This window comes from Arachis stenosperma, chromosome 5, assembly GCF_014773155.1.
Source record: "Arachis stenosperma cultivar V10309 chromosome 5, arast.V10309.gnm1.PFL2, whole genome shotgun sequence".
In the NCBI taxonomy this organism is placed as follows: domain Eukaryota; kingdom Viridiplantae; phylum Streptophyta; class Magnoliopsida; order Fabales; family Fabaceae; genus Arachis; species Arachis stenosperma.
Window position 1 is genome coordinate 105,774,588 of NC_080381.1, and position 72,089 is coordinate 105,846,676.

Below are 72,089 nucleotides of genomic sequence, written 5' to 3' on the forward strand. Positions count from 1 at the left end.
GGAATCACCTCCTTCTTTGCCACAACATCATAGAAGTGGTCTTGATGGCTTTTGGAGATGAATCTTTCCATCTCCCATGACTCAGAGGTGGAAGCTTTTGTCTTCCCTTTTCCTTTTCTAGAGGATTTTCCGGCCTTAGGTGCCATTGATGGTAGTGGAAAACAAAAAAGATTGTGCTTTGACCACACCAAACTTAAAATATTGCTCGTCCTCGAGCAAGAGAAGAAAGAATAGAAGAAGAAGAAGAAGAAGAAGAAGAAGAAGAAGAAGAAGAAGAAGAAGAAGAAGAAGAAGAAGAAGAAGAGAATATGGAGGAGAAGAGGGAATGTGTATTCGGCCAAGGGGGAGAAGATTTGGTTGTGTTGTGTGAAAATGAAGGAGAAAGGAAGGGTATATATAGGGAAAGGGGAGAGGGTAGGTTCGGCCATTTAGGGTGGGAATGGGTGGGAAAATGTTTTTGAATTTTGAAGGTAGGTGGGGTTTATGGGGAAGAGTGGATGGATGTGAGTGGTGAATGGGGTAATTGGGAAGAGAGATTGAGGTGATTGGTGAAGGGTTTTGGGAAGTGTGATATGGGGAAGAGTAAAATAGGATTAGGAGGTAAGGTGGAAATATGTTAGGTGGGGATCCTGTGGGGTCCACAGATCCTGAGGTGATCCTGTGGGGTCCACAGATCCTGAGGTGTCAAGAAATTCCATTCCTACACCAAATAGGCATGTAAAATGCCATTGCACACCATTCTGGCGTTTAAACGCCGAGTGATGCACATTCTGGGCGTTCAACGCCATTGTAAAGCATGTTCTGGGCGTTCAACGCCCACATGTAGCATGTTTCTGGCGTTGAACGCCAGTTTCATGCTTGTTACTAGCGTTCAGTGCCATCTTTTCCTCTAGGCACATTTTTGGCGTTCAAACACCAGAATGTGCTTGTTTCTGGCGTTCAGCGCCAGATTCATGCTCTGTTCTGGCGTTGAACGCCAGCCAGATGCTTCTTACTGGCGTTGAACGCCAGTCTGTGCTTCCTCCAGGGTGTGATTTTTCTTCTGTTGTTTTTGATTCTGTTTTTAATTTTTATATTTTTTTCGTGACTCCACATGATCATGTACCTAATAAAACACAAAATAACAATAAAATAAAAATTAGATAAATAAAATTGGGTTGCCTCCCAACAAGCGCTTCTTTAATGTCAATAGCTTGACAGTGGCTCTCATGGAGCCATAAAGGTGATCAGGTCAATGTTGTATAGTCCCAACACCAAACTTAGAGTTTGGGTATGGGATCTTAACACCAAACTTAGAGTTTGGTTGTGGCCTCCCAACACCAAACTTAGAGTTTGACTGTGGGGGCTCTTCTTGACTCTGAACTGAGAGAAGCTCTTCATGCTTACTCTCTTTTGTCACAGAGGGATGGCCATGTGCCCTAAACACAAGGTAGTCCCCATTCAATTGAAGGACTAATTCACCTCTATTGACATCTATCACAGCTCCTGCTGTGGCTAGGAAAGGTCTTCCAAGGATGATGCATTCATCCTCTTCCTTCCTAGTGTCTAAGATTATGAAATCAGTAGGGATGTAAAGGCCTTCAACCTTTACTAACACGTCCTCTACTATTTCATAAGCTTGTCTCAATGACTTGTCTGCCAATTGTAATGAGAACAAGGTAGGTTACACCTCAATGATCCCCAACTTCTCCATTACAGAGAGTGGCATAAGATTTATCCCTGACCCTATATCACACAGGGCTTTTGCAAAGGTCATGGTGCCTATGGTATAAGGTATCAAAAACTTGCCAGGATCTTGTTTCTTTTGAGGTAGAGTTTGCTGAATCCAGGTATCTAGTTCATTAATGAGCAAGACTTTCCCAAGTCTCATTACCAAACAACTTGGCATTCAGCTTCATGATAGCTCCTAAATATTGAGCAACTTGCTCTCCAGTCACATCTTCATCCTCTTCAGAAGAAGAATAGTCTTCAGAGCTCATGAATGGCAGAAGGAGATTTAATGGAATCTCTATGGTCTCTATATGACCCTCAGATTCCTTTGGATCCTTAATAGGAAACTCCCTCTTGCTTGAGAGACGTCCCAGGAGGTCTTCCTCACTAAGATTTTTGTCCTCCTCCTCCCTTGTGCATTCGGCCATGTTGATCACATCAATGGCTTTGCACTCTCCTTTTGGATTCTCTTCTGTATTGCTTGGGAGAATACTGGGAGGAGTTTCAATGACTTTCTTACTCAGCTGGCCCACTTGTGCCTCCAGGTTTCTGATGGAGGATCTTGTTTCGTTCATGAAACTGAAAGTGGCCTTTGACAGATCAGAGACTAGATTGGCTAAATTAGAAGTGCTTTGTTCAGAATTCTCTGTCTGTTGCTGAGAAGATGATGGAAAAGGCTTGCTATTGCTCAGCCTATTACGTCCACCATTATTAAAGCCTTGTTGAGGCTTTTGTTGATCCTTCCATGAGAAATTTGGATGATTTCTCCATGATGAGTTATAGGTGTTTCCATAAGGTTCACCCATGTAATTAACCTCTGCCATGGCAGGGTTCTCAGGATCATAAGCTTCTTCAGAAGCTGCCTCTTTAGTACTGTTGGATGCATGTTGCCATCCATTCAGATTTTGAGAGATCATGTTGACTTGCTGAGTCAACACTTTATTCTGAGCCAATATGGCATTCAGAGCATCAATTTCAAAAACTCCTTTCTTCTGAGGTATCCCATTATTCACAGGATTTTTCTCAGAAGCGTACATGAATTTGTTGTTTGCAACCATGTCAATGAGTTCTTGAGCCTCTTCAGGCGTTTTCTTTAGGTGAATAGATCCACCTACAGAATGGTCCAATGACATTTTCGAAAATTCAGATAGACCATAATAGAATATATCTAATATGGTCCATTCTGAAAACATGTCAGATGGACACCTTTTGGTCAGCTGCTTGTATCTTTCCCAAGCTTCATAGAGGGATTCACCATCTTTTTGTTTGAAGGTTTGAACATCCACTCTTAGCTTGCTCAGCTTTTGAGGAGGAAAGAATTTATCCAAGAAGGCCGTGACCAGCTTATCCCAGGAGTCCAGGCTATCCTTAGGTTGTGAATCCAATCATATTCTAGCTCTGTCTCTTACAGCAAAAGGGAAAAGCATGAGTCTGTAGACTTCAGGATCAACTCCATTCGTCTTTACAGTCTCACAGATCTGCAAGAACTCAGTTAAAAACTGATAAGGATCTTCAGATGGAAGTCCATAAAACTTGCAGTTTTGTTGCATTAAGGCAACTAGCTGAGGTTTCAGCTCAAAGTTGTTGGCTCCAATGGCAGGAATGGAGATGCTTCTTCCATCAAATTTGGATGTTGGCTTTGTGAAGTCACCAAGCATTCTCCTTGCATTATTATTATTTTCGGCTACCATCTCCTTCTCTTGTTCGAATATTTCTGAAAGGTTACCTTTAGAATATTGTAATTTAGCTTCTCTTAATTTCCTCTTCAGAGTCCTTTCAGGTTTTGGATCAATTTCAACAAGAGTGCCTTTATCCTTGTTCCTGCTCATATGAAAGAGAAGAAAATAAGAAAAGAAAGAGAAATCCTCTATGTCACAGTATAGAGATTCCTTTATGTTAGTAGAAGAAGAAAGAGGAGAAGAGTGAAGAAGAATGGGTTCGAATTTTTAGATGAAGAGAGGTGAAGAGAGGTGTTAGTAAATAAATAATTAAAAAAATAAGAAAAGAGATGGAGAATTTCGAAAATAATTTTGAAAAAGAGGTTAGTATTTTCGAAAATTAAAGATAAGGTAAGATTAAAATTAAAATTTAAAACAATTAATTAATTAGAAAGAATTTTTGAGAAAGGATGAGATATTTTCGAAAATAGAGAGGGAAAAGTAGTTAGGTGGTTTTGAAAAAGATAAGAAACAAACACAAAGTCAAAGAGTTAGTTGAAAAAGATACTAAAATCAAATTTGAAAAGATAAGAAGATAAGAAGTTAGATAAGATATTTTGAAATCAAATTTTGAAAAAGATAAAATTTTTGAAAAAGATAAGATAAGCGATAAAAAGATTTAATTTAAAAATTTGAAATTACTTACTTCACTAACAAGAAACTACAAGATAAGATTCTAGAACTTAAAGATTGAACCTTTCTTAACAAGAAAGTAACAAACTTCAAATTTTTGAACCAATCACATTAATTGTTAGCTAATTTTCAAAAATATGATATAAAAGATAAGAAAAAGATTTTGAAAAATAATTTTTTAAAATTTTCGAAAATTAGAAAAAGATGAAAAAGATATGATTTTTGAAAAAGATTTTGAAAAGATAAGTTTTTAAAATTGAAATTTTGACTTGACTTGTAAGAAATAACTAATTTTAAAAATTTTTGACTAAGTCAACTCAAATTTTCGAAAATTATGAGAGAAATAAGGAAAAGATATTTTTTGATTTTTGAATTTTTAATGATGAGAGAGAAAAACATAAAAATGACCCAAAACATGAAAATTTTGGATCAAAACACATGATGCATGCAAGAACACTATGAATGTCAGGATGAACACCAAGAACACTTTGAAGATCATGATGAACATCAAGAACATATTTTTGAAAAAATTTTTGATGCAAAGAAAACATGCAAGACACCAAACTTAGAAATCTTTAATGCATGGACTCTAATAAACGAAAAATGCATATGAAAAACAACAAACAACACAAAACAAGAAAATATCAAGATCAAACAAGAAGACTTACCAAGAACAACTTGAAGATCATGAAGAACACTATGAATGCATGAATTTTTGAAAAATGCAAGAAAAATTTTTAAAGCATGCAATTGACACCAAACTTAAAAATTGACTCAAGACTCAAACAAGAAACACAAAATATTTTTGGTTTTTATGATTTATGATTTTTTTGTATTTTCTTTAATTTTTTCGAAAAACATTATTAGAAAAACGAAAAAGAAAAGAAAGATTTTGAAAAATTTTTGAAAACTTTTTGAAAAGAAAATTACCTAATCTGAGCAACAAGATGAACCGTCAGTTGTCCATACTCGAACAATACCCGGCAACGGCGCCAAAAACTTGGTGGACGAAATTGTGATCACATCAATGTAGTATTCTTTGTTGTTGTATGGAATCATTATTATGGCACCTATGTGTGGACACAACTCCGTTCAACTTAACCAGCAAGTGTACTGGGTCATCCAAGTAATACCTTACGTGAGTAAGGGTCGATCCCACAGAGATTGTTGGTATGAAGCAAGCTATGGTCACCTTGTAAATCTCAGTTAGGCAGATTAAATGGTTATGGATTTCAAAAATTAATAATAAATAGAAAATAAAAAGGGATAGAAATACTTATGTAAATCAATAGTGGGAATTTCAGATAGGTGTATGGAGATGCTAGAATCCTTTCGAATCTCTACGTTCTTATTACTTTCATCCAATCCTTCTTACTCCTTTCCATGGCAAGCTGTATGTAGGGCATCACTGTTGTCAATGGCTACATCCCATCCTCTCAGTGAAAATGGTCCTATGCTCTGTCACAGCATGGCTAATCATCTGTCGGTTCTCAATCAGGTTGGAATAGAATCCCTTGATTCTTTTGCGTCTGTCACTAACGCCCAGCCTTCAGGAGTTTGAAGCTCGTCACAGTCATTCAATACCGGAATCCTACTCGGAATACCACAGACAATGTTAGACTTTCCGGATTCCCGAGATCCTACTCGGAATACCACAGACAAGGTTAGACTTTCCGGATCCCCATAAATGCCGCCATCCATCTAGCTTATACCACGAAGATTCTGTTGGGGAATCTAAGAGATATGCGTCCGGCCTAAAGTAGAACGGAAGTGGTTGTCAGTCACGCGCGTTCAGAGGTGAGAATGATGATGAGTCTCACGGATCATCACATTCATCAAAGTGTTGTGCAACTTATATCTTGGAATAAGAATAAAAGAGAATTGAATAAAAAGTAATAGTAATTGTATTGAAACTTGAGGTGCAGCAGAGCTCCACACCCTTAATCTATGGTGTGTAGAAACTCCACCGTTGAAAATACATAAGTGAAAGGTTCAGGCATGGCCGAATGGCCAGCCCCCTGAATGATCAAAAGACCGAATGATCAAAGACTTAAACAGTCAAAAGATTAAACTGTCAAAAGATGTCCAATACAATAGTAAATTATCCTATTTATACTAGGCTAGCTACTAGGGTTTACATGAGTAAGTAATTGATGCATAAATCCACTTCTGGGGCCCGCTTGGTGTATGCTTGGGCTGAGCTTGATCTATCCACGAGCTGAGGCTTTTATTGGAGTTGAACTCCAAGTTATAACGTGTTTTGGGCGTTCAACTCCGGATCATGACGTTTTTCTGGCGTTTAACTCCAGACAGCAGCATGTACTTGGTGTTCAACGCTAATTTACGTCATCAATTTCCAAATAAAGTTTGGACTATTATATATTTCTGGAAAGATCTGGATGTCTACTTTCCAACGCCGTTGAGAACGCACCATTTGGAGTTCTGTAGCTCCAGAAAATCCATTTTGAGTACAGGGGAGTCAGATTCCAACAGCATCAGCAGTCCTTTTGTCAGCCTTTTTCAGAATTTTGCTCAAGTCCCTCAATTTCAGCCAGAATTTACCTGAAATTACAGAAAAACACACAAACTCATAGTAAAATCCAGAAATGTGAATTTAACATAAAAACTAATGAAAACATCCCTAAAAGTAGCTTGAACTTACTAAAAACTACCTACAAACAATGCCAAAATGCATATAAATTATCCGCTCATCAGCAACTAACCAGCAAGTGCACTGGGTCGTCCAAGTAATAAACCTTACGCGAGTAAAGGTCGATCCCACGGAGATTGTTGGTATGAAGCAAGCTTTGGTCATCTTCTAAATCTCAGTCAGGCGGATTCAAATGGTTATGGATGATTTATGAATAAAGCATAAAATAAGGATAGAGATACTTATGTAGTTCATTGGTGAGAATTTCAGATAAGCGTATGGAGATGCTTTGTCCCTTCTGTCTCTCTGCTTTCCTACTGTCTTCATCCAATCCTTCTTACTCCTTTCTATGGCAAGCTGTATGTTGGGCATCACCGTTGTTAGTGGCTACAGTCCCGTCCTCTCAGTGAAAATGTTCAATGCGCTCTGTCACAGCACGTCTATTCATCTGTTGGTTCTCGATCATGTCGGAATAGAATCCAGTGACTCTTTTGCGTCTGTCACTAACGCCCCACAATCACGAGTTTGAAGCTCGTCACAGTCATTCAATCCCTGAATCCTACTCAGAATACCACAGACAAGGTTTAGACCTTCCGGATTCTCAAGAATGGCCGCCAATGGATTCTAGCTTATACCACAAAGATTCCAATTAAGGGATCCAAGAGATATCCACTCAATCTAAGGTAGAACGGAGGTGGTTGTCAGGCACATGTTCATAGGTGAGAATGATGATGAGTGTCACAGATCATCACATTCATCAAGTTGAGGAACAAGTGATATCTTAAACAAGAATAAGCCGAATTGAATAGAAGAACAATAGTAATTGCATTAATACTCGAGGTACAGCAGAGCTCCACACCTTAATCTATGGTGTGTAGAAACTCCACCGTTGAAAATACATAAGAACAAGGTCTAGGCATGGCCGTGAGGCCAGCCCCCAAATGATCTAAGAACTAGACGTCCAAAGATGATCAAAAGATCTAAAGTGATCCAGAGATCCAAAGATACAAAGATGAAAATACAATAGCAAAAGGTCCTATTTGTAGAGAACTAGTAGCTTAGGGTTTACAAAGATGAGTAAATGACATAAAAATCTACTTCCGGGCCCACTTGGTGTGTGCTTGGGCTGAGAATTGAAGCTTTCAGATGTAGAGACTTTTCTTGGAGTTAAACGCCAGCTTTTGTGCCAGTTTGGGCGTTTAACTCCCATTCTTGTGCCAGTTCCGGTGTTAAACGCCAGAATTCTTGAGCTGACTTGGAACGCCTGTTTGGGCCATCAAATCTCGGTCAAAGTATGGACTATTATATATTTCTAGAAAGCCCATGATGTATACTTTCCAACGCAATTAATAGCCTGTCAATTGAGCTTCTGTAGCTCCAGAAAATCCACTTCGAGTGCGGGGAGGTCAGAATCCAACAGCATCTGCAGTCCTTTTCAGCCTTTGAATCAGATTTTTGCTCAGGTCCCTCAATTTCAGCCAGAAAATACCTGAAATCACAGAAAAACACACAAACTCATAGTAAAGTCCAAAAAAGTGAATTTTAACTAAAAACTAATAAAAATATAATAAAAACTAACTAAAACATACTAAAAACATACTAAAAATAATGCCAAAAAGCGTATAAATTATCTGCTCATCACAACACCAAACTTAAATTGTTGCTTGTCCCCAAGCAACTGAAAATCAAATAAGATAAAAAGAAGAGAATATGCAATGAATTCCAAAAACATCTATGAAGATCAATATTAATTAGATGAGCAGGGCTTTTAGCTTTTTGCCTCTGAACAGTTTTGGCATCTCACTCTATCCTTTGAAATTCAGAATGATTGGCTTCTATAGGAACTCAGAATCCAGATAGTGTTATTGACTCTCCTAGTTAAGTATGATGATTCTTGAACACAGCTACTTTATGAGTCTTGGCCGTGGCCCAAAGCACTCTGTCTTCCAGTATTACCACCGGATACATACATACCACAGACACATAACTGGGTGAACCTTTTCAGATTGTGACTCAGCTTTGCTAGAGTCCCCAATTAGAGGTGTCCAGGGTTCTTAAGCACACTCTTTTTGCCTTGGATCACGACTTTATTATATTTTTTTCTTTTTCTTTTTCTTTTTTTTCACTGCTTTTTCTTGCTTCAAGAATCATTTTTATGATTTTTCAGATCCTCAGTAACATGTATCCTTTTTCATCATTCTTTCAAGAGCCAACATTCATGAACAACAAATTCAAAAGACATATACACTGTTCAAGCATACATTTAGAAGTCAAAGTATTGCCACCACATCAAAATAATTAATCTATTATAAAATTCAAAATTCATGAAATTCTTCTCTTTTTCAATTAAGAACATTTTTCATTTAAGAAAGGTGATGGATTCATAGGACATTCTTAACTTTAAGGCATAGACACTAAGACACTAATGATCATAAGACACAAACATAGATAAACATAAGCATGACTTTTCGAAAAACAGAAAAATAAAGAACTAGGAGATTAAAGAACGGGTCCACCTTAGTGATGGCGGCTTGTTCTTCCTCTTGAAGATCTTATGGAGTGCTTGAGCTCCTCAATGTCTCTTCCTTGCCTTTGTTGCTCCTCTCTCATGATTCTTTGGTCTTCTCTAATTTCATGGAGGAGAATGGAATGTTCTTGGTGCTCCACCCTTAGTTGTCCCATGTTGGAACTCAATTCTCCTAGGGAGGTGTTGATTTGCTCCCAATAGTTTTGTGGAGGAAAGTGCATCCCTTGAGGCATCTCAAGGATTTCATGATGAGTGGGATCTCTTGTTTGCTCCATCCTCTTCTTAGTGATGGGCTTGTCCTCATCAATGAGGATGTCTCCCTCTATGTTAATTCCAACTGAATAACAGAGGTGACAAATGAGATGAGGAAAGGCTAACCTTGCCAAGGTAGAGGACTTGTCTGCCACCTTATAAAGTTCTTGGGCTATAACCTCATGAACTTCTACTTCCTCTCCAATCATGATGCTATGAATCATGATAGCCCGGTCTATAGTAACTTCGGACCGGTTGCTAGTGGGAATGATTGAGCGTTGGATAAACTCTAACCATCCCCTAGCCACGGGCTTGAGGTCATGCCTTCTCAGTTGAACCGGCTTCCCTCTTGAATCTCTCTTCCATTGAGCGCCCTCTTCACAAATGTCTATGAGGACTTGGTCCAACCTTTGATCAAAGTTGACCCTTCTAGTGTAAGGGTGTTCATCTTCTTGCATCATGGGCAAGTTGAATGCCAACCTTACATTTTCCGGACAAAAATCTAAGCATTTCCCCCGAACCATTGTAAGCCAATTCTTTGGGTCCGGGTTCACACTTTGATCATGGTTCTTGGTGATCCATGCATTGGCATAGAACTCTTGAACCATTAAGATTCTGACTTGTTGAATGGGGTTGGTAAGAACTTCCCAACCTCTTCTTTGAATCTCATGTCGGATCTCTAGATATTCACTCTTTTTGAGTTTGAAAGGGACCTCGGGGATTACCTTCTTCATGGCCACAACTTCATAGAAGTGGTCTTGATGCACCCTTGAGATGAATCTCTCCATCTCCCGTGACTCGGATGTGGAAGCTTTTGCCTTCCCTTTTCCTCTTTCTAGAGGTTTCTCCAGCTTTAGATGCCATAAATGGTTATGGAAAAATAAAAAGCAATGCTTTTACCACACTAAACTTAGAAGGTTTGCTCGTCCTTGAGCAAAAGAAGAAAGAAGAGAGTTGAAGAAGAAGAAATAGAGGAGATGGGGGGATCCTGTGGGGTCCACAGATCCTGAGGTGTCAAGGATAGCTTATCCCTGCACTAAGTGGCATGCAAGACGCCCCTTTCTGCCAATCCTGGCATTAAACGCCAGGCTGCTGCCCATTCTTGGCGTTAAACGCCAGTCTGGTGCCCCTTTCTGGCGTTAAACGCCCAGAATGGTGCCAGACTGGGCGTTAAACGCCCATTTTGCTATTTTCACTAGCGTTTAAACGCTAGCGAGTTTTCCTCCAGGGTGTGCTGTTTTTCTTTCTGTTTTTCATTCTATTTTTGCTTTTTCAATTGATTTTGTGACTTCACATGATCATCAACCTATAGAAAACATAAAATAACAAAGGAAAATAGATAAATATAACATTGGGTTACCTCCCAACAAGCGCTTCTTTAATGTCAGTAGCTTGACGGTGTCCTCTCTTGGAGCCTCACATATGTTCAGAGAAATGTTGGAACCTCCCAACACTAAACTTAGAGTTTGAATGTGGGGGTTCAACACCAAACTTAGAAGTTGGTTGTGGCCTCCCAACACCAAACTTAGAGTTTGACTGTGGGGGCTCTGTTTGACTCTGTTTTGAGAGAAGCTCTTCATGCTTCCTCTCCATGGTAACAGAGGGATATCCTTAAGCCTTAAACACAAAGGATTCTTCATTCACTTGAATGATCAATTCTCCTCTGTCAATATCAATCACAGCCTATGCTGTGGCTAGGAAGGGTCTGCCATGGATGATGGATTCATCCATGCACTTCCCAGTCTCTAGGACTATGAAATCAGCAGGGATGTAATGGTCTTCAACCTTTACCAGAACATCCTCTACAAGTCCATAAGCTTATTTTCTTGAATTGTCTGCCATCTCTAGTGAGATTCTTGCAGCTTGTACCTCAAAGATCCCTAGCTTCTCTATTACAGAGAGAGGCATGAGGTTTATGCTTGACCCTCGGTCACACAGAGCCTTTTCAAAGGTCATGGTGCCTATGGTACAAGGTATTGAGAACTTCCCAGGGTCCTGTCTCTTTTGAGGTAATCTCTGCCTAGTCAAGTCATCCAGTTCTTTGGTGAGCAAAGGAGGTTCGTTCTCCCAAGTCTCATTACCAAATAACTTGTCATTTAGCTTTATGATTGCTCCAAGGTACTTAGCAACTTGCTCTTCAGTAACATCTTCATCCTCTTCAGAGGAAAAATACTAACCAGAGCTCATGAATGGCAGAAGTAAATCCAATGGAATCTCTATGGTCTCAGTGTGAGCCTCAAATTCCCATGGTTCCTCATTAGAGAACTCATTAGAGGCCAGTGGACGTCCATTAAGGTCTTCCTCAGTGGCGCTCACTGCCTCTTTCTCCTCTCCAAATTCAGCCATGTTGATGGCCTTATACTCTCCTTTTGGATTCTTTTCTGTATTGCTTGGAAGAGTACTAGGAGGGAGTTCAGTAATTTTCTTACTCAGCTGACCCACTTGTGCCTCCAAGTTTCTAATGGAGGACCTTGTTTCAGTCATAAAACTTTGAGTGATTTTGATTAGATCAGAGACCATGGTTGCTAAGTTAGAGTGGCTCTGCTTAGAATTCTCTATCTGTTGCTGAGAAGATGATGGAAAAGGCTTGCCATTGCTAAACCTGTTTCTTCCACTATTATTGTTGTTGAAACCTTGTTGAGGTCTCTGTTGATCCTTCCATGAGAGATTTTGATGATTTCTCCATGAAGGACTATAGGTGTTTCCATAGGGTTCTCCCATGTAATTCACCTCTTCCATTGAAGGGTTCTCAGGATCATAAGCTTCTTCTTCAGATGAAGCGTCCTTAGTACTGCCTGGTGCAGCTTGCATTCCAGATAGACTTTGAAAAATCATATTGACTTGTTGAGTCAATATTTTGTTCTGAGCCAATATGGCATTCAGAGTATCAATCTCAAGAACTCCTTTCATCTGATTCGTCCCATTGTTCACAGGATTCCTTTCAGAAGTGTACATGAATTGGTTATTTGCAACCATTTCAATGAGTTCTTGAGCTTCTGCAGGCATCTTCTTCAGATGAAGAGATCCTTCAGCAGAGCTGTCCAATGACATCTTGGACAGTTTAGACAGACCATCATAGAAGATACCTATGATGCTCCATTTAGAAAGCATGTCAGAAGGACATTTTCTGATCAATTGTTTGTATCTTTCCCAAGCTTCATAGAGGGATTCACCTTCCTTCTGTCTGAAGGTTTGGACTTCCACTCTAAGCTTACTTAATTTTTGAGGTGGAAAGAACTTTGCCAAGAAGGCATTGACTAGCTTTTCCCAAGAGTTCAGGCTTTCTTTAGGTTGTGAGTCCAACCGTATCCTAGCTATGTCTCTTACAGCAAAAGGGAATAGCATAAGTCTGTAGACCTCAGGGTCAACCCCATTAGTCTTAACAGTGTCACAGATTTGCAAGAATTCAGCTAAAAACTGATGTGGATCTTACAATGGAAGTCCATGGAACTTGCAATTCTATTGCATTAGAGAAACTAATTGAGGCTTAAGCTCAAAGTTGTTTGCTCCAATGGCAGGGATAGAGATGCTTCTCCCACAAAAGTCAGGAGTAGGTGTAGTAAAGTCACCCAGCACCTTCCTTACATTGTTGGCATTGTTGTTGTTTTTGGCTGCCATGTCTTCTTCTTGTTTGAAGATTTCTGTTAAGTCCTCTCCAGAGAGTAGTGCTTTAGCTTCTCTTAGCTTCCGCTTTAAGGTCCTTTCAGGTTCAGGATCAGCCTCAACAAGAATGCTTTTGTCCTTGCTCCTGCTCATATGAAAGAGAAGAGAACAAGAAAGTATGGAATCCTCTATGTCACAGGATAGAGATTCCTTGAGGTGTCAGAGGAAAAGAAGAATAGAAGGAGGAGGTAGAAGAATTCAAACTTATCAAGAGGGATAGAGTTCGAATTGTGCATTGAGGAGGAGTGTTAGTCCATAAATAGAAGGATGTGAAAAGAGGGGAAGAATTTTTTGAAAATAAATTAAAAGATTTTGAAGAACTTTTGAAAAATTAAAGAATGATTTTCGAAAATTAAAGTTGGGAAAGAAATAAAGTGATTTTTGAAAAAAGATTTTTGAAAGTAGAAATAAAAAAGATATGATTGAAAAGTTATGGTTTTAAAAAGATATGATTTTTAAAATTAATCACTTGGCTAACAAGAAATTTAAAAGATATGATTCAGACATTAAACCTTTCTCAACAGAAAAGGCAACATACTTGAAATGTCTAAATCAAATCATTAATTGTTAGCAAGTATTTTTGAAAATGGAAAGAAATTGACTTTGAAAATATATGATTGAAAAGATATGATTTGAAAAAGATTTGATTTTAAAAAATTATGGAGATTTGAAAAAAATCTGAATTAAAAACAAAATCTTCCTTCTTGTGCCATCCTGGCATTAAACGCCCAGAATGGTATCCATTCTGGTGTTTAACGCCCAAAACTCTACCTTTTTGGGCATTAAACGCCCAGCCAGGTACCCTGGCTAGCGTTTAAACGCCAGTTTTCCTTCCTCACTGGGCGTTTTGAATGCCCAGCTTTTTCTGTGTAATTCCTCTGCTGTATGTTCTGAATCTTCAATTCTCTATATTATTGACTTGAAAAGACACAAATTAATTTTTTTTTTGAATTTTTAATGATGAGGAATAATCAAAATGAAACTAAGATCAAATAAACAATGCATGCAAGACACCAAACTTAGAAGTTTGTATACTATTGACACTAACAAATTGAGAATGCATATGAGAAACAACAAAACACTCAAGACAAGAGAATTTAAAGATCAGAGCAAGGAAATCATCAAGAACAACTTGAATATCAATGAAGAACATGATGCATGTAATTTTCGAAAATTAGAAGAATAAAGACATGCAATTGACACCAAACTTAAAATTTAGACACTAGACTCAAACAAAAAACATAAAATTATTTTTGGTTTTAAGATTTTATAATTTTTTTGGATTTTTCGAAAATTGAGTGGAAAAGAAAAAAAGGATATCTAAATTTTTAATAAGAATTTCCAGGAATCATGCAATGTTAGTCTAAAGCTTTAGTCTAAAAAAGATTAGACATGGCTAGCCAAGCTTCAGCAGGACATTACATTCAAGAGCTAAATTGATGAGAATCAATCAGCTTTGGTGATGATGAAAACATCATCTGAAACTCTAGAATTCATTCTTAAGAACTCTGAAGAACAGGATAAAAAAAAATTACCTAATCTAAGCAACAAGATGAACTGTCAGTTGTCCAAACTCAAACAATCCCTGGCAACGGCGCCAAAAACTTGGTGCGCGGAATTGTGATCATCAATGGCGCCATCAACATGGTACGCTCAATTGCAATCTCAACTCTTTATCACAACTTCGCACAACTAACCAGAAAGTGCACTGGGTCGTCCAAGTAATAAACCTTACGCGAGTAAGGTCGATCCCACAGAGATTGTTGGTATGAAGCAAGCTATGGTCATCTTGTAAATCTCAGTCAGGCAGATTCAAATGGTTATGGATGATTTATGAATAAAGCATAAAATAAGGATAGAGATACTTATATAGTTCATTGGTGAGAATTTCAGATAAGTGTATGGAGATGCTTTGTCCCTTCCGTCTCTCTGCTTTCCTACTGTCTTCATCCAATCCTTCTTACTCCTTTCCATGGCAAGCTGTATGTTGGGCATCACCGTTGTCAGTGGCTACAGTCCCGTCCTCTCAGTGAAAATGTTCAACGTGCTCTGTCACAGCACGACTATTCATCTGTTGGTTCTCGATCATGTCGGAATAGAATCCAGTGATTCTTTTGCGTCTGTCACTAACGCCCCACAATCGCGAGTTTGAAGCTCGTCACAGTCATTCAATCCCTGAATCCTACTCAGAATACCACAGACAAGGTTTAGACCTTCCGGATTCTCAAGAATGGCCACCAATGGATTTTAGCTTATACCACGAAGATTCCGATTAAGGGATCCAAGAGATATCCACTCAATCTAAGGTAGAACGGAGGTGGTTGTCAGGCACATGTTCATAGGTGAGAATGATGACGAGTGTCACGGATCATCACATTCATCAAGTTGAGGAACAAATTATATCTTAGAACAAGAATAAGCCAAATTGAATAGAAGAACAATAGTAATTGCATTAATACTCGAGGTACAGCAGAGCTCCACACCTTAATCTATGGTGTGTAGAAACTCCACTGTTGAAAATACATAAGAACAAGGTCTAGGCATGGCCGTGAGGCCAGTCCCAAATGATCTTAGAACTAGACGTCCAAAGATGATCAAAAGATCTAAAGTGATCCAGAGATCCAAAGATCCAAAGATGAAAATACAATAGCAAAAGGTCCTATTTGTAGAGAACTAGTAGCTTAGGGTTTACAAAGATGAGTAAATGACATAAAAATCCACTTCCGGGCCTACTTGGTGTGTGCTTGGGCTGAGCATTGAAGCTTTCATGTGTAGAGACTTTTTTTGGAGTTAAACGCCAGCTTTTGTGCCAGTTTGGGCGTTTAACTCCCATTCTTGTGCCAGTTCCGGCGTTAAACGCCAGAATTCTTGAGCTGACTTGGAACGCCTGTTTGGGCCATCAAATCTCGGGCAAAGTATAAACTATTATACATTTCTGGAAAGCCCGGGATGTCTACTTTCCAACGCAATTAAGAACGCGCCAATTAGGCTTCTGTAGCTCCAGAAAATCCACTTCGAGTGCAGGGAGGTCAGAATCCAACAGCATCTGCAGTCCTTTTCAGCCTCTGAATCAGATTTTTGCTCAGGTCCCTCAATTTCAACCAGAAAATACCTGAAATCACAGAAAAACACACAAACTCATAGTAAAGTCCAGAAAAGTAAATTTTAACTAAAAACTAATAAAAATATAATAAAAACTAACTAAAACATACTAAAAACATACTAAAAACAATGCCAAAAAACGTATAAATTATCCGCTTATCAGTAAAGCATTAACATTATGAGTAAAAACATCACTAGAAACCTAAAAAAATATATTGAAAAGGAGTTTAGTGTAAAAAGGGCAGAAATAAAATTTCATAAAATAATAAGGTCAAAGTGGTAATTGTGACTACAGGCTTAAAAGACTAAGAGTAGATGACCAGGCACTAGAGCTATCACAAACTAAGAGCATAAAAGTTCCTTAGAAAATATTTCTTATAATGTTCCTCAGAGAAAAACTGTAATCCCCAATGGGTTAAGAGATTATCTGAGGAGAAAGAATATTTGCTCCGATAAAATTAGAACTATACGACAATCCAACTTGCTAGAACGATACCTTAGGACCGACACCCGACTATTTCCTTCCCTAAGATAGTACCCTACTAGGAACCTTATGTTTTCTCCCTTTTCTTTCCCTCTACAGATGGAGACGACATGATGCCAGATGAACACAAAACCGCACATCTCCTATTACCCAGTTTACGAAGTACATGAAGTACACAGTGAAAGATTTTTGCAATTATACGCCACCATAGAGACTAAAATATCTTTCCCTCTAGTTATTAGCATTTTTTGAGGGATAGGCATTTGCTGTTTTCTACTAGTATTAGGTTCCAGTCTAGGCGCTTCCTAAATGGGCTAGAACATGAGATTTCTTATGTTTTCAATTGTCTGTACCGTATTTGTACATATGTATATATGATATACTGAAAGAATCTATCTATAGTTATCTTTGGTCGTGAATAAGTGTTGCTATTTTATATGTTTATCATTCATGTGCTTCTGATTACTGCTTATCTATTCATACTACTAATTAATTCACGCAAATGCATATTATGAGTGCGACATGCTCAATATTATACAATACTATACAGGGTCCAAAGCCTATATGTCGACCGATGATTAACACCTGACGATTGGTATTTATTCGAAAATACTGAAAGTTGAGTCGTTATACCTCTCACAACTGCCACACACTTTCACTATCTCTCATTCTCACACACGCACTCAGAAAAAAGAAAAAGATAAGTGAATAAGGGAGAACGGGAAGAAAAAGAAAGAAGAAGAAAAAGAAGAGGAAAAAGGAAGTGTGTTGCCAACGATAAGAGGCAGCCGCTTGCCATCGGAGAGAGAGAGAGAGAGAGAGAGAGAGAGAGAGAGAGAGAGAGAGAGAGAGAGAGAGAGAGAGAGAGAGAGAGAGAGAGAGAGAGAGAGAGAGAGAGAGAGAGAGAGAGAGAGAGAGAGAGAGAGAGAGAAGGCGATGATGACAGCTTATGGTTCCAAAGGACAATGTTTTTGAAGTAAAGTTAGAGTAAATTGAAAAGATTTCAAATATGATAAGGAATCTTCCCACCAATTCCAGCATTTAAGAGGTTAAGGTAAGTTAAGCTTTTGATTTCACAAAGAAAGTTTGGAATCTCAAAATTATTTTGACTCAACTGTAAATACTCTAAACGCCTTATGCAACCAAAGAACATATTACCTCACCACCTATATTAAAAACAGATGGTGATGAAGAGCTTAGGTGGAGCTTAAGAATAGAAAAACTTACGTTGCTGCAAACAACTTTAGACTAGTGGTAGTAGTTTGGATTGGAAGCATTCCATGAAGAGAGCGTGTTTGAAACGTTGGTGAGAAAAAGCTTAAATGAAAGAAAACATTCGTGCACACTCAGAAAGCAGGATGTTGACCCTGATTCTATTCCTTTGCAAATGCTAGAATGTGACATTAGTGAGAGAATGTTAAAAAGGTGAAAAAGGATACGAGTGAAAGAATTCATATTATGATATTGTGTTATTGTCATATTATGATTTACGATGAATCCCTTAAAGCTATACACCTATTTATAGCGTGGTTCCTAACATTACCTGCGTAGACTTGGAATTTGAACTATCATTTTGATCCCATGCAGGAAGAAAACATGGTGGACCTTGATTTCTCCATTCTGATGTGATTTAAGAAAGCAACTTATTAGTAGAGTATTCAAATACCTAAAATTTATGTTAACCTATGATTGTAATTTAAACATAAAGATCGACGAAGGCTAACTCTTCTGGTAGTCTAATTTTTTGGTGTTATACTATAAGCTCATAGAGTACTATTGATCTATACGATACGATTTATATATACTGCTACTATTCATGGATACAGTTTTATTAATATTTTTCTTTGGCGTTGTGGTATTTGGTAGGCTTTATTTTCATAAGTACATTTTTGCACTTATTACTGCATTTATGAATCTCTTAAATTATACTGAGAATCAACCCCTGAGCCCAACAAGCAGTATCATAACTCGTTCGACTTAGGATTATATTGTATAAATTATGGAAGACAATACAACAATGGATACCATGATCAAATTTGCAGTATCAAATTACTCCATTTAAAAGTTGAAGATTGAGGAATTACTTTACTACAAGGATTTGTGTAATCTTATATAAAAAGGAGATACAAAGCCGGAAGAGGTGGATGATAACGCATGAAAAAAGTTGCAGTGGAAACTATGGATTAATAAAGCAGCTGAGTGGATATCAATATCCATCATGTGGCCAAGAAACTAATGCTATACTTTATGAAAGAATTTGAAGAATATACTGAAAGAATGAACGATTCGAAAGCCAATTGAGTCTTTTAGTATTTATGAAACCAAAAGAGTGAAGGCTAAAGTGGATCAAATTGGTGAGGTCTCCAATTTGGTATAGTAAATGAAAAGTAACGAGGAATTTATTTGATTTAATTTGAATAATTGAGATTTGGACTTTAATAGTTTAACTTAATGAACAAAAAAAATTAATTAGATTATCTCTATTTTTAACTTAGTGGTTATTTTAAATTAATTAGTAAGTTGATAAATAAATATTTTGTATTGCCAAAATAGATTTTTATTGAACTATTCTTGCCCAAAAATTATCACTTTATCCTCAATTTTATTAAAATTCATAAACTACCCCCTCATCCCTTTTTCCTAATCCTAACCTTGATTTCTAAACACACCAAAGTTCTAAAAACGGGATCGGATCGGCCGATTCAACAGGATAAACTAAAAACCGGTCAGTCAGTTAGTCCGATCTATCTATAAAACCATTATATAAAAAAATGATGAAAAAACCAGCCAAACCAACAATTAACCGACGAATAAGCCGAACTGACTGGGTTTCAACAAGTGCCGATTCTCCTCCCCCCCAAACCACGAAATGGCGTCGTTTTGGCGCTCGTGAAAAAAAAAAGAAAAAAAGAAAAAGGCTGAAGTAAAATAACGTTGCCCCACTTTCCTCTTCGAAGAACCCCTCCTGGTCACCTCCCAACCCTAACCTTCTCTTTAACCTTCAACCCTACAAACGCCACCGTCACTTCCAACAAACGCCAGAGGAAGCATCACCGTTGCTGGTCGAAGCATCACCATCGCAGATCGAAGCATCACGGTCACCATCATCGAAGCGTTGGTGTCATCTGGTCGTCGGCTTGTCATCGTCACCAAACCATCACCGTCACTGAAGCGTTGGTCGTCAGCTTCCAACAACTTCCTTCCATGGCTTCTTCTCTTCATCGGTGCTCTCTTCTCTTTCATTGGCTACGGCCTTCTCTGGCTCCCCCTTAGCCACACCCTTCCTTCTCTTCCCTACGCCTTGGTAACTCTCTTTCTCTTTCAGATTTTTTTGTGGACTCAAGTCAAACTTGTTAGGTAGCAACGCACTGAATATTCCTTGGTATCTTAAATGGAGAATCTTTTTATATTTTTCTTGATTTCATTATTAACATGTAATCTTAGATTAATTCCAATACTTGATCTAGGTCTTTATTATTATTGTTATGTTGCATGTGTTACAGCTACGGTTTTTCCTGGTTGTTGCAACCAACAGTTGTGCATGGTTAACCACTGGGATTCTTGGTCCTTGCAACAGAACAATAATAATTGGTATTCCTGCTGTGTGCTTCAGCATGATGTTTCTTGTTAGGCCTTGCACTCCACTTTTCACTAAAGATTTGAGTTTATGGGTTTCTGGTTTTTTCAATTAAATTTTTATTCAGTGAAAAATTTAGAGCAAATTTGAGTTGCAGAATTCTTCTTCTGAGTTCTTGTTCTATTTTTCAATTTTTTTATTTGGTTAAGTATATGAATTACTCATTCTGTAATTTTGAATAAATTTAATGCATGTTCTATTTTAGAATTCTGAATTTTGGTATTTTGAATTTTGATATATAAATTCAATTCTACTCTATTGAATTCGGCTATATTAAGTTTTGGTGAATAACTGGATGAATTTTTTTTAGTTATAAACTTTGATATTTGAAGTTGTTTATAATCTTTTAATGATAAATTATGGATAATTCATTTTGTAAAATTGATAAATTTTGAATTTTATTAATTTAAAAATGATTGAATTTAACTTTTTAAAATTATGTATTGAATTTTTTATAATTTTACTCTATATTTAATTAAACTGGTTCAAGCACGATTATCACTAAACCATTAAACCAATCACTTGACCGATTCGATAATCGATCCGGTTCTTACAACATTGAAACACACTCTCCTCTCACAGCCGGCACACACACATACTCTCGCCATCTCTTATTATTACACACGCAACGAGAAAAAAAAGAATAAGAGAAAGAGGCAGAAAGGCGAAAAGAAGGAAAAAGAAGAAGAGGAGGAGCAAGGAAGGGTGTTGCTGGCGATGGGAGGCCGCCACTTGACGTCACTGAAAGAGAGAACGAAGAGAGAAAGAGAGAACAGATAGTGAAAGAGAGAACAGAGAGAGAGTTCGCAGACACAGAAGAAGAAGTGGAATATGAGAAGACAACAGCAATAGGTTATGGTTCCAAGGACAATATATTTGAGGTCAAGATATAGTAAATTGAAAAATTTTCCAATCTGATAAGGAATCTTTCTACCAATTCCAGCATTTAAGAGAATGAGGTAAGGTAAGCTTTTGATTTCATAAAGAAAACTTGGAATCTCACCATGAAAATTATTTTGATTCAAGTCTAAATACTCTAACAGCCTGTTGGACACCTTTAAATGATGAAATTAGAATTCAATTCCATCAATAAATGAATTCCTAAAGAAATGGAATTCAATTCCATAATTTGGAACAACTAACTCATTAATGAGATAGAATTGAATTCCATTGTTTGGAATGACTTATTGATGAATTACATTATTTCTCTAAGACATTTTTACCCCTCAATAAATATTAAGTATAATTTTATTTATCAATTATTTAGATAATATAATTATATAAATCACTTATAAGTAAAATTGGTCTAACAAAACCTCACCAATTAGATCCATCTCACCCATGAAATCATGATAGGTGAAATTTTTTCAAAAATGAGAAATTTAAATTATTTCTAAAAAAAAATCAACATCTCATAACATTTTTATTTTTTTCTATAATCTTATTTGTGTGTGATTATGACACTCATTTGATATGATCATGTTTTTGTTAAAAAATAATAAAATTAAAAATGAGATAACTTCATAAGCCATAAACATAACAAAGTTTAATTTAAAACAAAATACTCATAATCCATATCAATAAATCAACCTCACATGACCCTTATAGAAGTTTTGAGTTTCCATCACGCTAAACATAACATAAAAGCCTAAATAGTAGAGATTTCATCATACTAAGTATAACATAAAAAAGAAACATTAGTTTAAATCTAAAAATATTGCCACAAATTTCTAAAACTCAAAATCCATTTTCCCCTCAACCATTCAAGACGAAGCTCTTCCGGTAAAATGTTCACACGTACACAAAATAATAAGAAATTAATGTTGTCTATGAATATAATCATTCCACATTTTTGCGGCTATAGTATCCCTCAAAATCTCTCCCCTTCGTCCATCTTCCCCTCTAGCAATGTTTTTACGACTTGCTCTATCTTCAGGTACATTATTCATTAGATCTCTATCAACTTGTGCAATAATTTCTTCATCAGGATCAAAATCTATTAAGAAATTATGCAAAATACAACAAGAAATGATGATTTCACTGACTTTGTCTATATTATATCTAGACATCTCTGACAGGATTGGAAATCTATTCTTCAAGACACCGAAAGCTCTTTCAATTGCATTGCGCAATGAAAAATGTCTTAAGTTAAACAATTCTTTTGGATTTTCAGGAGGATGTCGAGAATATTCGCTTAAATGATATCGAGTACTTCGATATGAAATGATTAACCCCGACCTCAACATATAACCAGCATCAGCTAGGTAAAATTTACCTAAAACAAATTGTAAAATACATATGTAAATATTATAAGCTTTTTAAAAACATACAATAACAACAAATTTATATTTGAAAAAATGACAAAATACCTTGAGGAATATTTAGATTATCTTCATTATGAATTGCATTTTCTAAAATTCTTGAATTTGAAGCGGAGCCCTCCCACCCAGGTAAAACATAAGTAAATTTCAAATCAAATATGCAAGCTGCCAATATATTCATGGTAGGAAAACCTTTTCTTCCTCTATACCTTGACACATCTTCTTTAGGAACCTTAACTCGGATATGTGTTCCATCCAAAGAACCAATACAATTCTAAAGTTTCAACATAAATTAATAGTTACGACCATGTGTTAGTACAAAAATTTATTAAAAAGTTTACATTTATACAAAAAATATACCTTGAAGTAAGGATAAAATCTTTCTCCACTATTGAATATTTCGGGTGGGACAGTTGAGCCGTTCACTTGAACTAAAAATTGATCCTCTAAGGTTATTATAACTCTAAGGACTTGGTGAAAATGTCGACTAATAGTCTCAGTAGACTAACGAAAGAAAAAACCTTCTACCCGAGTACTTGAATGACCACTTAAAATATGTAAAATTTTGCCACTTGCTCTTCAACAATACTATATTGGTTATCTCTAAGAAGCCCTCGTTGACGAAGTATTGCAACTAATCTAGTGAAAACATCATAACTCATACGTATTATAGAACGTGAGTTATAATGTGTTTCTAATTGAGCAATCAATTCTCGACGTATTTGTTCTCTACTATGACGTTGAGATTGGGTGATTGATCTTTCAATACAAGACATTTGCCAAATCATATATTGCATACAAGCCAAATAGCCCGCAAAAGTAACTATGGCTAAAATTGCATTTATTTCAGATTCTATCATATTAGATACCTACATAATATCAAAGTAATAAAGAAACGGTATGTTGATGATAATAAAGAAACGGAATGACATTGCATTGGATAGGAAAAGGATACATGTTTAAAGAAAAAAACTTAGTTTCCTCTTATACCCAAAAGAACCATCGCATGAAAGGGATGACACCACAATCACAAACCCATACAAAAGCCTTGAAAATTAATTAACAGTAAAAAGCTCAAAACAAAATAGCCATTCCATCCAAATTTGTAATCCATGTGTCAAAATATCTTTCATCGAGAACGGTTCTTTAATTGAGTCCTATCCAATTTAACATGGGAGCAACAAAATAATCTATAATGAAATAGCCTGTGATTTACATAAAACAATACACCACACTATAACAATCACCAAACAGTAGCAACAAAACCAATTATACATGAGAACCGCGAGCTAAAAATAAAATCATAAGTTGAAGATTATGACCATCAGCAATAACAAGCCAAAAAATCATGACAATTTATGGAACTAGAAATCAAATTAGACATGTCATCAAACAGATTGTGCACATTAAAATAAATACACAAATCAAGAGTATGGGTAACAATTTTTTGCCAAAGTAATCAACATTCCCCTACCTCTAATTCCAGCTCCTAGCAACTGACAGAGTGAAGAGTTTGCGTTGCTCGAAGAGGAAGGCTTCACGGCACTGCAACAAAGAGCTTGCACCTTGTCAGAGAATGGTGAAAGTAGTGAACAACCCTGACAAACACGAACAGGACTTCACGGTGTGCAGCTTCAATCCTCTAACAAATAAGCAAAATAGGGTTTAAAAAAGTGAAGGGATTATGGAATATTATAATTTGGACAGGGGTATTTTTGATATTATACAGTTTAAGTGAGATTTAAGTGATAATTGATTTCGAAATCAGACCAAAGTAGGTCTGATTTGTAAATGGGGTAAAATGAAAATTGAAATTCTCACCAAAATTCAACTTCATGTTTTTTTTTTCTATTCCAAAGCAAGGAATAGAATTCAATTCATCTATGATTTCAAATCAGATGCATTCCAAACAGGCTGTAAATGCTTCAATACAACCAAAGAACGGATTACCTCACCACCTATGTTAGAAATAGAAGGTGATGAAGAACTCAGGTGAAGCTTAACAACACGAAAGCGTACATTGTTGCAAACAACTTCAGACCAATGGCAGCATGTAGTTTGGATTGGAAGCGTTACACGATGAAAGCTTGTTTGAGACATTAGTGAGATAAAGCTTGTTGTCCCTGTTTCTGTTCCTTTGAAAATCGAGAACGGGACATTTGTAAGAGAATGTTGAAAAGATGAAAAAGGATAGGAGTGAAAGAATCCATATGATGATATTGTGATATTGTGATTTATGATGAATTCCTAAAAGCCATGCACCTATGAGGAGTGTTAGGAGCAGGAGAATTTGTGATGTATAGTCATTAATTAGTCATTATCAGTATTTTTAATGGTGTGAAATGACATCTAATGATGTAGGATTAATTATTTTTTTTCTAATGATTAAGTATAGACCAAATTTTAATAAAATAATTGGCCCGTAAACTTTCTCAATATTAGTGATTTAAAACACTACTTGTGTAGACTTAGAATTTGAACTATTATTTTGATTCCAGGCAAGAAGAAAACACAGTGGACCTTGATTTCTCCATTCGTATGTGGTTTAGGAAAGTAATTTATTAGTGGAGTATTTTAAAAAAATATGTTTTTATAAAGACGCGTAAAACGTCTTTTTTGTAAAGACACTTATGTGTCACATTATTATTGGACGTATTAATGAATCTGTTATTTTTGAATTTCTTAACAAATTAAAATAAAACTGATTTTTTATAACAATAACAATAAATTTAATTGTTATCAAATCCGGTCAAACCGACCAATTTACATAATCCACTAGATTATAGATTTTTTTTTGTTTTTCTATTAAACAAAAGTCAGGAATATATTTATCGTTTTATCAAAAAATTTAAACATAATTTGTTTAGATTGTGTAAATCAATCAAATCAAATCCAGTCTAATAATTATAGTGCAGAAAATTGGGTTTATTATTGTTGCTATAATAAACCGATTTTATTTTAGTTTATTAAAAAATAAATTATTAACCGGTTTAATAAAAATGTCCAATAATACCATAACACATGTAGATATCTTTAAAAAAAAATATTTTAGTGCCTTTATCGAAGTCGTCTCCATAAAATAAATGTTATTCGAACACTTAAAAGAAAATTTGAATTCGCCTATAATTTTAATTTAAACACAAAGATTGATGAAGACTATGTTTTTTGGTAGTCTAATTTTTCGGTATTATACTATATGCTTACATGGTACTATTGGTCATTTGGTTTATACGATACTATTCATTTAGAGGGTTACCATTCATGGATATTGTTCGTATTTTTCTACTGCGTCGTTGTATTTGACAGTTTCTATTCTCTTAAGTACGTTTTAGCGCCTATTATCGTATATAGGCATCTCCTAATTTATACTGAGAATCAACCCCTAAGTCCAACCAGCAGTATCATAGCTCGTTCAACCCTGGATATATTATATAAATTATGGAAGACAATAAAATAATGGATACCATGATCAAATTGAAAACATCAAATTATTCCATTTAGAAGTTGAAGATTAGGGAATTTCTTTACTACAGTGATTTGTATGACCTTACATAAAAAGGAGATACAAAGCCGAAAGAGGTGGATGATGATGCCTAGAAAAAGTAGCATTAGAAAGTCATTGGATTAATAAGGCAATGGGGTGGATGTTAGCGTCTACCATGTGGCCACAGAAACTAATGCTTATGCTTTATAGAAGAATTTGAAGAATCTCCACAAGGGAAAGACTGAACAAAATAATGCGTTTGCAATTATAAAAATGAAAGATCTATTGCATAGCACTGTTGATCTGGTGTCACTAAGCAATTCTATTTCGACTGAAAAAATTTTAGTCCAAGTAAAAGATAGTGTGTTTAACGACGAAGTCGGGAGACGTGATTCGGGAGCCAATAATTACCAAACCTTTGTTACTGGAAGCAGGGCATAAGTCAAAGTAGAGGGAGATCTAGAATGCTGAAAGATAAATTGTAATTCCAAACAAGAAGAAAGTTCAGACGTTACTGTTGTAACGAAGAAGACCATATCAAAAGAAACTGTAAAACCGGAAAAAAATAGAAGCATAAATGATTAGAATCAAAATGAGGCTAATGATGAAAGTATCCTTTTTTTTTGGTGACTAATGAAAGTATCCTTTAAAAATAAAAATACGCTCTCAACTTTAAATTGTTTTTTTTTTCCTATTCATATTTTTCAACTTGGGATATTTTAATCAAATAAAAGTTTCAAAATATTAATACCAGAAAAAAAATTGCAAAGTATTTATCTATTTGAAATATCGTGATAATATTAATCTTTATTCTCTTTGTAGCCAGAATTTTTATTTAATTGGATACAATAATGTTTCTAAACGGCTAATATAATACTAAAAGAGAGAATAAATATACTAGTTATTATACATGTATTTACAGAAATCAATCATGCTATATTTAGTCACTGAGAATATATATATATATATATACCAAAATTATTTCACCATATAAAAATATATATTTAGTATTCCTAAAAACAATTAATTTTTCGGCAATGATAAATATAGTTATTTTACTTTTAATTATTCTAATAGTTATTACTTTATTAAAAAATATTTGAAATAACATAGGTTGACATTTTATATTGATAGAGTATTACACTTTTATTATATAAATTTGTTTATACTCTGGTCCAAAGTAAAGTTAGGTCCAAAAAGAATAAAGGCTCACACAAGAGATTAGCCCTCCTCTGCACCTACCCGACCTCATAAAGGCCGGGTGCAACGACAATTGTACAAAGTCCTATTTATTTAAATAAGTAACTAATTCCTAAGATATCTCTTACCCATATAGAAGGAGATCTAAACAACTTCCTTATCAAAAGGAAATGGCCATCCACCATCAAAGGTGGAACTACTCTAAAAGGTGGTTATCTATTCTACTATAAATACACTGACACCCTCAAGTATATTTAGAACCCAACCTACTAAAAACCTGCCTAAAACCTTTGCTAACATAAGCATCAAAGTCTCTTGCAGGTACCATCCCCTACCTCTTCATGAAGAATTCGAACGACAACACCTTAGCTCCAATACAAGTTGGACGCTGCCACAGAGGGAGCTTGGACTTGATGTTCAGGACCAAACACATCCCAATTTTAGGTGACCCTCGGAACATTAGCATCATTACTGGGGACTTAGAAGTCTACACCCCTCCATGGCAGACGAACAATTTGAAGATGGACACATTGCATCTAAGTCTGAAACAGTGCTTCATAACGACGACCAAACCCTTGTGATACCCCGACGACAAGAAGGAGCAAGTAATCCTAGTGGGGAAGAACATGACAAAATCCTCACACCCCACAACTACAGTCAGAAGTGCATCCACCTGAGAACGAAGAGCCCCACACCCAACTGAGATCATAGGACTCGTACACGGATATCAAGGCCAGTTTGAGCAACTCGAACAAGAGATCGAGTGAAAAAGATAAGCTGAAAGAAATCTGCGAAGGGAGGTACGACGCAAAAGGAAACTCAAGGAAAAGCTTCTATAATTAGAAGCTGATCTACGAAATCGGACCAACAATGCTGAACGGGAAGAAAGCCCTTTTGGGAGAGAAGATCCATTCATAGAAGAGATCATGTGGGTTAGGGTTTCCGACATAGATCTTTATGATGGCACAACCGACGCAGGACATCACCTCAGTAATTTTAAAAGTAGGATATATCTAGCCGACGCGTCCAATACGACTCGTTGCAAGGCTTTTCCGGCAACATTAACCAAAGCAGCAATGAAATAGTTCGATAGCTTACCACCCAGGTCGATGACTTGTTTTAATGACCTGGTAAGGAAGTTTCTTACCCAATTTTCAATTCAAAAGGACAAAGTCAAGCATACTCCAAGCCTCTTAAGGGTAAAACAAGAAGTCAAAGAAAATCTTCGTGCTTATATGGAAAGGTTCAATAAAACTTGCTTATAAATACAGAATTTGCCTCCTGAAGCAGTAATAATGGGGTTGGTTAATGGCCTTAGAGAAGGTTTATTCTCTCAATCCATATCAAAGCGGCACCCAACTTCTTTATATGAAGTACAAGAGTGGGCCGAGAAGTATAGAAGAGAACTCCCGACTTAGAGATCCAGTACCAAGACCAAACCCTCCCTTCCAAGCTCGGGATAAGGACAAGGTGGACATAAAGAAAAAAGAGGAATACAGCTCGAAAAAGCATAAGAGGTACCACAATTATACCCCACTCCGAGTTTCTCTTGTTGATATCTACAGGGAGATCCATCACACTGAAAAACTTCCACCTCCCCATCCTATTAAGCACAAAAAAAATTGGAAGTCAAACGGAATTTTGCGAGTATCACAAACTATATGGGCATTCTACCAATGATTGTTATGATATGAAAAATGTTATTGAAGAGTTTACCAGAAAAGATTGGCTAGAAAGATACCTCGCTGAAAGGTCAGAAGACCCAGGAAAAAGGAAGCAAGGAAAATGAAGAAGGAACTCGTATTGAACTATCATTAAAGTTCAAGTTTCCTACTTCTAACAATTAAGCAAAATATGAAGCCTTACTTGTTGGCTTAAGGCTGGTTAAAGAAGTCGGGGCAGAAAAATTGATCGTGTTTAGTGACTCTCAAGTGATCACCTCCCAAGTAAACGGGACTTATAAAGCTAAAGATCCCAACATGAAGAAGTACCTAAAAGAAGCACGAGAACAATTAGCTCAGTTCTCTGAAAGAGAGGCCTGACATATAGCTTAGGAACCTAATATCCAAGCCAATGCCCTCTCTAAATTAGCTAGGACCAAGTCAGAGGGCAATAATAGAAGCCTGATCCAGGAAACTTTCCATACACCACCAGTAGTAAAGGAAGATGACAGGTCGGACATAATGACCATATCCAATCAAAGCCTAGGATGGTTGACCTCCGTAGCCAAATATCTTAAATTCGACGTCATTCTTAGAGAAGAAAGGAAGCAAGAAGGCTCATAAGAGAAGCGCAAAATTATACCCTGGTCCACAATGTTCTTTACAAAAGAGGAGTATCTGCACCTCTATTGAAGTGTGTCCCAACCTCCAAGACTAAGGAGGTCTTAGAAGAAGTTCATAATGGCATATGTGAGAATCACTTAGGAGCATAATCACTAGCCAAGAAAGTGATTCGAGCTGGCTTCTTTTGACCGACCTTCCAAAAGGAAGTGGCCGACTTTGTTAAAAAGTGTCCACCTTGTCAAAAGCATGCCAACTTCCATGTAGCGCCTCTAAAAGAACTCATTAATGTCACTTCACCTTAGCCATTTGCAAAATAGGGCTTAGATCTCCTCGGTTCATTTTCACAAGCCCCTGGACAAGTAAAGTACCTCATAGTGGGTATTGATTATTTCACTAAGTGGATCGAGGCTTTGGTAACCCTCGTAGCTTAAAGAAGTCAGAAATTCCTTTACAAGAACATTGTCACCTAGTTTGGAGTTTAACATTCCATCACTACGGACAATAGAACTCAGTTCACCAACTCAGCCTTTAGAAGCCTGGTGGCCAGTCTCAAGATCAAGTACTTGTTCACGTTGGTAGGACACCCCCAAGCCAATGGGTAAGAAGAAGCTGCGAATAGAGCCATACCAGCTGTTCATACCCTGGGTCAAGTTGTCCGACCCGGGATGATTAGCAACGAGACGACCGACCTCTTCAGGTCAAACTACCCAACCTCTTCTCAAAGAGCTCGGCCAAAATGCCAAGGAAGCCCGATAAAGGGCCCAAATAGAGGAACACGACCCAAATCCAAAGGCAGCCCAAGCCTAGAGAGAAAAGAGCGGTTCCCATGAAGATAAGATAAGATAAGATAAGATAACTAACTTATCTTATCTGAAAAGGTCACTCTACACCATTATAAATACACTGGATCACCCAGGTATAACTCATACTCTGATTCTACTAAAAACCTGCTTAATACCCTTGCTAACTTAAGCATTGGAGTCCCTTGCAGGTACCACCACCCACCGGTGACGAGGGATCAGCAGCATTGCCAGTCCAACAGGTCGGACACGACAGTTCTGACCGCCACGCCCAAGCCGGACACGTCATCTCCGATCAGTATAGAAGATCTCATCCGAGATCGACCAACAGTTTCAGGTAACCCTCAGAACATTAGCGCCGTTGCCGGGGAACCTAGAAGTCATCCCATCATCATGGCGGACGACCATGACAACGACCACGATTCGAGTCTAGAAGACAGAACGCCGCACAAAAATGCGGACACTACACCAAAGAATACCCCGCAACCTAACGAAGACAAAAATTCACCAAACTCAGGAGCCCTTGAGACACTTCAAGATCGTTTAAAACAACTCGAGAAAGAAACCCAACATCAGCGAGAAGCTGGGAAGGACTTACAAATGGAGATAAGGCGACGCGGGGAATTGGAGGACAAACTCCTAAAATTCGAAGCCGATCTCAAAACCAAAGCGACTCGTTCCACCCACGAGGACAACTCCCACAAGGACCAAGATCCATTCACCAAGGAGATAATGAAGACCAAAATCCCAAAAGACTTTAAACTCCCGGATATGGCCTTATATGATGGCACGGCAGATCCCAGCCACCACCTCAGTAATTTCAGAAGTCGAATGTACCTCACTGACGCCTCAGCGCAATCTGCTGCAAAGCCTTCCCGACTACCTTAACAAAAACGGCAATTAAGTGGTTCGACAATCTACCCCCAGGTCCATCTCAAGCTTCGACGACCTAGCCAAGAAGTTTCTAGCCAGATTCTCTATCCAAAAAGACAAAACCAAGCACACCCCAAGTCTATTAGGAATCAAACAAGGAGATCGAGAAAGTCTTCGCAGCTACATGAAAAGATTCAACAAGGCATGTCTAGACATACAAAGTCTACCCATGGAAGCGGCCATCATGGGCATCATCAATGGCATATGAGAAGGGTCTTTTAGCCAATCCATATTGAAAAAGTATCCCACATCTCTAAATAAGGTACAAGAACGAGCAGAGAAGTATATCAACATGGAGGAAAATGCTCGACTAGGAGAGACCTCAAAATCCGGATTCTCCTACTCCTCCCGAGATAAGGACAAAGAATCCAAGAAAAAAGAAGATCGACATGGGGAAAAGATAAAAAAAATACAACAATTATACCCCACTTCGAGTATCCCTTGTGGATGTCTACAGAGAAGTATGCCATACTGAAAAGATACCCCCAGCTCGACCACTCAAAAGCAAAAAAGGAGGAGAAAACCGGGCAGAATATTGTGAATATCATCGAATCTACGGACATTCTACCAACAAATATTTCGACTTAAAAAATATCATAGAAAGACTGGTAAGAGAAGGAAAATTAGATCGGTAATTGGCGAGCCGAGCAGACGATCCCAGAAAAAGAAGAAGGGACGAAGATGTCGGACAAGCAGAACGACCACCCCGTACACCCGAGAGACACGTCCACATGATACACGGAGGATTTGCGGGAGGCGGGATCTCCAAATCATCTTGCAAAAGATATCTCAAAGAAGTATATCATGTTGAGGGAAGAGAAGAAACACCCGACATCCCCACAATTATTTTTACCAAAGAGGATGCATCTGGCATTATCCCAGGACACGACGATCCTATGGTCATCACCATCATATTGGCAAACGCAAATCTCCACCGCACACTGATAGACCAAGGAAGCTCCGCCGACATATTATTCAAAACTGCCTTCGACAAACTCGGCCTAGAAGAAAAAGAACTCAGAGCATATCCGAACAGCCTATTCGGACTGGAAGACACCACGGTTCAACCACTTGGATACGTCTCACTACACACGACCTTAGGAAAAGAAAACCAGTCAAGAACACTCAAAATAGACTACATTGTGGTCGATGTAAGCTCAGCCTACAATGCCTTAATAGGTCGGACAACATTGTATCAGCTCGGCGCAGTAGTCTCGACTCCACATCTATGCATGAAGTTTCCAACTGCAGAAGGAATAGCTACAATAAAAGCAGTCCAGAAGACGGCGCGCCGCTGCTACAACGAAAGTTTAAACCTTAGAGACAGAGGAGAAGAATTCCACACCATCGAACTCGGTGGAGCTCAGAGGCGGGAAGAACTCCGCCCACAACCCGAAGCTGAGGTAGAAAAAGTCCAGATCGGAGATATCCTGGACCAAACAACCAATATCGGTACAATCCTAAAAGGAGACATAAAAGAATGACTCGTACAATTCTTGCGAGATAACGTTGACCTCTTTGCATGGAAGGCCGCAGACATGCCAGGCCTAGATCCCCAAGTTAATATGCCACAAGCTAGCAATCTACCTAGGATCTCGGCCAGTACAACAGAAACGTAAAAAGCTCGGGCCAGAACGATCCCAAGCTGTGAAAGAGCAGGTACAAGCCCTACTGGAGGCAGGATTCATAAGAGAAGTCACGTACCCACTATGGTTAGCCAACATTGTCTTGGTGAAAAAATCAAATAGGAAGTGGCGGATGTGCACCGACTACACTGATCTCAACAAAGCCTGCCGAAAAGATCCTTATCCACTCCCAAGTATCGACACTTTGGTAGATGCCTCCTTCGGATATAAATACCTCTCATTTATGGACGCATTCGGGATACAATCAAATCCCGATGTAGCCACCCGACCAAGTAAAAACCTCGTTCTTAACTCCAAAAGCAAACTACTGCTACATCGTCATGCCTTTTGGACTAAAAAATGCAGGAGCTACCTGATGAGCGGATAATTTGTACACTTTTTGGCATTGTTTTTAGTATGTTTTTAGTATCTTTTAGTTAGTTTTTAGTATATTTTTATTAGTTTTTAGTTAAAATTCACTTTTCTGGACTTTACTATGAGTTTGTGTGTTTTTCTGTGATTTCAGGTATTTTCTGGCTGAAATTGAGGGACCTGAGCAAAAATCTGATTCAGAGACTGAAAAGGACTGCAGATGCTGTTGGATTCTGACCTCCCTGCACTCGAAGTGGATTTTCTGGAGCTACAGAAGCCCAATTAGCGCGCTCTCAACGGCGTTGGAAAGTAGACATCCTGGGCTTTCCAGCAATATATGATAGTTCATACTTTTCCCAAGATTTGATGGCCCAAACCGGCGTTCAAAGTCACCTCAAGAAATCCCAGCGTTAAACGCTGGAACTGGCACCCAAATGGGAGTTAAACGCCCAAACTGGCACCAAAGCTGGCGTTTAACTCCAAGAAGAGTCTCTACACGAAAAATACTTCATTGCTCAGCCCAAGCACACACCAAGTGGGCCCGGAAGTGGATTTTTATGTCATTTACTCATTTCTGTACACCTTAGGCTACTAGTTTTCTATAAGTAGGACCTTTTACTATTGTATTAAGCATCTTTGGATCTTTGGAACCTTTTTCTTGAGATCTTTTGATCACTTTGGGAGGCTGGCCATTCGGCCATGCCTAGACCTTGTTCTTATGTATTTTCAACGGTGGAGTTTCTACACACCATAGATTAAGGTGTGGAGCTCTGCTGTACCTCGAGTATTAATGCAATTACTATTGTTCTTCTATTCAATTCCGCTTGTTCTTTGTCCAAGATATCACTTGTTCTTCAACATGATGAAGGTGATGATTGACGCCCATCACCATTCTCACTCATGAACAAGGTGACTGACAACCATTCTTGTTCTACAAGCATCTGAGGCTTAGTGAATATCTCTTGGATTCCTGATTGCACGATGCATGGTTGATCGCCTGACAACCGAGTGCTCGCCTGACAAACGAGCCAACCATTCCGTGAGATCAGAGTCTTCGTGGTATAGGCGAGAACTGATGGCAGCATTCAAGAGAATCCGGAAGGTCTAACCTTGTCTGTGGTATTCTGAGTAGGATTCAATGATTGAATGACTGTGACGTGCTTCAAACTCCTAGCAGGCTAGGGCGTTAGTGACAGACGCAAAAGTATCAATGGATATTATTTCGGCCTGACCGAGAACCGACAGCTGAATTCCGCTATGCCGTGACAGGACATATGCAATCGCTTTCACTGAGAGGATGGGAGGTAGCTGCTGACAACAGTGAAACCCTACATGAGCTTGCCATGGAAAGGAGTAAGAAGGATTGGATGAAGGCAGTAGGAAAGCAGAGAGACAGAAGGGAAGGCATCTTCATGCGCTTATCTGAAGTTCCTACCAATGAATTACATAAGTATCACTATCTTTATCTTTATGTTATTTTCGTTCATCATCATACACATCTGAGTTTACCTGACTAAGATTTACAAGATGACCATAGCTTGCTTCAATACTAACAATCTCCGTGGGATCGACCCTTACTCACGTAAGGTATTACTTGGACGACCCAGTGCACTTGCTGGTTAGTTGTGCGAAGTTGTGTAATGCCATGGTATTGAGCTACCACGTTTGTGGAGCCATTACCGGGGATTATGAGAGTTGTGAAAAAGTATTGTTCACAATTTTGCGCACCAAGTTTTTGGCGCCGTTGCCGGGGATTGTTCAAGTTTTGAGCAAGCTTTTGGTAACATCAGTGCCAAGATCCGGCAATAGCACCAAGTTTTTGGCGCCGTTGCCGGGGATTGTTCAAGTTCTGAGCAAGCTTTTGGTAACAATGCCAGGGATTGTTCTAGTTTGGACAACTGACGGTTCATCTTGTTGCTTAGATTAGGTATTTTTTTTTTCGAAATTCTTGAAGATGAATTCTAAAGTTTCATGATGATTTGTTGAAATCTGGCTGGCTGAGAAGCCATGTCTAATCTGATTGGACCGAGGTTTCAACTAATCACCACAAGAGCTTGTTGATTTTCATCAATCTTGCTTTTGGAGCAGTGATCTGCTAAGGCTTGGCTGACCTTTGGTCATGTCTAGTGTTTTGGACCGAAGCTTTCTTTGAAAGCTTGGCTGGCTGTGAAGCCATGTCTAATTCCTGGACCAGAGTCTTAGACTAGCATTGCACTGATTCCTGGAATTCTCATTAAGAATTTTGATATCTTTTTCCACTTAGTTTTCGAAAAACACAAAAAAAAATCACAAAATCAAAAAAAAACCAAAAATATTTGATGTTTCTTGCTTAAGTCTAGTGTCTCATCTTAAGTTTGGTGTCAATTGCATGCTTTCATTCATGTGTCTTAAAGATCTTCAAGTAATTCTTGATGATTTCTTACTCTGATCTTTGAATTCTTTTGGCTTGAGAGTTTATGTGTCTCATATAGTGTCAGTAGTATACAAACTGTTAAGTTTGGTGTCTTGCATGCATAGTTATTTGACTCTTGTTGCATTTTGATTATTAAAAATCTGAAAATATTTTTAATTTGTGTCTTTTCAAGTCAATGATACAAAAAATTGAAGATTCAGAACATACTGCAGAGGAATTATACAGAAAAACTGAGCATTCAAAAATGCCCAGTGAAGAAGACAGACTGGCGTTTAAACGCTAGCCAGGGTACCTGGTTGGGCGTTTAACGCCCAAAGAGGTAGCATTTTGGGCGTTAAACGCCAGAATGTATACCATTCTGGGCGTTTAACGCCAGGATGGTGCTAGGGGGAAGATTTTGTTTTCAAAATCAAATTTTTTTCAAGTTTTCAAAGTTTTTCAAAATCAAATCTTTTTCAAATCATATCTTTTCAATCAAATGTTTTCAAAATCAATTTCTTTCTTTTTTTAGATACTTCCTAACAATTAATGATTTGATTGAACATCTCAAATTTGTTACCTTTTCTGTTGAGAAAGGTTTAATGTTTGAATCATATCTTTTCTTGTTAGGCAAGTCACTAATTTTCAAAACATATCTTTTAAAATTGTTTTCAAATCATATCTTCTCAATCACATTTTTTTAAACCAATCATATCTTCTCAACCACATCTTTTTCAAAATAGTTTTCAATCAAATCTTTTTAACTTCTAATTTCAAATCCTTTTTCAAAAATTACTTGATTTCTTTCTTACTTTTATTTTCAAAAATCAATTAAGTGTTTTTCAAAATGTTTTCAAAATCTTTTTAATTGAATTTTCGAAAATCCTCTTCCCTCTCTCTCACATCCTTCTATTTATGGAGTACTGCTCCTTCTTAATGCACAATTCGAACTCTATCTCATCAAGTTCGAATTCTTCTACCTTCTTTCTTCTATTTTTCTTTTTCTCTGACACTTCAAGGAATCTCTATACTGTGACATAGAGGATTCCACATTTTCTTGTTCTCTTCTCTTTCTTATGAGCAGGAACAAAGACAAAGGCATTCTTGTTGAAGCTGACCCTGAACCTGAGAGAACCTTGAAGCGAAAGCTAAGAGAAGCTAAAGCACAACTCTCTGTTGAGGACCTGACCGAATTCTTCAAGGAAGAAGAACCCATGGCAGCCGAAAACAACAACAATGCCAACAATGCAAGGAAGGTGCTGCGTGACTTCACTGCACCTACTCCTGATTTCTATGGGAGAAGCATCTCTATCCCTGCCATTGGAGCAAACAACTTTGAGCTTAAGCCTCAATTAGTTTCTCTAATGCAACAGAATTGCAAGTTCCATGGACTTCCAATGGAAGATCCTCATCAGTTCTTAGCTGAATTCTTGCAAATCTGTGACACAGTCAAGACTAATGGGGTTGACCCTGAGGTCTATAGACTGATGCTATTCCCTTTTGCTGTAAGAGACAGAGCTAGAATATGGTTGGATTCTCAACCTAAAGAAAGCCTGGACTCTTGGGAAAAGCTAGTCAATGCCTTCTTGGCAAAGTTCTTTCCACCTCAAAGATGGAGTAAGCTTAGAGTGGAAGTCCAAACCTTCAGACAGAAGGATGGAGAATCCCTCTATGAAGCTTGGGAAAGATACAAACAATTAATCAGAAGATGTCCCTCAGACATGCTTTCTGAATGGAGCATCATAGGTATTTTCTATGATGGTCTCTCTGAACTATCCAAGATGTCTTTGGATAGCTCTGCTGGAGGATCTCTTCATTTGAAGAAGACGCCTACAGAAGCTCAAGAGCTGATTGAAATGGTTGCAAATAACCAATTCATGTACACTTCTGAAAGGAATCGTGTGAACAGTGGGACTAGTCAGAAGAAAGGAGTTCTTGAGATTGACACTCTGAATGCCATACTGGCTCAAAACAAGATATTGACTCAACAAGTCAATTTGATTTCTCAAAGTCTGTCTGGAATGCAAAATGCACCTGGCAGTACTAAGGAAGCTTCATCTGAGGAAGAAGCTTATGATCCTGAGAACCCTTCAATGGAAGAGGTGAATTACCTAGGAGAACCCTATGGAAACACCTATAATTCTTCATGGAGAAATCACCCAAATTTCTCATGGAAGAATCAAGAGAGACCTCAACAAGGTTTCAATAATAATAATGGTGGAAGAAACAGGTTTAGTAATAACAAGCCTTTTCCATCATCTTCTCAGCAACAGACAGAGAATGCTAAGCAGAACCCTTCTGACTTAGCAACAATGGTCTCTGATCAAATTAAAACCACTCAAAGTTTCATGACTGAAACAAGGTCCTCCATCAGAAATTTGGAAGGACAAGTGGGTCAGCTAAGCAAGAAAGTTACTGAACTCCCTCCTAGTACTCTCCCAAGTAATACAGCAGAAAATCCAAAAGGAGAGTGCAAAGCCATAAACATGGCCGAATATGGTGAGGAAAGAGAGGAGGTGGACGCCACTGAGGAACACCTCAATGGGCGTGCACCAACCTCCTCTGAGTTCCCCAATGAGGAACCATGGGAATCTGAGGCTCAAAAAGAGACCATAGAGATTCCATTGGACTTACTTCTGCCATTCATGAGCTCTGATGAGTATTCTTCCTCTGAAGAGGATGAGTATATCACTGAAGAGCAAGTTGCTAAATATCTTGGAGCAATCATGAAGCTAAATGACAAGTTATTTGGAAATGAGACTTGGGAGGATGAACCTCCCTTGCTCACCAAAGAACTGGATGACTTGTCTAGGCAGAAACTGCCCCAAAAGAGGCAGGATCCTGGGAAGTTTTCTATACCTTGTACCATAGGCACCATGACCTTCAAGAAGGCCTTGTGTGACTTAGGGTCAAGTGTAAACCTCATGCCCCTCTCTGTAATGGAGAAAGTAGGGATCTTTGAGGTGCAAGCTGCAAAAATCTCACTAGAGATGGCAGACAACTCAAGAAAACAAGCTCATGGACTTGTAGAGGATGTTCTGGTAAAAGTTGAAGACCATTACATCCCTACTGATTTCATAGTCCTAGAGACTGGGAAGTGCATGGATGAATCCATCATCCTTGGCAGACCCTTCCTAGCCACAGCAAAGGCTGTGATTGATGTTGATAGAGGAGAGTTGATCATTCAAGTGAATGAAGAATCCTTGGTGTTTAAGGCCCAAGGACATCCCTCTATCATCATGGAGAGGAAGCATGAAAAGCTTCTCTCAAAACAGAGCCAAGCAGAGCCCCCACAGTCAAACTCTAAGTTTGGTGTTGGGAGGCCACAACCAAACTCTAAGTTTGGTGTTGAACCCCCACATTCAAACTCTAAGTTTGGTGTTGGGAGGTTCCAACACGGTTCTGAGTATTTCTGAGGCTCCATGAGAGTCCTCTGTCAAGCTAATGACATTAAAGAAGCGCTTGTTGGGAGGCAACCCAATGTTTTATAGTTAACTATTTTCTTTTGTTATTTTATCTTTTTTGTAGGTTGATGATCATAAGAAGTCACAAAAACAATGAAAAAAGCAAAAACAGAATGAAAAACAGGAAGAAAAACAGCGCACCCTGGAGGAAGATGCTGCTGGCGTTTAAACGCCAGTAAGCCTAACAGTTGGGCGTTTAACGCCCAGTCTGGCACCATTCTGGGCGTTTAACGCCAGAAAGGGGCACCAGACTGGCGTTAAACGCCAGAAAAGGGCTAGAACCTGGCGTTAAACGCCAGGAATGGGCACCACCCCGGCGTTTAACGCCAGAAATGGCTCAAAACGTGAATTTTGATGCCATTTGGTGCAGGGATGACTTTTCCTTGACACCACAGGATCTGTGGACCCCACAGGACCCCACCATCACTCTCTCTCTTCTTCCCCCATTCACCAATCACCTCAACACCTCTTCCCCAAAAACCCTTCACCTATCAAATCCCATCTTTCTCTTCACCACTCACATCCATCCTTCATAAAACCCCACCAACCTCACCCTTCAAATTCAAACCACTTCCCCTCCCAAACCCACCCATAATGGCCGAACCCTTTACCCCCCTCTCTCCTATATATACCCTTCTTCAACCCTTCATTTTCACACAACCTAAACACCACTTCTCCCCCTCTTTGACCGAACACACCACCATCTCCTTCTTCTTCATTTCTTCTTCCTCTACTCTCTTCTTTCTTCTTTTGCTCGAGGACGAGCAAACATTTTAAGTTTGGTGTGGTAAAAGCGTTGCTTTTTCATTTTTCCATAACCATTATGGCATCCAAGGCCGGAGAAACCTCTAGAAAGAGGAAAGGGAAGGCAAAAGCTTCCACCTCCGAGTCATGGGAGATGGATAGATTCCTCTCAAGGGTGCATCAAGACCACTTCTATGAAGTTGTGGCCTTGAAGAAGGTGATCCCCGAGGTCCCCTTTTCACTCAAAAAGGGTGAATATCTGGAGATCCGACATGAGATCCGAAGAAGAGGTTGGGAAGTTCTTACCAACCCCATTCAACAAGTCGGAATCTTGATGGTTCAAGAGTTCTATGCCAATGCATGGATCACCAAGAACCATGACCAAAGTGTGAACCCGAATCCAAAGAATTATCTCACTATGGTTCGGGGGAAATACTTGGATTTTAGTCCGGAGAGTGTGAGGGTGGCGTTCAACTTGCCTATGATGCAAAGAGATGAGCATCCTTACACTAGAAGGGTCAACTTTGATCAAAGGTTGGACCAAGTCCTCACAATCATATGTGAAGAGGGCGCACAATGGAAGCAAGATTCAAGAGGAAAGCCGGTTCAATCGAGAAGGCATGACCTCAAGCCCGTGGCTAGAGGATGGTTAGAGTTCATACAACGCTCAATCATTCCCACTAGCAACCGGTCCGAAGTTACCATAGACCGGGCTATCATGATCCATAGCATCATGATTGGAGAAGAAGTGGAAGTTCATGAGGTCATAGCCCAAGAACTCTACAAGGTGGCAGATAAGTCCTCTACCTTAGCAAGGTTAGCCTTTCCTCACCTCATTTGTCACCTCTGTTATTCAGTTGGAGTTGACATAGAGGGAGATACCCCCATTGATGAGGACAAGCCCATCACCAAGAAAAGGATGGAGCACACAAGAGACCCCTCTCATCAAGAGATCCCTGAGATGCCTCAAGGGATGCACTTTCCTCCACAAAACTATTGGGAGCAACTAAACACCTCCCTAGGAGAATTGAGTTCTAACATGGGACAACTAAGGGTGGAGCATCAAGAACACTCCATCATCCTTCATGAAATTAGAGAAGACCAAAGAATCATGAGGGAGGAGCAACAAAGACAAGGAAGAGACATTGAGGAGCTTAAGCACTCCATAGGATCTTCAAGAGCAAGAAAGAGCCGCCATCATTAAGGTGGACCCGTTCTTTGATTTCCTTGTTCTTTATTCTTCTGTTTTTCGAATTTTATGCTTATGTTTATCCATGTTTGTGTCTTGTGATCATTAGTGTCTTAGTGTCTATGCCTTAAAGTTATGAATGTCCTATGAATCCATCACCTTTCTTAAATAAATCGTGCTTAAATTGAAAAAGAAAAAGAATTGCATGAATTTTGAATTTTATAACAGTTTAATTATATTGATGTGGTGGCAACACTTTTGTTCTCTGAATGTATGCTTGAACAGTGCATATGTCTTTTGAATTTGTGGTTCATGAATGTTGGCTCTTGAAAGAATGATGAAAAAGGAGACATGTTACTGAGGATCTGAAAAATCATTAAAAATGATTCTTGAAGCAAGAAAAAGCAGTGAATACAAAAAAAAAAAAAAGAAGGAAGCAAACGAAAAAAAAAACCGAAAAAAAAAGAGAAGAAAAAGAAAGAAATAAAGTTGTGATCCAAGGCAATAAGAGTGTGCTTAAGAACCCTGGACACCTCTAATTGGGGACTTTAGCAAAGCTGAGTCACAATCTGAAAAGGTTCACCCAATTATGTGTCTGTGGCATGTATGTATCCGGTGGTAATACTGGAAGACAGAGTGCTTTGGGCCACGGCCAAGACTCAATAAGTAGCTGTGTTCAAGAATCATCATACTTAACTAGGAGAATCAATAACACTATCTGGATTCTGAGTTCCTAAAGAAGCCAATCATTCTGGATTTCAAAGGATAGAGTGAGATGCCAAGACTATTCGGAGGCAAAAAGCTAAAAGCCCCGCTCATCTAATTAATACTGATCTTCATAGATGTTTTTGGAGTTCATTGCATATTCTCTTCTTTTTATCTTATTTGATCTTCAGTTGCTTGGGGACAAGCAACAATTTAAGTTTGGTGTTGTGATGAGCGGATAATTTGTACACTTTTTGGCATTGTTTTTAGTATGTTTTTAGTATCTTTTAGTTAGTTTTTAGTATATTTTTATTAGTTTTTAGTTAAAATTCACTTTTCTGGACTTTACTATGAGTTTGTGTGTTTTTCTGTGATTTCAGGTATTTTCTGGCTGAAATTGAGGGACCTGAGCAAAAATCTGATTCAGAGACTGAAAAGGACTGCAGATGCTGTTGGACTCTGACCTCCCTGCACTCGAAGTAGATTTTCTGGAGCTACAGAAGCCCAATTGGCGCGCTCTCAACGGCGTTGGAAAGTAGACATCCTGGGCTTTCCAGCAATATATGATAGTCCATACTTTGCCCAAGATTTGATGGCCCAAACCGGCGTTCAAAGTCACCTCAAGAAATCCCAGCGTTAAACGCTGGAACTGGCACCCAAATGGGAGTTAAACGCCCAAACTGGCACCAAAGCTGGCGTTTAACTCCAAGAAGAGTCTCTACACGAAAAATACTTCATTGCTCAGCCCAAGCACACACCAAGTGGGCCCAGAAGTGGATTTTTATGTCATTTACTCATTTCTGTACACCTTAGGCTACTAGTTTTCTATAAGTAGGACCTTTTACTATTGTATTAAGCATCTTCGGATCTTTGGAACCTTTTTCTTGAGATCTTTTGATCACTTTGGGAGGCTGGCCATTCGGCCATGCCTAGACCTTGTTCTTATGTATTTTCAACGGTGGAGTTTCTACACACCATAGATTAAGGTGTGGAGCTCTGCTGTACCTCGAGTATTAATGCAATTACTATTGTTCTTCTATTCAATTCCGCTTGTTCTTTGTCCAAGATATCACTTGTTCTTCAACATGATGAAGGTGATGATTGACGCCCATCCCCATTCTCACTCATGAACAAGGTGACTGACAACCATTCTTGTTCTACAAGCATCTGAGGCTTAGTGAATATCTCTTGGATTCCTGATTGCACGATGCATGGTTGATCGCCTGACAACCGAGTGCTCGCCTGACAAACGAGCCAACCATTCCGTGAGATCAGAGTCTTCGTGGTATAGGCGAGAACTGATGGCAGCATTCAAGAGAATCCGGAAGGTCTAACCTTGTCTGTGGTATTCTGAGTAGGATTCAATGATTGAATGACTGTGACGTGCTTCAAACTCCTAGCAGGCTAGGGCGTTAGTGACAGACGCAAAAGTATCAATGGATATTATTCCGGCCTGACCGAGAACCGACAGCTGAATTCCGCTATGCCGTGACAGGACATATGCAATCGCTTTCACTGAGAGGATGGGAGGTAGCTGCTGACAACAGTGAAACCCTACATGAGCTTGCCATGGAAAGGAGTAAGAAGGATTGGATGAAGGCAGTAGGAAAGCAGAGAGACAGAAGGGAAGGCATCTTCATGCGCTTATCTGAAGTTCCTACCAATGAATTACATAAGTATCACTATCTTTATCTTTATGTTATTTTCGTTCATCATCATACACATCTGAATTTACCTGACTAAGATTTACAAGATGACCATAGCTTGCTTCAATACTAACAATCTCCGTGGGATCGACCCTTACTCACGTAAGGTATTACTTGGACGACCCAGTGCACTTGCTGGTTAGTTGTGCGAAGTTGTGTAATGCCATGGTATTGAGCTACCACGTTTGTGGAGCCATTACCGGGGATTATGAGAGTTGTGAAAAAGTATTGTTCACAATTTCGCGCACCAAGTTTTTGGCGCCGTTGCCGGGGATTGTTCAAGTTTTGAGCAAGCTTTTGGTAACATCAGTGCCAAGATCCGGCAACAGCACCAAGTTTTTGGCGCCGTTGCCGGGGATTGTTCAAGTTCTGAGCAAGCTTTTGGTAACAATGCCAGGGATTGTTCTAGTTTGGACAACTGACGGTTCATCTTGTTGCTTAGATTAGGTATTTTTTTTTTCGAAATTCTTGAAGATGAATTCTAAAGTTTCATGATGATTTGTTGAAATCTGGCTGGCTGAGAAGCCATGTCTAATCTGATTGGACCGAGGTTTCAACTTATCACCACAAGAGCTTGTTGATTTTCATCAATCTTGCTTTTGGAGCAGTGATCTGCTAAGGCTTGGCTGACCTTTGGTCATGTCTAGTGTTTTGGACCGAAGCTTTCTTTGAAAGCTTGGCTGGCTGTGAAGCCATGTCTAATTCCTGGACCGGAGTCTTAGACTAGCATTGCACTGATTCCTGGAATTCTCATTAAGAAGGCATGGCATGCGACTTAATCCTGCAAAATGTACCTTCGCAGTAGAAGCTGGCAAGTTCTTGGGTTTTATGCTCACACAAAGAGGAATCGAGGCAAATCCGGATAAATTCCGGGCCATACTCGACATGAAAAGCCGGACTTGTGTCAAGGAAGTACAATAACTCAATGGAAGGTTGGCAGCCTTGTCCAGATTTCTAGCTGGATCAGCAATAAGATCTCTCCCCTTTTATGCCACTCTATGGAAGGGAAAGAGGTTTGAATGGACAACGGAGTGCGAGCAGGCCTTCCATGATTTCAAAAGATTCCTATGACAGCCACCTATCCTAACTCGGCCTCGGGAAGGAGATCCGCTTATATTATATCTCGCGGTAGGAAGTCAGGCAGTAGCCTCAGCACTAGTCCGAGAAGACGACAGTGGGCAACAACCTATGTACTTCATCAGCAAAGCATTACAAGGATCCGAGCTGAACTACCAAAAAATAGAAAAATTCACCTATGCTCTCATATTAACATCTCGACGACTTCGTCCGTATTTCCAAGCTCACACCATTAGGGTTCGGACCAACCAACCCATGACAGGAATTTTGTTGAAAACAGACTTAGCAGGCAGAATCTTGCAATGGGCAGTCGAGTTGTCTGAATTCGACCTTCAATATGAAGCTCGGACAACCATCAAATAACAATATCTAGCTGACTTTATTGCAGAATTTACAGACCCACCGAAAATCCCTACAAAATGGAATCTCTATGTAGACGGTTCCTCAAATAAAATGGAAAGCGACGCAGGCGTGATAATTGAGAGCGACCAGGGAACCCAAATCGAACTTTCCCTCAAATTCGAATTCCCTGCCTCAAACAACCAAGTAGAATATGAGGCGCTACTAGCTGGTTTGAAGCTTGCCAAAGAGGTTAGAGCTCAAAAGCTTATCATCTTTAGAGACTCACAAGTTGTCACTTAACAAATAGCAGGGAGCTACGAAGCTAAAGATCCCACAATGAAAAAGTACTTAGACAAAACCAGGGAACATCTCGAACAACTCGAGGAATATGAGGTCCGCCACATACCCCGAGAACAGAACGCCCGAGCCGATGCACTCTCAAAACTGGCCAGCACCAAACCAGGGGGCAACAATAGAAGCCTCATCTAAGAAATGCTACAGAACCCGTCAAACTCGAAAGAAGAAAAAGTCCTAGCCATAATAGGTCAGGATCAAGGATGGATAACTCCCATAATTAACTACCTCAAAACAGAAACACTCCCCGCAGATGAAAAGGAGGCAAAGAGGTTAAAACGGGAGGCACAATACTACACTATCATAAACAATACTCTATACAAAAGAGGGATCTCAATACCATTATTAAAATGTGTGCCGACTTCCAACACAAAGGAAGTTTTAGAAGAAGTGTACAGTGGCATCTATGGCAATCATCTCGGGACACAGGCACTCACCAAAAAAGTACTCCGGGCAGGATTTTATTGGCCAACTCTACAAAAAGAAGCCATAGAATTCGTATAGACATGTCCACCATGTCAGAAACATGCCAACTTCCACATCGTCCCACCAGAGGAACTCATCAACGTAATTTCACCTTGGCCATTCACAAAATAGAGACTCGACCTTCTCGGACCTTTCCCTCAGGAAACGGGACAAGTCAAATTCCTCATAGTAGGGATAGACTATTTCACAAAGTAGATCGAGGCAGAACCCTTGGCTCACGCCACCACTCAAAAAAGTCGAAAGTTCCAATATAGAAACATTGTCACAAGGTTTGGGGTTCCATACTCCATCACCACAGACAACGGTACTCAATTTACAGATGCGGGCTTCAGAAAATTGGTGGCCGATTTGAACATAAAACACCAATTTACGTCCGTAGAACACCCTCAAGCCAATGGACAAGCAGAAGCTGCCAACAAAGTCATATTGGCCAGGCTAAAACAAAGATTACAGGATGCAAAAGGAGCCTGGGCCGAAGAGCTCCCAAAAGTCCTATGCGCATATCGAACAACGCCACATTCCACCACAAAGGAATCCCCTTTCAGATTAGCTTACGGGATGGAGGCAATGATCCCAGTAGAGGTCGAAGAAGGGTCACTCAGAGTGATCCATTATAGTGAAGAGGCCAATTCCCAAATTCAAATGGAAGAACTCGACCTACTTCCAAAAATTCGAGAAAGAGCTCAGATCAGGGAAGAGGCATTAAAACGTCGAATGGCTTCAAGATACAATCAAAAGGTAGTACCGCGAGGTTTTGCCGAGAACGACCTCATCCTAATCCGAAATGATATCAGAACAACTCAACCCGGAGAAGGAAAGCTGGCAGCAAACTGGAAAGGACCCTACCGAGTCATAGAAGTACTTGGAAAAGGTTATTACAGACTATCCGAACTCGAAGGGCGAGAGCTTCCCAGGTCATGGCACGCTTGCAACCTAAGAAGATACTAAAGTTAGAGGTAATAAAGATCTTAGGATAAGGTACACTCTTTTTCCTGAAAAGGTTTTTTAATGAGGTACCAAGCCAAGATCTACAAAATTGCTCGACCTAGAGGGATAAAACTCCCACATGTATATATATATGCATTTTCTTCTGAATAAAGTTTTTTAGATTTTCTACAAAATCTCAAGACGCATTAGTCTGAAACACTAAAAAATTCATCGCCCGATTATAAAGCTACAAGATCGGTAGAAAGTGAAGATCAAATTCACTGTCTGACCACAATAAAGATAAAAAAAGATGAAAACCAAATTCATCAAAAGGTCAACCAAACAATGATCAAACCTGACTTCGACAAAATCGGCAAAGATGAAAATGCGATGGAACAGAATAATGCAAGAAGTTATCAAAAGTGATCCATAGAAAGGACCTAACGAGGTCTTAATAAAATGGGTTGCTAAAAATAACTTAAAAGACAGGCCGACATAGAGAAGTCGGACCAGTTGACCACAACAACCAAAGTTATAAAAAGTCAATCCCTGGAAAGAGGCATGGCCAGCCTTAAAAAAGAGGATTACTAAAAATAACTTAGAAGGGACCGACACGATAAATTCGGCCTCCCATGATGAGCGGATAATTTATACGCTTTTTGGCATTGTTTTTAGATAGTTTTTAGTAAGTTCAAGCTACTTTTAGGGATGTTTTTCATTAGTTTTTATGTTAAATTCACATTTCTGGACTTTACTATGAGTTTGTGTGTTTTTCTGTGATTTCAGGTAATTTCTGGCTGAAATTGAGGGACTTGAGCACAACTCTGATAGGAGGCTGACAAAGGACTGCTGATGCTGTTGGAATCTGACCTCCCTGCACTCGAAATGGATTTTCTGGAGCTACAGAACTCCAAATGGCGCGCTCTTAACTGCGTTGGAAAGTAGACATCCAGAGCTTTCCAGAAATATATAATAGTCCATAATTTATTCGGGAATTAACGACGTAAACTGGCGCTCAACGCCAGTTCCATGCTGCTGTCTGGAGTAAAACGCCAGAAACACGTCACGACCCGGAGTTGAACGCCCAAAACACGTTACAACTTGGCATTTAACTCCAAAAGAAGCCTCAGCTCGTGGATAGATCAAGCTCAGCCCAAACACACACAAAGTGGGCCCCAGAAGTGGATTTATGCATCAATTACTTACTCATGTAAACCCTAGTAGCTAGTCTAGTATAAATAGGATAATTTACTATTGTATTAGACATCTTTGGTCTCAGTTTTGTTTTATTCTTCATCTTAGGAGACTATTGATCACGTTTTGGGGGCTGGCCATTTGGCCATGCCTGAACCTATCACTTATGTATTTTCAATGGTGGAGTTTCTACACACCATAGATTAAGGGTGTGGAGCTCTGCTGTACCTCAAGTTTTAATGCAATTACTACTATTTCCTATTCAATTCCATTTATTCCTGTTCTAAGATATTCATTGCACTTCAACTTGATGAATGTGATGATCTATGACACTCATCATCATTCTCACCTATGAACACGCGTGATTGACAACCACTTCCATTCTACCTTAGACCGAGCGCATATCTCTTGGATTCCTTAATAAGAATCTTCGTGGTATAAGCTAGAATTGATGGCGGCATTCATGGGAATCCGGAAAGTCTAACCTTGTCTGTGGTATTCCGAGTAGGATTCCGGGATTGAATGACTGTGACGAGCTTCAAACTCCTGAAGGCTGGGCGTTAGTGATAGACGCAAAAGAAGCAAGGGATTCTATTCCAACCTGATTGAGAACCGACAGATGATTAATGATGAGCGGATAATTTGTACACTTTTTGGCACTGTTTTTAGTATGTTCTTAGTATCTTTTAGTTAGTTTTTAGTATATTTTTATTAGTTTTTAGTTAAAATTCACTTTTCTGGACTTTACTATGAGTTTGTGTGTTTTTTTGTGATTTCAGGTATTTTCTGGCTGAAATTGAGGGACCTGAGCAAAAATCTGATTCAGAGACTAAAAAGGACTGCAAATGCTGTTGGATTCTGACCTCCCTGCACTCGAAGTGGATTTTCTGGAGCTACAGAAGCCCAATTGGCGCGCTCTCAACGGCGTTGGAAAGTAGACATCCTGGGCTTTCCAGCAATATATGATAGTCCATACTTTGCCCAAAATTTGATGGCCCAAACCGGCGTTCAAATTCACCTCAAGAAATCCCAGCGTTAAACGCTGGAACTGGCACCCAAATGGGAGTTAAACGCCCAAACTGGCACCAAAGCTGGCGTTTAACTCCAAGAAGAGTCTCTACACGAAAAATGCTTCATTGCTCAGCCCAAGCACACACCAAGTGGGCCCGAAAGTGGATTTTTATGTCATTTACTCATTTCTGTACACCTTAGGCTACTAGTTTTCTATAAGTAGGACCTTTGACTATTGTATTAAGAATCTTCAGATCTTTGGAACCTTTTTCTTGAGATCTTTTGATCACTTTGGGAGGCTGGCCATTCGGCCATGCCTAGACCTTGTTCTTATGTATTTTCAACGGTGGAGTTTCTACACACCATAGATTAAGGTGTGGAGCTCTGCTGTACCTCGAGTATTAATGCAACTACTATTGTTCTTTCATTCAATTCCGCTTGTTCTTTGTCCAAGATATCACTTGTTCTTCAACATGATGAAGGTGATGATTGACGCCCATCACCATTCTCACTCATGAACAAAGTGACTGACAACCATTCTTGTTCTACAAGCAACTGAGGCTTAGTGAATATCTCTTGGATTCCTGATTGCACGATGCATGGTTGATCGCCTGACAACCGAGTGCTCGCCTGACAAACGAGCCAACCATTCTGTGAGATCAGAGTCTTCGTGGTATAGGCGAGAATTGATGGCAGCATTCAAGAGAATCCGGAAGGTCTAACCTTGTCTGTGGTATTCTGAGTAGGATTCAATGATTGAATGACTGTGACGTGCTTCAAACTCCTAGCAGGCTAGGGCGTTAGTGACAGACGCAAAGTATCAATGGATATTATTCCGGCCTGACCGAGAACCGACAGCTGAATTCCGCTATGCCGTGACAGGACATATGCAATCGCTTTCACTGAGAGGATGGGAGGTAGCTGCTGACAACAGTGAAACCCTACATGAGCTTGCCATGGAAAGGAGTAAGAAGGATTGGATGAAGGCAGTAGGAAAGCAGAGAGACAGAAGGGAAGGCATCTTCATGCGCTTATCTGAAGTTCCTACCAATGAATTACATAAGTATCACTATCTTTATCTTTATGTTATTTTCGTTCATCATCATAGACATCTGAGTTTACCTGACTAAGATTTACAAGATGACCATAGCTTGCTTCAATACTAACAATCTCCGTGGGATCGACCCTTACTCACGTAAGGTATTACTTGGACGACCCAGTGCACTTGCTGGTTAGTTGTGCGAAGTTGTGTAATGCCATGGTATTGAGCTACCACGTTTGTGGAGCCATTACCGGGGATTATGAGAGTTGTGAAAAAGTATTGTTCACAATTTCGCGCACCAAGTTTTTGGCGCCGTTGCCGGGGATTGTTCAAGTTTTGAGCAAGCTTTTGGTAACATCAGTGCCAAGATCCGGCAACAACACCAAGTTTTTGGCGCCGTTGCCGGGGATTGTTCAAGTTCTGAGCAAGCTTTTGGTAACAATGCCGGGGATTGTTCTAGTTTGGACAACTGACGGTTCATCTTGTTGCTTAGATTGGGTATTTTTTTTCGAAATTCTTGAAGATGAATTCTAGAGTTTCATGATGATTTGTTGAAATCTGGCTGGCTGAGAAGCCATGTCTAATCTGATTGGACCGAGGTTTCAACTTATCACCACAAGAGCTTGTTGATTTTCATCAATCTTGCTTTTGGAGCAGTGATCTGCTAAGGCTTGGCTGACCTTTGGTCATGTCTAGTGTTTTGGACCGAAGCTTTCTTTGAAAGCTTGGCTGGCTGTGAAGCCATGTCTAATTCCTGGACCGGAGTCTTAGACTAGCATTGCACTGATTCCTGGAATTCTCATTAAGAATTTTGATATCTTTTTCCACTTAATTTTCGAAAAACACAAAAAAATTACAAAATCATAAAAACCAAAAATATTTGATGTTTCTTGCTTAAGTCTAGTGTCTCATTTTAAGTTTGGTGTCAATTGCATGCATTCATTCATGTGTCTTAGTGATCTTCAAGATGTTCTTGATGATTTACTTGCTCTGATCTTTGAATTCTATTGACTTGAGTGTCTTGTGTGTCTCATGAGCATTTTCATTTTGTTAGTGTCAGTAGTACACAAACTGCTAAGTTTGGTGTCTTGCATGCATTGTTATTTGATTCTTGTTGCATTTTGATTATTAAAAATCCAAAAATATTTTTAATTTGTGTCTTTTCAAGTCAATGATACAAAGAATTGAAGATTCAGAACATACTGCAGAGGAATTATACAAAAAAAGCTGAGCATTCAAAAATGCCCAGTGAAGAAGACAGACTGGCGTTTAAACGCCAGCCAGGGTACCTGGTTGGGCGTTTAACGCCCAAAGAGGTAGCATTTTGGGCGTTAAACGCCAGAATGTATACCATTCTGGGCGTTTAACGCCAGGATGGTGCTAGGGGAAAGATTTTGTTTTCAAAATCAATTTTTTTTCAAGTTTTCAAAGTTTTTCAAAATCAAATCTTTTTCAAATCATATCTTTTCAATCAAATGTTTTCAAAATCAATTTCTTTCCTTTTTGAAAGATACTTACTAACAATTAATGATTTGATTGAACATTTTTTGCCTTTTCTGTTGAGGAAGGTTTTATGTTTGAATCATATCTTTTCTTGTTAGGCAAGTCACTAATTTTCAAAATCAAATCTTTTGAAATAATTTTCAAAACATATCTTTTAAAATTGTTTTCAAATCATATCTTCTCAATCACATTTTTTTAAAACCAATCATATCTTCTCAACCACATCTTTTTCAAAATAGTTTTCAATCAAATCTTTTTAACTTCTAATTTCAAATCCTTTTTCAAAAATTACTTGATTTCTTTCTTACTTTTATTTTCGAAAATCAATTAAGTGTTTTTCAAAATGTTTTCAAAATCTTTTTAATTGAATTTTCGAAAATCCTCTTCCCTCTCTCTCACATCCTTCTATTTATGGAGTACTACTCCTTCTTAATGCACAATTCGAACTCTATCTCATCAAGTTCGAATTCTTCTACCTTCTTTCTTCTATTTTTCTTTTCCTCTGACACTTCAAGGAATCTCTATACTGTGACATAGAGGATTCCACATTTTCTTGTTCTCTTCTCTTTCTTATGAGCAGGAACAAAGACAAAGGCATTCTTGTTGAAGCTGACCCTGAACCTGAGAGAACCTTGAAGCGAAAGCTAAGAGAAGCTAAAGCACAACTCTCTGTTGAGGACCTGACCGAATTCTTCAAGGAAGAAGAACCCATGGCAGCCGAAAACAACAACAATGCCAACAATGCAAGGAAGGTGCTGGGTGACTTCACTGCACCTACTCCTGATTTCTATGGGAGAAGCATCTCTATCCCTGCCATTGGAGCAAACAACTTTGAGCTTAAGCCTCAATTAGTTTCTCTAATGCAACAGAATTGCAAGTTCCATGGACTTCCAATGGAAGATCCTCATCAGTTCTTAGCTGAATTCTTGCAAATCTGTGACACAGTCAAGACTAATGGGGTTGACCCTGAGGTCTATAGACTGATGCTATTCCCTTTTGCTGTAAGAGACAGAGCTAGAATATGGTTGGATTCTCAACCTAAAGAAAGCCTGGACTCTTGGGAAAAGCTAGTCAATGCCTTCTTGGCAAAGTTCTTTCCTCCTCAAAGATGGAGTAAGCTTAGAGTGGAAGTCCAAACCTTCAGATAGAAGGATGGAGAATCCCTCTATGAAGCTTGGGAAAGATACAAACAATTAATCAGAAGATGTCCCTCAGACATGCTTTCTGAATGGAGCATCATAGGTATTTTCTATGATGGTCTCTCTGAACTATCCAAGATGTCTTTGGATAGCTCTGCTGGAGGATCTCTTCATTTGAAGAAGACGCCTACAGAAGCTCAAGAGCTGATTAAAATGGTTGCAAATAACCAATTCATGTACACTTCTGAAAGGAATCGTGTGAACAGTGGGACTAGTCAGAAGAAAGGAGTTCTTGAGATTGACACTCTGAATGACATACTGGCTCAGAACAAGATATTGTCTCAACAAGTCAATTTGATTTCTCAAAGTCTGTCTGGAATGCAAAATGCACCTGGCAGTACTAAGGAAGCTTCATCTGAGGAAGAAGCTTATGATCCTGAGAACCCTTCAATGGAAGAGGTGAATTACCTAGGAGAACCCTATGGAAACACCTATAATTCTTCATGGAGAAATCACCCAAATTTCTCATGGAAGAATCAAGAGAGACCTCAACAAGGTTTCAATAATAATAATGGTGGAAGAAACAGGTTTAGTAATAACAAGCCTTTTCCATCATCTTCTCAGCAACAGACAGAGAATGCTAAGCAGAACCCTTCTGACTTAGCAACAATGGTCTCTGATCTAATTAAAACCACTCAAAGTTTCATGACTGAAACAAGGTCCTCCATCAGAAATTTGGAAGGACAAGTGGGTCAGCTGAGCAAGAAAGTTACTGAACTCCCTCCTAGTACTCTCCCAAGTAATACAGCAGAAAATCCAAAAGGAGAGTGCAAAGCCATAAACATGGCCGAATATGGAGAGGAAAGAGAGGAGGTGGACGTCACTGAGGAACACCTCAATGGGCGTGCACCAACCTCCTCTGAGTTCCCCAATGAGGAACCATGGGAATCTGAGGCTCAAAAAGAGACCATAGAGATTCCATTGGACTTACTTCTGCCATTCATGAGCTCTGATGAGTACTCTTCCTCTGAAGAGGATGAGTATATCACTGAAGAGCAAGTTGCTAAATATCTTGGAGCAATCATGAAGCTAAATGACAAGTTATTTGGAAATGAGACTTGGGAGGATGAACCTCCCTTGCTCACCAAAGAACTGGATGACTTGTCTAGGCAGAAACTGCCCCAAAAGAGGCAGGATCCTGGGAAGTTTTCTATACCTTGTACCATAGGCACCATGACCTTCAAGAAGGCCTTGTGTGACTTAGGGTCAAGTGTAAACCTCATGCCCCTCTCTGTAATGGAGAAAGTAGGGATCTTTGAGGTGCAAGCTGCAAAAATCTCACTAGAGATGGCAGACAACTCAAGAAAATAAGCTCATGGACTTGTAGAGGATGTTCTGGTAAAAGTTGAAGACCATTACATCCCTACTGATTTCATAGTCCTAGAGACTGGGAAGTGCATGGATGAATCCATCATCCTTGGCAGACCCTTCCTAGCCACAGCAAAGGCTGTGATTGATGTTGATAGAGGAGAGTTAATCATTCAAGTGAATGAAGAATCCTTGGTGTTTAAGGCCCAAGGACATCCCTCTATCATCATGGAGAGGAAGCATGAAGAGCTTCTCTCAAAACAGAGCCAAGCAGAGCCCCCACAGTCAAACTCTAAGTTTGGTGTTGGGAGGCCACAACCAAACTCTAAGTTTGGTGTTGAACCCCCACATTCAAACTCTAAGTTTGGTGTTGGGAGGTTCCAACACGGTTCTGAGTATTTCTGAGGCTCCATGAGAGTCCTCTGTCAAGCTAATGACATTAAAGAAGCGCTTGTTGGGAGGCAACCCAATGTTTTATAGTTAACTATTTTCTTTTGTTATTTTATCTTTTTTGTAGGTTGATGATCATAAGAAGTCACAAAAATAATGAAAAAAGCAAAAACAGGATGAAAAATAGGAAGAAAAACAGCGCACCCTGGAGGAAGATGCTGCTGGCGTTTAAACGCCAGTAAGCCTAACAGTTGGGCGTTTAACGCCCAGTCTGGCACCATTCTGGGCGTTTAACGCCAGAAAGGGGCACCAGACTGGCGTTAAATGCCAGAAAAGGGCTAGAACCTGGCGTTAAACGCCAGGAATGGGCACCAGCCCGGCGTTTAACGCCAGAAATGGCTCAAAACGTGAATTTTGATGCCATTTGGTGCAGGGATGACTTTTCCTTGACACCACAGGATCTGTGGACCCCACAGGACCCCACCATCACTCTCTCTCTTCTTCCCCCATTCACCAATCACCTCAACACCTCTTCCCCAAAAACCCTTCACCTATCAAATCCCATCTTTCTCTTCACCACTCACATCCATCCTTCATAAATCCCCACCAACCTCACCCTTCAAATTCAAACCACTTTCCCTCCCAAACCCACCCATAATGGCCGAACCATTACACCCCTCTCTCCTATATATACCCTTCTTCAACCCTTCATTTTCACACAACCTAAACACCACTTCTCCCCCTCTTTGGCCGAACACACCACCTTCTCCCTCTTCTTCATTTCTTCTTCTTCTACTCTCTTCTTTCTTCTTTTGCTCGAGGACGAGCAAACATTTTAAGTTTGGTGTGGTAAAAGCGTTGTTTTTTCGTTTTCCATAACCATTTATGGCATCCAAGGCCGGAGAAACCTCTAGAAAGAGGAAAGGGAAGGCAAAAGCTTCCACCTCCGGGTCATGGGAGATGGATAGATTCATCTCAAGGGTGCATCAAGTCCACATCTATGAAGTTGTGGCCTTGAAGAAGGTGATCCCCGAAGTCCCCTTTTCACTCAAAAAGGGTGAATATCCGGAGATCCGACATGAGATCCGAAGAAGAGGTTGGGAAGTTCTTACCAACCCCATTCAACAAGTCAGAATCTTGATGGTTCAAGAGTTCTATGCCAATGCATGGATCACCAAGAACCATGACCAAAGTGTGAACCCGAATCCAAAGAATTATCTCACTATGGTTCGGGGGAAATACTTGGATTTTAGTCCGGAGAGTGTAAGGGTGGCGTTCAACTTGCCTATGATGCAAGGAGATGAGCATCCTTATACAAGAAGGGTCAACTTTGATCAAAGGTTGGACCAAGTCCTCACAATCATATGTGAAGAGGGCGCACAATGGAAGCAAGATTCAAGAGGAAAGCCGGTTCAATTAAGAAGGCATGACCTCAAGCCCGTGGCTAGAGGATGGTTAGAGTTCATACAACGCTCAATCATTCCCACTAGCAACCGGTCCGAAGTTACCATAGACCGGGCTATCATGATCCATAGCATCATGATTGGAGAAGAAGTGGAAGTTCATGAGGTCATAGCCCAAGAACTCTACAAGGTGGCGGATAAGTCCTCTACCTTAGCAAGGTTAGCCTTTCCTCACCTCATTTGTCACCTCTGTTATTCAGTTGGAGTTGACATAGGGGGAGACATCACCATTGATGAGGATAAGCCCATTACCAAGAAAAGGATGGAGCACACAAGAGACCCCTCTCATCAAGAGATCCCTGAGATACCTCAAGGGATGCACTTTCCTCCACAAAACTATTGGGAGCAACTAAACACCTCCCTAGGAGAATTGAGTTCCAACATGGGACAACTAAGGGTGGAGCATCAAGAACACTCCATCATCCTTCATGAAATTAGAGAAGACCAAAGAATCATGAGGGAGGAGCAACAAAGACAAGGAAGAGACATTGAGGAGCTCAAGCACTCCATAGGACCTTCAAGAGGAAGGAAGAGCCGCCATCACTAAGGTGGACCCGTTCTTTGATTTCCTTGTTCTTTATTCTTCTGTTTTTCGAATTTTATGCTTATGTTTATCCATGTTTGTGTCTTGTGATCATTAGTGTCTTAGTGTCTATGCCTTAAAGTTATGAATGTCCTATGAATCCATCACCTTTCTTAAATAAATCGTTCTTAATTGAAAAAAGGAGAAGAATTGCATGAATTTTAAATTTTATAACAGTTTAATTATATTGATGTGGTGGCAATACTTTTGTTCTCTGAATGTATGCTTGAACAGTGCATATGTATCTTGAAATTGTGGTTCATGAATGTTGGCTCTTGAAAGAATGATGAAAAAGGAGACATGTTACTGAGGATCTGAAAAATCATTAAAAATGATTCTTGAAGCAAGAAAAAGCAGTGAATACAAAAAAAAAGAGAAGAAGGAAGCAAACGAAAAAAAAAAACCGAAAGAAAAAAAAAGAGAAAAAAAAAGAAAGAAAAAGAAAGAAATAAGAGTTGTGATCCAAGGCAAATAAGAGTGTGCTTAAGAACCCTGGACACCTCTAATTGGGGACTTTAGCAAAGCTGAGTCACAATCTGAAAAGGTTCACCCAATTATGTGTCTGTGGCATGTATGTATCCGGTGGTAATACTGGAAGACAGAGTGCTTTGGGCCACGGCCAAGACTCAATAAATAGCTGTGTTCAAGAATCATCATACTTAACTAGGAGAATCAATAACACTATCTGGATTCTAAGTTCCTAAAGAAGTCAATCATTCTGAATTTCAAAGGATAGAGTGAGATGCCAAAACTATTCAGAGGCAAAAAGCTAAAAGCCCCGCTCATCTAATTAATACTGATCTTCATCGATGTTTTTGGAGTTCATTGCATATTCCCTTCTTTTTATCTTATTTGATCTTCAGTTGCTTGGGGACAAGCAACAATTTAAGTTTGGTGTTGTGATGAGCGGATAATTTGTACACTTTTTGGCACTGTTTTTAGTATGTTCTTAGTATCTTTTAGTTAGTTTTTAGTATATTTTTATTAGTTTTTAGTTAAAATTCACTTTTCTGGACTTTACTATGAGTTTGTGTGTTTTTCTGTGATTTCAGGTATTTTCTGGCTGAAATTGAGGGACCTGAGCAAAAATCTGATTCAGAGACTGAAAAGGACTGCAGATGCTGTTGGATTCTGACCTCCCTGCACTCGAAGTGGATTTTCTGGAGCTACAGAAGCCCAATTGGCGCGCTCTCAACGGCGTTAGAAAGTAGACATCCTGGGCTTTCCAGCAATATATGATAGTCCATACTTTGCCCAAGATTTGATGGCCCAAACCGGCGTTCAAAGTCACCTCAAGAAATCCCAGCGTTAAACGCTGGAACTGGCACCCAAATGGGAGTTAAACGCCCAAACTGGCACCAAAGCTGGCGTTTAACTCCAAGAAGAGTCTCTACACGAAAAATGCTTCATTGCTCAGCCCAAGCACACACCAAGTGGGCCCGGAAGTGGATTTTTATGTCATTTACTCATTTCTGTACACCTTAGGCTACTAGTTTTCTATAAGTAGGACCTTTGACTATTGTATTAAGAATCTTCGGATCTTTGGAACCTTTCTCTTGAGATCTTTTGATCACTTTGGGAGGCTGGCCATTCGGCCATACCTAGACCTTGTTCTTATGTATTTTCAACGGTGGAGTTTCTACACACCATAGATTAAGGTGTGGAGCTCTGCTGTACCTCGAGTATTAATGCAACTACTATTGTTCTTTCATTCAATTCCGCTTGTTCTTTGTCCAAGATATCACTTGTTCTTCAACATGATGAAGGTGATGATTGACGCCCATCACCATTCTCACTCATGAACAAAGTGACTGACAACCATTCTTGTTCTACAAGCATCTGAGGCTTAGTGAATATCTCTTGGATTCCTGATTGCACGATGCATGGTTGATCGCCTGACAACCGAGTGCTCGCCTGACAAACGAGCCAACCATTCCGTGAGATCAGAGTCTTCGTGGTATAGGCGAGAACTGATGGCAGCATTCAAGAGAATCCGGAAGGTCTAACCTTGTCTGTGGTATTCTGAGTAGGATTCAATGATTGAATGACTGTGACGTGCTTCAAACTCCTAGCAGGCTAGGGCGTTAGTGACAGACGCAAAAGTATCAATGGATATTATTCCGGCCTGATCGAGAACCGACAGCTGAATTCCGCTATGCCGTGACAGGACATATGCAATCGCTTTCACTGAGAGGATGGGAGGTAGCTGCTGACAACAGTGAAACCCTACATGAGCTTGCCATGGAAAGGAGTAAGAAGGATTGGATGAAGGCAGTAGGAAAGCAGAGAGACAGAAGGGAAGGCATCTTCATGCGCTTATCTGAAGTTCCTACCAATGAATTACATAAGTATCACTATCTTTATCTTTATGTTATTTTCGTTCATCATCATACACATCTGAGTTTACCTGACTAAGATTTACAAGATGACCATAGCTTGCTTCAATACTAACAATCTCCGTGGGATCGACCCTTACTCACGTAAGGTATTACTTGGACGACCCAGTGCACTTGCTGGTTAGTTGTGCGAAGTTGTGTAATGCCATGGTATTGAGCTACCACGTTTGTGGAGCCATTACCGGGGATTATGAGAGTTGTGAAAAAGTATTGTTCACAATTTCGCGCACCAATTAACCGTGCTGTGACAGAGCATTTGGACCTTTTTCACTGTGAGGATGGGATGTAGCCATTGACAACGGTGATGCCCTACATACAGCTTGCCATGGAAAGGAATAAGAAGGATTGAAGGAAGAAGTAGGAAAGTAGAAAAAGAAAGGGCACAGTATCTCCATACGCTTATCTGAAATTCCCACTATTAATTTACATAAGTATTTCTATCCCTTTTTTATTTATCTTTCAAATATCTAATCCAATTACATTTGAATTCGCCTGACTGAAATTTACAAGATGACCATAGCTTGCTTCATACCAACAATCTCTGTGGGATCGACCCTTACTCACGTAAGGTTTATTACTTGGACGACCCAGTACACTTGCTGGTTAGTTGAACGGAGTTGTGGAAAGAAAGTGCTGAGTTAATAAATGCACATACCAAAGAGCCAATATTGTTGATCACAATTTCGTCCACCAAGTTTTTGGCGCCGTTGCTGGGGATTGTTCGAGTATGGACAACTAACGGTTCATCTTGTTGCTCAGATCAGGTAATTTTCTTTTCAAAAAGTTTTCAAAAAATTTTTCAAAATTTTTCTTTATTTTCATTTTCCAAAAAAAAATTATTTTCGGAAAACATTTTTTTTTTAAATTATTCTATGGCTTCAAAACTTTCAAGAATGAATTCTAGAGTTTCATGGTAACATGTTGAAGCCTGACTGGCTGTAAAGCCATATCCAAATTCTTTTGGACTGAGGCTTCCAAATCATCATCACAAGAGCTAGCCAACTATTCCTCATCCACTTGTCATTGAATGACTGATGATATCCCAAGGCTGGTTGGCTATTATGCCATGCCCAACCCTTTGATTGGAGCTTTGGGCTAATATTGAAAGATTCTTGGAATTCTTCTTAAAGATTTTGAATCTCTTATTTTATTTTTCCTATATGTTTTTTTCGAAAAAAATCAAAAGAAAATACAAAAAAATTCATAAAATCAAAAAAATCAAAAATATTTTGTGTTTCTTGTTTGAGTCTTGAGTCAATTTTTAAGTTTGGTGTCAATTGCATGTTTCTAAAATCTATGCATTAATTTTTTGAAAATTTCATGCATTCATAGTGTTCTTCATGATCTTCAAGTTGTTCTTGGTAAGTCTTCTTGTTTGATCTTGATGTTTTCTTGTTTTGTGTCTTGTGTTGTTTTTCATGTGCATTCTTGCATTCATATTGTCTAAACATTAAAGATTTCTAAATTTGGTGTCTTGTATGCTTTTTTTGCATCAAAATTTTTTTCAAAATTATGTACTTGATGTTCATCATGAACTTCAAAGTGTTCTTGGTGTTCATCTTGACATTCATAGTGTTCTTACATGCATCATATGTTTTGATCCAAAATTTTCATGTTTTGGGTCATAATTGTGTTTTTCTCTCTCATCATTAAAAATTTAAAAATCAAAAAAATATCTTTTCCTTTTTCCTCTCAAAATTTCAAAAATTTGAGTTGACCAAGTCAAAAATTTTTAAAATTAGTTGTTTCTTATGAGTCAAGTCAAATTTTCAATTTTAAAAATCTTATCTTTTCAAAATCTTTTTCAAAAATCATATCTTTTCCATTTTTTCTTTTTTTTTTCCGAAAAATTTCAAAAATCTTTTTCAAAATATTTTCAAAATATTTTTCTTATCTTTATATCAAATTTTTGAAATTATGCTAACAATTAATGTGATTGATTCAAAAATTTGAAGTTTGTTACTTTCTTGTTAAGAAAGGTTCAATCTTTAAATTCTAGAATCTTATCTTTTAGGTTTCTTGTTAGTTAAGTAATTAATTTTAATTTTAAAAATTAAATCCTTTTATCATATCTTTTTATCTTATCTTTTTATCATATCTTCTCATCTTATCTTTTTATCATATCTTTTTCAAAATTTTATCTTTTTCAAGAATTTGATTTTAAATATCTTATCTAAACTTCTTATCTTCTTATCTTTTCAAATTTGATTTTAATATCTTTTTCAACTAACTATTTGACTTTTTTGTTTGTTTCTTATCTTTTTCAAAACCACCTAACTACTTTTTCCTCTCTAATTTTCGAAAATATCTCATCTCTTTTTCAAAAATTCTTTTTAATTAATTAATTGTTTTAAATTATAATTTTAATTATATCTTATCTTTAATTTTCGAAAATCACTAACTACTTTTTCAAAATTGTTTTCGAATTCTCTCCCTCTTTTCTTCTTCTATTTATTTATTTATTTACTAACACTTCTCTTCACCTCTCTTCATCTCAGATCACTTCCCCTATCTTTACCCTTGTATTGGGATCCATTCACCAAGTTCTTTCCACTTCTCTTCTTCTTCATTCTTCTTCCCTTCCTTCTTCTACTAACAATAAGGATCCTCTTTACTGTGACATAGAGGATTCCTCTTTCTTTTCTTGTTCTCTTCTTCCCTATATGAGCAGGATCAAGGAAAAAGACACTCTTGTTGAAGCTGATCCAGAACCTGAAGGGACTCTGAAGAGGAAGCTAAGAGAAGCTAAATTACAACAATCCAGAGGCAACCTTTCTGAAATTTTTGAACAAGAGAAGGAGATAGCAGCCGAAAATAATAACAATGCAAGGAGGATGCTTGGTGATTATACTACACCTAAGGCCAGAGAAACCTCAAAAAAAAAAAGAAAAAAAAAAGAGAAAAGGGAAGACAAAAAGCTTCCACCTCCAAGTCATGGGAGATGGAAAGATTCATGTAAAGGGTCTATAGCTCAGTGGTAGAATATTTGACTGCAAATCAAGAGATCCCTGAGATACCTCAGGGGATACATTTTCCTCCACACAATTATTGGGAGCAACTAAGGATAGGAGCACCAAAATCACTGAGGATCAAGCAACAGAGGCAAGGAAGAGATATAGAGGAGCTCAAAAAGCACCATTGGTCCTTCAAGAAGGCCCCACCCTCACTAAGGTGGACTCATTCTTTGTTATTTTTTTCTGCTTTTCATTTTTTTTATGTTATATGTTTATTTATGTTTTGTGTCTCTACTTTATGATCATTAGTAGTTAGTAACTATGTCTTAAAGCTATGAATAATTCCATAAATCCTTCACCTCTCTTAAATGAAAAATATTTTTAATTCAAAAGAATATGAAGTACATGAATTTCAAATTTATCCTTGAATTTAGTTTAATTATATTGATGTGGTGACAATACTTTTTGTTTTCTGAATGAATGCTTGAACAGTGCATATTTTTGATCTTGTTGTTTATGAATGTTAAAATTGTTGGCTCTTGAAAGAATGATGAATAAGAGAAATGTTATTGATGATCTGAAAATCATAAAATTGATTCTTGAAGCAAGAAAAAGTAGTGAAAAAGCAAAAGCTTGCGAAAAAAAATGTGGCGAAAAAAAATAGAAAGAAAAAGAAAAAAAGCAAGTAGAAAAAGCCAATAGCCCTTAAAAATAAAAGGCAAGGGTAAAAAGGATCCAAGGCTTTGAGCATCAATGGATAGGAGGGCCCAAGGAAATAAAATCCAGGCCTAAGCGGCTAAGTCAAGCTGTCCCTAACCATGTGCTTGTGTCATGAAGGTCCAAGTGAAAAGCTTGAGACTGAGTGGTTAAAGTCATGATCCAAAGCAAAAGAGTGTGCTTAAGAGCTCTGGACACCTCTAACTGGGGACTCTAGCAAAGCTGAGTCACAATCTAAAAAGGTTCACCCAGTCATGTGTCTGTGGCATTTATGTATCCGGTGGTAATACTGGAAAACAAAGTGCTTAGGGCCACGGCCAAGACTCATAAAAGTAGCTGTGTTCAAGAATCAACATACTTAACTAGGAGAACCAATAACACTATCTGAACTCTGAGTTCCTAGAGATGCCAATCATTCTAAACTTCAAAGGATGAAGTGAGATGCCAAAACTGTTCAGAAGCAAAAAAGCTATAAGTCCCGCTCATCTAATTAGAATTAATATTCATTGATATTTTGGAATTTATAGTATATTCTCTTCTTTTTATCCTATTTGATTTTCAGTTGCTTGGGGACAAGCAACAATTTAAGTTTGGTGTTGTGATGAGCGGATAATTTATACGCTTTTTGGCATTGTTTTTAGATAGTTTTTAGTAAGTTCAAGCTACTTTTAGGGATGTTTTTCATTATTTTTTATGTTAAATTCACATTTCTGGACTTTACTATGAGTTTGTGTGTTTTTCTGTGATTTCAGGTAATTTCTGGCTGAAATTGAGGGACTTGAGCATAACTCTGATAGGAGGCTGACAAAGGACTGCTGATGCTGTTGGAATCTGACCTCCCTGCACTCGAAATGGATTTTCTGGAGCTACAGAACTCTAAATAGCACGCTCTCAATGGCGTTGGCAAGTAGACATCCAGAGCTTTCCAGCAATATATAATAGTCCATACTTTATTCGGGAATTGACGACGTAAACTGGCGCTCAACGCCAGTTCCATGCTGCTGTCTGGAGTAAAACGCCAGAAACACGTCACGACCCAGAATTGAACGCCCAAAACACGTTACAACTTGGCGTTCAACTCCAAAAGAAGTCTCAGCTCGTGGATAGATCAAGCTCAGCCCAAACACACACCAAGTGGGCCCCGGAAGTGGATTTATGCATCAATTACTTACTCATGTAAACCCTAGTAGCTAGTCTAGTATAAATAGGATAATTTACTATTGTATTAGACATCTTTGGTCTCAGTTTTGTTTTATTCTTCATCTTAGGAGACTATTGATCACGTTTTGGGGGCTGGCCATTCGGCCATGCCTGAACCTTTCACTTATGTATTTTCAACGGTGGAGTTTCTACACACCATAGATTAAGGGTGTGGAGCTCTGCTGTACCTCAAGTTTTAATGCAATTACTACTATTTCCTATTCAATTCCATTTATTCCTGTTCAAAGATATTCGTTGCACTTCAACTTGATGAATGTGATGATCCATGACACTCATCATCATTCTCACCTATGAACACGCGTGATTGACAACCACTTCCGTTCTACCTTAGACCGGGCGCATATCTCTTGGATTCCTTAATAAGAATCTTCGTGGTATAACCTAGAATTGATGGCGGCATTCATGGGAATCTGGAAAGTCTAACCTTGTCTGTGGTATTCTGAGTAGGATTCCGGGATTGAATGACTGTGACGAGCTTCAAACTCCTGAAGGCTGGGCGTTAGTGACAGACGCAAAAGAATCAAGGGATTCTATTCCAACCTGATTGAGAACCGACAGATGATTAGCCGTGCTGTGACAGAGAATTTGGACCTTTTTCACTGAGATGATGGGATGTAGCCATTGACAACGGTGATACCCTACATACAGCTTGCCATGGAAAGGAGTAAGAAGGATTGAAGGAAGAAGTAGGAAAGTAGAAAAAGAAAGGGCACAGTATCTCCATACGCTTATCTAAAATTCCCACTATTAATTTACATAAGTATTTCTATCCCTTTTTTATTTATCTTTCAAATATCTAATCCAATTACAATTGAATTCGCCTGACTGAAATTTACAAGATGACCATAGCTTGCTTCATACCAACAATCTCTGTGGGATCGACCCTTACTCACGTAAGGTTTATTACCTGGATGACCCAGTACACTTGCTGGTTAGTTGAACGGAGTTGTGGAAAGAAAGTGCTGAGTTAATAAATGCACATACCAAAGAGCCAATATTGTTGATCACAATTTCGTCCACCATCCCACAAACAAGTTATAAAAAGTAATCCTTGAAAGGGACCTGACTAAGGTCCAAGAAAGAGGATTACTAAAAATAACTTAGAAGGGACCGACACGATGAAGTCGGCCTCCTACAAACAAGTTATAAAAAGTAATCCCTTAAAGAAACCTGACAAAGGTCCGAGAAAGAGAATTACTAGAAATAACTTATAAGGATGAAGTCGGCCTCCTACAAACAAGTTATATAAAGTAATCTCTGAAAGAGACCTGACAATGGTCCAAGAAAAAGGATTACTAGAAATAACTTAGAAGGGATTGACGCAAAGAAGTCGGCCTCCCACAAACAAGTAATCCCTAAAGGAGAGCTGACAAGGGTCCAAAAAGAGGATTACTAGAAATAACTTTAGACCAAAGTAAGGAAGTCGACATACAAGTTGGACCCAAACATCCACAACCTCAGAGAATCAAGCCACAAAGTATGAATATACAAAGGCAATCCAAAGAGGTCGGACAATAAGGCTCTAACACTTCCAAAAAACCTAAAAAGGTACCAAACAGATGCAGACAAACATGTCATAAAAAGCACAAGTTATAATAATAACAAACTCAAGAGGCCACCAAAATCAGCCCCAAGAGCTTGAAAACTACTTTGTTTTTCAAAATAAAGTTGCTAAACAAGCAACCAAGAAAGTAGCAGAAAGTCAGAACCACCATTTACAAAATATAAAAAGTTCAAAAGCCCACAAGCCAGGCTATCTACACAAACATCCAGAATAATCATTGAGGATCCAAAGACTTCTCAGCAACATCAACACGGGGTGAAGGAGGACGAGTCTGAAGAGGCACCACATCCACTGTCCCATCATCCCGATTCAAGATTTGACAATCAGGTTCTGACTCAGGATCACCAACCTCAGATGAAGGAGTTAAAAGGTCGGCGCAACAGAGGTTTTGGTGGCAGGCATTGAAGGAGGGTCGACATCATCATCATCAAGGTCATCAGGAACAATTTTACCGTCTTTTACGACGTTGTCCAAGCTGAAGAGAGTAAGGTCAAGCTCGGGTGCAAGAACCAGAACCTGCTCCTTCAGGTTCTCATAAGCAGCATTTACGCTGCCTACAAGGTGATCCTGGAGCTCGGCGTAATCAACTCGAGCAGACTCTAAATCATCCCTGAGATGCATCATCTCCCTATAGGTTCTGACATATCTCTCCTTGTGCTTCAATACCGTGTCTTCAGCCAACCTCACAGAAGCTGCCAAGGCAAGAGAGCTAGCATTTTCGCCCTCCAACTCCTTCTCCAGCTTGGTCACTTTCACTTCGAGCTCCTCCTTTAAACCCTTCATCCGGTCGAACTCCAATTTATCCTCCTCCATAAAGGCTTTTGTAGCATGAATGGGAAGATCTTGGGCAGTCCGATATAAAGCCGCACCCGTGTGTGCCATCTTGACGCTGCTCCGAGTAATAAAGTCCAAATAACGAAGAAGAGAAACATCGTCAGTAAGCATCGTACCATAAGGACCAATTTGCTGGTCCACAAACTTGACAGCGTCAAAGTCAGGGACATCAAGGCTAAAGGGTTCAACTGTTTTTTGTTTTTTCGGAGGAGGAGCACCGGTAGAAGAAGAGGTAACAGCAGAAGCCTGTGAAGGATCAACCAAACAAACCCGAGGAGTAGGGATCATCCTCCTCGGTCCAGGAGAGCTCAGAACGGATGGCTTCGACAAAACCTGAGAGGGCTGATAAACCCCATTTGTAGGGTTTATCTTGTATTGATTTTAGGAGATTTTAACACCTTTTACCCACATTTATTCAATGAATTAGCATGATTTTGTGATTGTCTCCTAATTTGTGCTTAAGTGTGAAAACATGCTTTTTAGGCATTTAACTTGATGATTTTAATCTCCCTTTGATTCCACTAGATGCTTTGATGTATTTGTTAGTGATTTCAGATTGAAAAGGCTAGGAATGGATCAAAGGAGTGAAGAGGAAAGCATGCAAAGTGGGGAAATCATGAAAAGTCAAAGAGTTGAACTCGCCCATGGAGGCGCGCGTGCACCTGGCGCTTACGCGCACCCTGCGAAATGGCCCATGCACGCGTACGCGTGCTGTGCGTGTACGCGTCGATGATGGAATATGATTTTTTAATGAAAATGTGGCCAGCAAATTCAGAAGGGTTGTGGGGCCCAATCTTAACCAACTTTGGCGCCAGAAATGCTATTTAAAGCCAAGGATTGAAGAGCAAAGGGACTTTTTGACTTTTGATCATTCACATTCATTAGGATTAGTTTAGAGTTAGTTTTAGAGAGAGAATTTCTCACTTCTCTCTAGGATTAGGATTATGATTAGGTTTAGTTCTTAGATCTAGATTTTAATTCATCTTCTTTCACTTCTATCTTCCAATTCCTTGTAGTTACATTCATTCTTCTTCCATTCTTTTGTTGTAACCTCTTTTATGTTGTTCTTGTATTTTGTTGTAGATCTACTCTTGTCTCTTCTATTTTCTTTCCATTAAATTCAAGGTAATTCATAATAATTGTGTTTCTTTTGATTGTTGTTGTTAATTCCTTGCAATAATTATTGTTAGATTCTATTCTTGTTGTCAATTTGCTTTGCTTTTCTTTGGTACCTTCCAAGTGTTTGATGAAATGCTTGGTTGGATTTTAGTATAGATTTTGTCCCTCTTGGCTTTGGTTGAGTAATTAGTGACTCTTGAGTTATCCAATTCCTTGGTTGATTGATAATTAGAAGTTGCTAATTGATTTGAATGTCTCTAATGCTAGTCTCTCCTTTAGGAATTGATTAGGACTTGAGGAATCAAATTGATTCATCCACTTGACTTTCCTCCATGGTTAGAGGTTAACTAAGTGGGAGCAATGAACAATTTGTGGTCACAATTGAGGAGGATAACTAGGATAGGACTTTTAGTTCTCATGTCTTGCCAAGAGCTTTGTTAGTTGTTAGTTTATTTTCTTTGCCATTTATATTTCTTGTCTAAAATCTCAAAAACCCCAAGATAACTCATAACCAATAACAAGAAACTTTATTACAATTCCTAGGGAGAACGACCCGAAGTTTCAATACTTCGGTTTATAAATTTAGGGGTTTGTACTTGTGACAAACAACTTTTTGTATGAAAGGATTATTGATTGGTTAGAAACTATACTTGCAACGAGAATTCATTTGTGAAATTCTATACCATCAAAAATCTAATCATCAAGGACCCCTCCCCAGCCACTTTGGCCGGGACGTTCTGAGCCGCAGTAGCCTTCCACGCCTTCTTAAAGGCCTTCATCGAGTCATTATTTTTGGCCATATCTGAAAAATAAAATACAACAGTTTACAAGCCAGAAAAGGAGAAGAAAGCAGAAAATAAAACAAAAACATATCAATTTATAATACCTAGCACAGTTCGGATTAAGGACGGATCCCGCAAAAATTTCTTGGTATCAAAATGAGGAGGCTCCCCCCTAAATATCCTCCAAGACAGCCACAAAAGCCTGCTCAATCTCGTCCAACATTTCCCAAGTATACCTAGACACCACTACGTTCTTCTTCCATTCTAAGGGGAAACGGGACCTGCCATTCTCATCCAAAAAGAAAGGACGAGCTCCTTCAACTGCTCGGATCTTAAAAAAGTAATTCTTAAAATCTCGGAATGACTCATCATACATGGAAAAAACTTTATGTCCCTGGGCTAACCTAAAAAAAAATCCAAGAAGCTTTCTTTTTGGTAGTCCCAGGCTTGGTCAACACAAAGAGATACAGAAAAAGAGTTTGAGAAGGCGTAACACTAAATTCTTGACAACCCAACTGAAAAATCTTAATGAAACCCCAAGAATTCGGATGAAGCTGAGATGGGGCTACATTACAAGACCATAATAGGTCGGTCTCAAAAGAAGTAAAGGGAAGGATGATGTTCATCTGGCTAAAGAAGAAATCGTATGCATAAAAAAGGGACGCTCCCCTTGGGTCAGAACAGGAAAGCAGACCCTTTCGTCAGAATTAGGTGCTACCAATTCATAGTTGCTTTCTTGATCCCCACTACTACATATACGATGATATTTCCTAAGCTCCACATAGAATTCCAAATTAGCAAGAGATACACACAGCAACACAAGGGAGTCCAACCAATCAAACATCCCCTCAGAAACCTTAGAAGACCTCTCTACAATATTTTTGTGAGAAGACATGGCCAACTAGTCCTACAAACAAAAGAAGAAAATGGATTACTAAAAACATCTCGGACAAATATGACACAAAGCAATACAAGCAACAAAAGAAAATCCCAGAACCCACACTAAAGATCCAGGGGCATCCTTTGGAGGCAAGTTATGGAATAAGGACTCAGGAAAACCTACAAGTCTACATCTTTACACATCCTAACAGGAAGATAATCCCCTTCTCAACAAAAGCAACACTCTGAGAAGAAAGCCACGGGCTAGAAATCAAAAGTCATAAAAAAACAGACATCCCAACTCACAGTCTCAAGCTTATCAACAAATGGAACTACCAAACAACAAAAGTATTAAGAAACGAGCCACCAAAAAAAAGAAAATCGTCATCAGTAAAATCATCAAACATAGCGAAAGTCATCAAAAGGAGAAACCTTTTGGTAAAGAAAATAGGTTCATAAAGTCAGAAAAACATGCAGCACAGCAAATAAGCACGATGACGCAAAAAGGTCCAAGCTTCCCAACATGAATTCAAGCAAAACTAAAACTTTACCAAAGAACCGAAGGCAAAGCAGAAGAAGTAAAGAAGCAGAAGGAAGAACCAACCTGGAAAAAGGAAGCTTCGAGGGAAACTGAGGATGAAAAAACCGGAATTGCCTTTCAGAGAAAAGAAAGCACCAACGATCACCAAACAACATCCCAGGGAGAAACGCAAAATGCAAATATTCAGGCGAAAACAGAAAGTGAGAAAGAAAGGGGAAGTTACGAGACAAAGAAGAGAAACCGTTTTGTGAAAAAGATTAAAAAAGAACAAAGAAACGGAGCATTAAAAAAGAATTAATGAGGTTATTAAACCTTTGCACATTCCCAAAGCAAGGGGATGCGCGTGTTCAAAAGTATAAAATTCAAAAGGAAACGTTCCGCATTCAAAGAAGAACTCTACAAAGAAGAAGTCGACCAAATGCTCGAGTTCGGCTTCACCAGAGAAGGATCGAAGTCCTAAAACTAAAGACTCGACCTCAAAAAAGACCGAGCCCGAGCAGGGGCACTGTTCATACCCTGAGTCGAGCTGTCCGACCCGGGATGATTGGCAACGAGACGACCGACCTCTTCAGGTCAAACTACCCGACCTCTTCTCAAAGAGCTCGTCTAAAATGCTAGGGAAGCCTGATAAAGGGCCCAAATAGAGGAACACGACCCAAATCCAAAGGCAGCCCAAGCCTAGAGAGATAAGGGCAGTTCCCATGAAGATAAGATAAGATAAGATAAGATAACTAACTTATCTTATCTGAAAAGGTCACTCTACACCATTATAAATACACTGGAGCACCCAGGTATAACTCATACTCTGATTCTACTAAAAACCTGCTTAATACCCTTGCTAACTTAAGCATCAGAGTCCCTTGCAGGCACCACCACCCACTGGTGATGAGGGATCAGCAGCATTGCCAGTCCAACAGGTTGGACACGACAGTTCCGACCACCACGCCCAAGCCGGACACGTCATCTCCGATCAGTATAGAAGATCTCATCCGAGATCGACCAACAGTTTTAGGTAACCCTCGGAATACCAACCAAGTTGAAATACAAACTACAAGACGCCAAGAGAGACTGGATAGACGAGCTCCCTCAAGTCTTGTGGGGATATCGAACAACTCCCCACTCAACAATTGGGGAATCACCTTTTCGACTTGCTTATGGCATAAAAGCCATAATTCCTGTAGAAATCACAGGAGAATCTCCAAGGGTTAGATTCTATGATAAAGTGATCAATGTCCAAGCATAAAAGGAAGAACTCGACCTCCTCTCTGAAGTCAAAAAACAAGCTAGAGAAAAGAGGAAGCATTGAAGCAAAGGATGGCCATAAGGTACAACAAGAAAGTCATTAGGAGAAGATTCGCCACAAATGACCTCATACTAATCCAAAATGATATCAGAGATCAGAAATCGGGCGAAGAAAAATTGGCGGTACTCTGGAAAGGACCTTATAAGGTTGGCGAAGTCTTAGGAAAAGGTTACAATAAAGTGTCTGACCTCAAAGGAAACGAGCTCCTAAGGTCGCGGCACGCGTGTAACTTAAAAATGTACTACAGTTAGAAAGCACACATTGCTTCCTGGTGTACTCTTTTTTTTGACTTTATGGTTTTTTTTTCCGAGAAGTATTTTCCTGAAAGGGGTTTTAACGAGGCACCATAGCGAGGGCTAAGGGTAAAAAGAAAATCCTTAGTAGCAACAAAAACTTATGTAAATCTTTTTCTCTTATTAATGATAATCTATTTTCTACAAATTTTCCCATCCAAGAGCATTAATTTAGGCTCAAACAATCGCAAAAATTATTACCCGACCTGAATGGTCAGCAAGATAAAGCGACGAGTACAAATTAGTGAAAGAAGTTGCGTAAGTAGTTCGTGGTCCGACATTAACAGAGTGGATCTAAAACTAAATGTAAGAATAACGTGAAAAGACCGACTACTTAAAGTCAAAATTTAAATGATTAAGGAAAAATAATATTTACATATGGAAGGTCCAGAAATGACCGACTTACTTTGCCAACGTCTTTTCCTACTTAATAGAAATTTCTGCTAAACTATCAGTTGTACCAACTAATGAAATATGGGTGACAATGTAAGACCCAGAATTTTTAGAAAATCTTATTATGGGCTAAATTCAATTTATTTATTCTTTAAAGACTTTAATTTCAGAACTTATTTTATTAAAGATAATTAAACAAATTTTGGTAAATTGAGTTTAAAATAAATTAAGGTTTTTATCAGATTTTACAATTATTGAGTATTTTCTATATTTAAATTATAAATTTTAGTAGCTGTAAAATAATAAGAATTTTTTATGATTTTATTTAAATAATTGAGATTTTAGAATTAATATTTAATTTTTTTTATAAACAAACAAAATTAATTATATTGTCTCTTATTTTAAATTAGAATACTTGATAGAAAGCCCATTTAGCAAATTGATAATTAAATAATACTTTTAATGTAATTCTGAGGGATTAAATTAGATTTCAAAATTTATACAATATAACCTAATTTGATTTAGAATTTTCCAAACCCTAATTTAACAGAAATGTCCCTAATTTTAAATTTGTCCCAAATTAAACCCTAACCCTAAAAATTAAACACGCAAAACCCT

General features: G+C 38.8%; 1 protein-coding gene and 2 non-coding genes across 3 annotated transcripts; 1 reads left to right on the forward strand and 2 right to left on the reverse strand.

The window, feature by feature from the left end:
- The first annotated feature begins 12,595 nt into the window (after nucleotides 1-12,595).
- On the forward strand, nucleotides 12,596-12,703 carry LOC130932277 (small nucleolar RNA R71). Its single transcript, XR_009067434.1, has one exon. It is a non-coding gene; the product is annotated as a small nucleolar RNA R71 (small nucleolar RNA).
- Nucleotides 12,704-22,193: 9,490 nt separating this feature from the next.
- Nucleotides 22,194-22,878, reverse strand: LOC130981026 (protein ANTAGONIST OF LIKE HETEROCHROMATIN PROTEIN 1-like). Its single transcript, XM_057904665.1, has 2 exons — nucleotides 22,746-22,878; nucleotides 22,194-22,651 (listed from the first exon to the last, which is right to left on the reverse strand). The coding sequence occupies exons 1-2, from the start codon at nucleotides 22,876-22,878 to the stop codon at nucleotides 22,194-22,196; spliced, it is 591 nt and encodes a 196-aa protein (XP_057760648.1).
- A 14,529-nt stretch (nucleotides 22,879-37,407) lies between these two features.
- On the reverse strand, nucleotides 37,408-37,515 carry LOC130984288 (small nucleolar RNA R71). Its single transcript, XR_009088231.1, has one exon. It is a non-coding gene; the product is annotated as a small nucleolar RNA R71 (small nucleolar RNA).
- Between the last annotated feature and the right edge of the window lie 34,574 nt (nucleotides 37,516-72,089).

What these genes read in the sequence shown, in the direction of transcription:
- LOC130981026 (XM_057904665.1), bottom strand. Translation starts at nt 22,878, where the DNA reads ATGAATATATTGGCAGCTTGCATATTTGATTTGAAATTTACTTATGTT. An exon ending in TAATCTAAATATTCCTCAAG is followed by an intron (nt 22,652 to 22,745) that starts GTATTTTGTCAT and finishes AATTTGTTTTAG; the next exon opens with GTAAATTTTACCTAGCTGAT.